A 67,609-nucleotide genomic window follows, 5' to 3' on the forward strand; every position below is an offset into this window, starting at 1 on the left:
CTAGGATTCTCCAGGCAAGAACACTGGAGTGGGTTGCCATTTCCTTCTCCAATGCATGAAAGTGAAAAGTGAAAGTGAAGTCACTCAGTCGTGTCCAACTCTTAGTGACCCCATGGACTAGCCTACCAGGCTCCTCCGTCCATGGGATTTTCCAGGCAAGAGTATTGGAGATACAATAACTACTCCTAAGCAATTCTACATTATCAGTGTCACAAATTACATTTTTATACATCATGTGCTAAATTAGACTGGTACATGATATACACAGATTTTTAATTATTTTTATGTATTTATCATTTAAATCCTGTAGAAAATAGTTATAAACCAACATACAATAATACTGTTCACATTTGCCATGTATTTATCTGCACCAGAGATATTTATATCTTCTGTGACTACTGTTTACATCAAACACACTTGCATTCCACCGTCAGCAGTCCCTTCAGCATTGCTTATAGGGACGGTCTAGTAGTAATGAGTCTCCTCAGCTTTTGTTTACCTGGGGATGTCTTAGTTTCTCCCTCGTTTGGAAGGGCAGATGGAGAATTCTTGGTTGACAGTTCACTCTAACACCCTACTGCTTTCTGACCTCCACAGTTTCTTCTGAGAAATAGGCTGACAATCTTACGGAGGATACCTTGTATGTAAGGAGTCACTTTTTATATATTTTATTTCATTTTATCTCATTTATTTATTTACTTTTGGCTGCACTGGGTCTTCCTTGCTGTGTGCAGGTTTTCTCTAGTTTTGGTGAGTGGGGGCTACTCTTTAGTTGTGGTACACGGGCTTCTCATCGCATTGAGATTTCTGCCATTTCTGAGCTCTAGGCTCGATAGTTGTGACACATGGCTATAGCTGCCCCTTGGCATATGCAGTCTTCCCTGACCAGGGATGAAACCAGTACCCTTTGCACTGACAGGCAGAATCTTGACCACTGGACCACCAAGGAAGTCCTGAGTTACTTTTCTCTTGCTGCTTTCAAGATTCTCTTTTTGCCTTGCCTTTTGACAGTCTGATTATAATGTATCTCCATTTGGGTCTCTTTGAATTTATCTGATCTGGAATTATTGAATTCTTACTTGTAGACTCACATCTTTCATTAAATTTGGGGGTTTTAGCCATTATTCTTCACATAATCTCTCACTCTCGTGTTTGGAGACTCCCATAATGCAAACATGTATCTGCTTGATCAGTTCAGTTCAGTTCAGTTCAGTTGCTCAGTCGTGTCCTACTCTTTGCGACCCCATGAATCGCAGCACGCCAGGCCTCCCTGTCCATCACCAACTCCTGGAGTTCACCCAAACTCATGTCCATCGAGTCGGTGATGCCATCTAACCATCTCATCCTCTGTTGTACCCTTCTCCTCCTGCCCCCAGTCCCTCCCAGCATCAGGGTCTTTTCCAATGAGTCAAGTCTTTGCATGAGGTTGCCAAAGTATTGGAGTTTCAGCTTTAGCATCAGTCCTTCCAATGAACACCCAGGACTGATCTCCTTTAGGATGGACTGATTGGATCTCCTTGCAGTCCAAGGGACTCTCAAGAGTCTTCCCCAACACCACAGTTCAAAAGTATCAATTCTTCGGCGCTCAGCCTTCTTCACAGTCCAGCTCTCACATAGTTTCCCACAAATCCCTTCAACTCTGTTCACTTGAACCTGCCCCAGCTGCAGGCAGGAGAGGGGTGAGATAGGGAGGAACATCCCAGGACTCTCCAACTACTCTGAACATGGTGTGTTCTTGACTGGACGTTGGCTTGGGGACTGTAAACTGCCAGTTTTCCAGAGCCCCAGTTGAGGTGGTTGAGATGGTTTGTTTCCTTCAAAGCTTCTGTCAGGGAGCAAGAATTATAAGCTTCTCAGACCACCATTCTGCTCATATCAACCCCTCTCCCAGTTCTTGTTCTTATTTTACCGCTTTCATTCCATTTCTTGAACTTCTAGTGTAGTGACATTTTGAAACAAAGTATACAAATCTACCAGTTTACTTGCGAGACTTTGGCTTGCTGGACCTTCATCACACTGCCTTTCAGGTAATCATGTCCAGTGTGATCTTTGTCTCCACCAGCTTCCTGTCATCCACAATTCTCTGTTCAGAGTTTTAGAAAAACAGCCTGATTAGTCACCATGTTCTCCTAGTCTTCTGCCCTGTCCTCTTAATGTTCTCACCAGCATCTGTCCCATAATCAGAACCCTGCATTAGAGCTATTTTGGTTTTTAATGAATCATAAACTAAGGCTCCCAAGCCATGAAATCTCCCCAGGGAAAACAGTCAACAGGTGTCAACAGCCTTGTGGGTGCCAGAAGCGCTAAGAGTCAAAGGTGATAATTACAGATAGCCTCATGAGCGTATGCTTAGCCGCTAAGTCATGTCCGACTCTTTGTGACCCCGTGAACTGTAGCCCCACAGGCTCCTCTGTCCATGGAATTTCCCAGGCAAGAACACTGGAGTGGGTAGCCGTTTCCTCCTCCAGGATAGAGACTCATCCATTCCTAAAATTCCATCATAAGAAATAATGTTTGTCCCCACTTAAAATTAAGTAGAATTTTATTTGCAGCAGTAAAAACCAGGAGGTAGTTTATCACAAAAACAAAGGCTTTGAAATCAAACAGACCAGTATTCAAATATGGATATTGGCACTTACTGATAGCAAATTATACTTAATTTCTATAAAACTCTGTTTCTCATTTGAAAAATAAAATGGAAAAAGCAACAACTGTCTGGCAGGGATAACATGAAAATTAAATAAAATAGCAGATTCAAAGTTGTAATATTGAATTTCATGTTCCCTTCACTAAGAAAAAAAATGAAAATTTCCCCAAAGCTATGAATTCTAACTTTATTAAAGAGATACTATATGGACACCAGTCTTGGTTTATATACTTTTTCATTTGCACATGCTGTAACAGTGTATAAATGTGATGCAGTGTATCGGGAGGTTCCAGCGTGAAAGTCTAGGGTATTTCTGGAAGACAGATGGAGTGGCCTACCAGCGGGATATTTTGCACAAGGGGTCAAGATTCCTAGGAAAGTTTTCTTATAAGAGAGGAAAGAGTCAAGGTCACAGATATGGCCCCAAGGTGGTGAGCACAAGTCAAGGTGAGGTTTTCCTGAGTGTTGCTAGCACAGTGATGTCTAACATCACTGGGTAACTCAGCACACCCTCCACCTGCTCCCAGCTCAGGACTGACTCCCAGGGGCAGAGGAACAAAGCACAGACCAAGGAGAAATAAGAGCCATTTCCTCGATCTCCTCGGGACGTGGGGGCACTCGTCCACTCTGGTTTACAAACAAATGAAACAGGAGTCCAGGAGAGAACTGCCTCCAACGTAGGCACAGCTTCAGACTTCAGACTGACAGGCAGAAGCCAGACCAGGCAAGAGGGGACCAACTCTGCTCATTGTAAATACACACAGCAAACTGAAGGAGCATGCAGTGCCTGGGGGGCACAGCCTTCACGGGAGGTCCGGCCTGGCACATCCCCCGGGACATGGCCCCGCCACCACCTCCCCACCTCCAGCCCACTCTCCTTAGCGAGGGCGGCCATGTCCAGATGTGGTGCCGGTCTGTGGGTTGAACCACTGTCCTCAGCTGGGACCAACGCTGCCCTTGCACATGTGGGGACATATGGGTGTGAGAATGGACGTACGAGTTACATACTTGTGTGGAAAGGTAACCTACCTTCTCAATCCCCCTCACCATAAGCACAGCAGACCTTGCACAATGGAGCTGGACCCAGGGCGCTGAAAGCACTTCTCTCACTCTCCTGTGGTTCTGTCCACGGGTCCTGAGGGGTCGCTCAGCAGCCAGGACTCACCACTAAGCTGAGAACCAAGGGCACTGAGAAACAGCATGCCATCTCTAACTGTTCATGTTACTCATGAACCTGTGTGTGTCAGTCTGGACACAACATGCACAAAGCATGATACCAGTTCTTTATGTCAGCAACGAGATGGACATCTAGATGGATGCTAGAAACACAGATTGCTTTATATTGATAAAACACAAATAACACAAATTAAATTACTTATCATCAGACTTTATAAAATTAAATTTCTTTCAGCTTTATTTCAATCATTTTCATTTAAAATTAATATTCATTTGTGAAATTTTACATTTTAATGTTAATGTTGTAAAATAAAAATTGAAAGCTATTACTTTTTGTAATTTTCACTTGTTTTAATTTATATTTTTTAAGACATTTCCATCTTAACCGTTTAGACCACTACTGTCAATTGAACACAAATTATGTAAAAATCATTGTTATATCTATATAATTTGTGACTTAGCTGAAATAAGAGAAAATAAATTTTATATGATAAATATATACTAATTATATAATTATATATATTTTATTTTATTATTTATTCAAATATCCACAGAATATCCATATATGTAGAATAATAAATAAAATCATCTTTGATATTTTGCTCTTAGTCATACAAAACTTGTACTTTACATATATTTCTATTTTGTCATTATGAAGACACTTATCAGGATAAAACAACAGAACATGTACACTTGGTAACTGTCTACTGGTCTGAGTTACAAGCTTAATATTACATGTGGCACGTGGGGCCAACTGGATGGAGGGGCCCAGAGACACCCCAGGCCCGAGCCCCAGGGCCCCCACAGCCCCAGCAGCCCTGGGAGGAGCCCCTAAACCCGAGCGGCAAGCTGGAAATAACAGCCCAGCAGGTCCAGGCACCAGCACCCCCACCCCAACACTCCCAAGAAACAGCCAGAATCGGGGGTGAACTGGAGACCAGTCTGTGATTGTGCTGAGAACAGAGAACACCTCTGAGCTTCTGCCCTGGGGACCACTTCTACCCCAAGACCATGTGGCCCTAAAAACATTAAATCACATAAAGAAGCAGAAAAGTCCCTCTCCTACCAAGCCTTCCAGAAAAATGTGCTCTGCAAACGTCTAGACTGATCTTAATTCTGCTGTAATAAGCAACTTAGGGCTTCCCTGACAGCTCAGTGCAAAAGAATCTGCCTGAAGTGCAGGAGACTTGGGTTCAATCTCTGGGTCGGGAAGATCCCCTGGAGGAGGAAATGGCAAGCCACTCCAGAATTCTTGCCTGGGAAATCCCATGGAGAGAGGAGCCTGGTGGGCTACAGTCCACGAGGTCACACAGAGTGGACATGACTAAGCAAACAAACAACAACAATTGAGATACCATGGAGTGAAGCAGGGTCCAGAGCTGAGCTGAGCTGAGCTCTAGGAGAGGCAAGTGGTGCCTGACCCTCGCAACGCCCAGGGTCCTGCATAAACACATCCTCTCCAGCCAGGGTGGCCCCCTAGGAGTGGTCAGTGTTCACAAACACCGGCCTGCAACCCTGCTGTCTGGGGTAGAGGGGTTGGTGTGTCCAGGTCTCAGCTTCCTCGGCGTTGAGTGGGGGTGACAATCTTCAGAGGCCCCCGCACCTGGGAGAGGACACAGTTGTCCCTAAGATAAGTCAGGCTCCTCTGGGACAGGAAGGATGAAGGAGAAAGCAAGGAGGCTCTATCTTCATGCAGGCTGTGCGCGCCCAAGGGGCAGCCTGGACAGTCTGGAGACCTGTCCAGGACATGCCACTGGGTAGTCTCTGAACCCCAGACCTGCAGAAGGCTCCCCTTACTCTCTCTGTATCTTGCTGTCATCAGAGCATCAGTCACTGTCTGGAACTGTGTGGTTTATCTCTTGACATAATTCTCTCTCTCCCTCTCTGGAAGGTAAGTTCCAAGAAGGCCTGAACTTCCAAGCTGCCTTACCTGTGCCACTCTGACGTGATGAGGACTCAATAGAGAAGCAGAAGAAAGTGGGGGGGGGGGGGAGAAAGGAGCTAAAACTGAGACAACCCCTCACATTCCCCCAAACGGAGACAAAGATGAGGCCATGTCATAACCACACCTGAGCACGCTCCCAAAGGTGGTCCCCATAAACAGCTCCTGGCCAGTGCCCAGGCACAGCCCTGATGCCATGTTTTTAACGGTTCAATTTTTATCTAGTAAACATGAATTGGCACCAAACTGATAATTAAAACATTAAAAAGACTGTTGAGTGTTTTATTTAAATTTTTCTAGGCCTATTTTCTTAAGGAAACGCGCCTTTCAGCCAGTGATCTTGGCCGAGCTTTAACGACTTCTTTATGGATTGCATTTTAAATCCCCATTCTGCTGATTGAAAACAGCACTGTCTTTGGAGGGAGACTCCAGAGTGAGATAACTTCCTGAAGCTGGTGAACATTCACCAGTGCCTCACTCAGCAGGCACTGTTACCTGATTTGGATTCGCTTAAGCCCACGTCCCCAGTTTCAACTCTATTAAGCTGCATATTTATACACCATTTACAGTAAAGCCTCCAGACTTGACCACCAACTTTCTAAGTCTGAACAGTCATGGTTGTGCCCTCCCAGCCCCTCTGAACCACATCTTTCCGGCCCTCTCAGTTGCCCCGTCCGCTCCTTCATGAAAATGACATCTCCTGGTCCCTCGTCCACTGTGAACCTCCTCTGTCCTGGGCGGGCACTTCCATCCTTAGAGCCATCTGCCCATGAGAGACAGGGCCTGGGTCCTTCCCCTGAGTGTCCAGAGCGTGGTGGTGTGGGCAATCTCACCGTGAACAGCTTGCCCAGAGGAGGCAGTGCAAGAGTGAGGTGACCGTTGTGACCACGTGACATGAGGACTCCCTGAATTGAAGGCCATCAGACAAGGGCACAGACAGCAGCAGGATCTGAGCACCCTGCCCTACAGCTTCAGAGAAGACCGCAGGGCGGCAGACACCTTATTCCAGCCCAGGAACACCCCGGTTGGCTTCTGATGTACAGAAACGTGAGAAAAACCGGGGTGTCTGAAACCACTATATTCGTGGCAATCTGTTACGGCAGCAGTGGGAAACCAATATGCCATGGAGTGAAAATAAACTCTTTTGGAGAAAAATAAACACTTTGAGAAATATTTTTTAAATAAATTTTCAAATTCTGTCTTGGTTTTCCTGATTATTAATAAAACTTCTGAATAGGATAAGTTGCAAGAATATGGTAGCTGTTATTCTTAATTTTTCCCCTTCCCCTCCCTCTGGCCATCTCTTGATCCAGCTTCCATGCTGTTCTAAGCTGTAATTTAATGTGAAGCTGAAAGACCGCAAAATGGAAAGCTGTCATAAGTGGTTCTCTCAAGTTGCTTGGGCCCTGGGACCAGAACCTTGCTGGTGGCTTTTTTGGTTTGACCCAGTTAATTCTCTGTTCACTGAATTCTTTATTATGAACATAAAATGTAATGACCACTTTCTATTCTTAAAATTGTTAATAGATCTTTGCATCAAAGCAAAAACGCAAACTCTTGTGCATTAAGACTTCTCTTAAAATGGGAAGAATTTTTTCAAGCCTGCTTTTTTTTCTTTTATTCAAAACTCAAGTTTTACTTTATATTTTTCTAAATTTCATGTTTGGTTGCCCTGGGTCTTCATTGCTGCAAGTGGGCTTTCTCTAGCTGTGGCAAGCGAGGCACCTCTTCATTGAGGTGCACAGGCTTCTCACTGTGGCTTCTCTTCTTGCAGTACATGGGCTCTAGGGCACTCGGGCTTCAGCAGTTGCGGCACATGGGCCTAGTTGCTCGGAGACACATGGAATCTTCCCAGGCCCAGGATAGAACTGGTATCCCCTGCTTTGCATGGCAACACCACCAGCGAGGCCTGATTTTATTTAACTTTTATTGGTGTCTAGTTGATTTATCGGAGAAGGCGATGGCACCCCACTCCAGTACTCTTGCCTGGAAAATCCCATGGACTTAGGAGCCTGGTAGGCTGCAGTTCATGGGGTCGCGAAGAGTAGGACACGACTGAGCAACTTCCCTTTCACTTTTCACTTTCATGCACTGGAGAAGGAAATGGCAATCTACTCCTGTGTTCTTGCCTGGAGAATCCCAGGGACGGGGGAGCCTGGTGGGCTTCCGTCTACGGCGTCGCACAGAGTCGGACACGACTGAAGTGACTTAGCAGCAGCAGCAGCAGCAGTAGTAGTGTGAGTTGCTCAGTCATGTTCGACTATTTGTGACCCCGTGGACTGTAGCCCACCAGGCTCCTCTGTCCATGGGATTTCCCAGACAAAAACACTGGAGTGGGTGGCCATGCCCTTCTCCAGGATGTATAACATAACAGAAATAAAAACGCTAGATAATTTACCATCGTGTATGTGTCTGATACTATCCTGAGAGACTTACAGACATTTTAATTTTCACAACAGCTGTATGAGACAGGCACTATTAATATTATTACCTTTACTGATGAGAAAACTCAGGCTCAGAGAGACAGTAACTCACGCATGAGTCACACAACTCGGAAGTCACAGTTAAAAGCATGACAGAGGGCGTAGAGCACCTCCCGGCCATTCCCCAGACCTACCTACCCTGGTCCTTGCAGCCCATTCGAAAAGGCAAGCTCATTCGTCACCAACTACATCAACCTGCAGTCCCCACCCTGGCAAGGGGTACAGGACACTGAAGGATGGACACACATGGATGTGTCTAGTGCTTGGACAGCTGCTCCTTTTCCTCTGCCCAACGGCTGTGTTTGTGCAGGTCCACACACCCAGCCTCACAGAGAGCACGCCCGCATGGACCCCAGCCAGAGGGCAGCGGCCCTGACCTGGTCCTGCTCACACCGCTAGGGCACTGGTGCTGTGGTCCCATGGGCTTGACTAAACCTGGCCATCTAACTACATTCTTCAGTGTAATTTCAGAACCTGGTATTTCATGAGCACGGGCGCTGCTATTACAGCCTAGTTGCCAGGAACCTCTGTTTCCATGATGTGGAGCCTGCACAGGGATAGTCAGGCACAGAGACCCCGAGCTTCAGCCCAGAGGGAACTTTCTTCCCGTGAAACTGAGGGCAAACTATTTGGTTGTTTAAAAGCTAAAAATAAATACAACTTACTGGTTCCAAACAGTGTTTGCGGTAGTTCAGCTCCAAGATCATGGCAGTTTGGAAACGAGTTGTTTGTCAAACAATTAGGCCACAAGGTTACAACTGCTTTTGCTATTTTAAATAATAAAAAACAAAGTCTTCTGATTAAAAAAATGGACAGCTGTACAGTAAATTCTCACTCATTTTCCTGAGGATATCAGGAACCTAGAGGCAGGGCCCTGAGATGATCCTTTCAGCAGAGAAACTTGCTCCACCAACCACAGCATTCCACCCAACATCAGAGAAATCCACAGGCTCAGGATTAAAATTAGGATAAAAATTAGGCTGCACCCTCCACAAGCCCTCTATTCATGCCTCAGGACTGAACAAATGGTTTCTGTCTGTTTCAAGCTCCTCATGAGAAAGAAGGAGATTTAGAATGCGGATTAGCAAATGTAAATTCAATGGTTAGGCAATGGGAAGTTTAAGTGTGTTTTGATAACGTGGCCTGTAAGCTGAGCTCCAGCCTCCTCCACCCAAACGCGCAACCTGGGCTGGGCCACCCTCCTCCCCTCTGCTCCTTCCCTCAGTCCTGCGACCCTGTGACCGACTGGGAACTGCCATCTCGGGCCTGTCCTCGCTGCCTCCCGCTCCCCACACCCTTCCTCACCGGACTCCAGGTGGGGTGAGTGACAGAGGCAGTCACAGGGAACCAGCTCCTCCCCGGGGTGGGGGTGCTCCCTGGAGCCTCCTTCCTGCACGGCAGAGACCTGGGCATGTCCCCTGGGCCACTGTGCTTGGGGAGAGTGTGGCCCTGCGCGGTAGTTAGCGATGAGGCAAGAGTCACCGCAGCCTCCTGCAGGGGCCACCATGGCCCAAGTGGCTGAGGCCTGCCTGCCCTCAGTGGAGACCCTTCTGGGAGCAAACCCAGGTACCTGAGCCCCAAGGTCCCAGAGCTCAGTTAGGGACACGATCGCGTCCCCCACCAACACCACACACACACACCACATACCACATACACAGATACACACACATGCACCACACACAGAGATACACACACACCACACACAGACATACAAAGACATACAAAGGCATACACCACACACACAGATACACACACACGCACCACACACAGACATACAAACACCACACAAAGACATACAAAGGCATATACTACACACACAGACAGCTCACATACACACAGATACACATACACCACACAACCACATCACACACAGATACACACATTCCATACACATACATAGAAACATGTACACCACACAGCTCACATACACAGAGATACACACAGACACACACAGACACATATACCACACACAGATATATACACACCACACAACCACATCACACACAGATACACATACACCATACACACAGACATACACAGATACTATACACAGATAAAGGCATACACCACACACACATACGCACACACTACACAACCACATCACACACAGATACATACACACCACTCAGACACACACACACACACAGCTCACATACACACAGATACACACAGACATGCATACACACCACACACACAGAGATACACACACACCACACAACCACATCACACACAGATACACACACATCACATACATACAAACACACACCACACACACAGCTCACATACACAGAGATACATGCACACACACACAGATACACACAGACAGACCACACACACGCAGGTACACACTCACCACACACACACACCACACACAAAGACATACAGACACACATTACACACACACACCACACCATGCCAACACCACATATACACACAGACACCCAACCTCCTCTGCTCCCTTACCTCATCCAGCTCAACACCTCCTGCCAGCCCTGAATTCTGCAATCAGCCGGAGGGTCCTGCAGGCTGGCTCTGAACCCTCAGCCCCGCTGCACACACTTGCAGCGCTCCCTGCAGGCTCCACGGAGAAGACACACAACCGCACCCAGGAGCCCTCTTCTGGCGCCTGCTCAGAGAAACTGAAGGATCAGATCCCATTTCCCCAAATGATGAGAAGGTGAACAAGTCTAAATTTGAGAATCTGAGCGTGCCCTCTGACTGGTATGCTTCTGGACACACTCTGAAAATAAATCACAGAAAAGGAAACATAAGACGTGGACTGGGGTCCGATACTGCACACTGTGCACACAACGGCCGTAGTCTATGAAGCGCTTTCGCACCTGTCATCCTATTTGACCCTCACAACCACTCTGTACATAGAACAAGTATTTAATTTCCATTACTCAGAGTCAAGTGGAAGCTTGGTGTGCAGGGGACCAGCATTCAGCAGCCTCAAATGAAGGTCGGTCCCACTGTTTAACTTTATATCTTTCCTGTTGCACTTCCTGTGAAACATGCAGGAAAAATTCCAAAACAGCACAGGCTGAGGTCTCTGTTTATCCAATTTACATGTGGATTTCCCCCCTTTTCAAAAGTGACGGCTTAAATGAGAATTGCATGAGTAATCGAGTCATTTGTCTTCTTCATTAAACCACCAGCAAGAGCTGGTTATAAAAGTGCTTCAGCGTGAGGAAGGGGTGGCCCTGGAGGGGCCTCACTCCCCCAGCCACCAGCCCCTTGTGGGCTTGGGAGACCCTGGGGTGGCTTTGTGAGGACACTTCGGGTGTGCCTGTCAAGATGGCAATATCTATCTGGGTCCTTTGTGTGGACCACTGTTTCTCCACTTTCCTTGCGTCTTTTGGTTGGTATCTGGACATTAGAAAGAACAGACCCTTCTCCTGGCCAGCACGACCTGACCGCGTCAGCATACAGAGAGGGCCCCTCAGCCTGGCCAGAGACTCCGGAGGCTTCTTGGATCCCCGTGCTAAACCAAACCACCGCCTGCTTCTTACTGGCACCCTGGAAGCTGGAGCAAGCTGGGCCCTTGGACACCCCCAGGCCAGCAGGACGGAGATCGGCTGTGTTCCCACCCTCCCCTGCAGGAAGCACCTAGGAGCTGGGGGTCCCCTCCTCCTGCAGGCCTGGGCGGGGGAGGGATTATACCTGGAGGAGGTCTCAGACTTTCCTACCAGCTTGGACAAGCACGTGTAGCTGCCAGTGCTGGGCACTGGTGGGCACGGAACACCACCTGCTTCACAGCCAGCCCTCGGCACAGAGGGTCCACCCACAGCCTTGGGCACCAGGGGGCCTCACTCCCCTTTTCTGGAGGTCAGCAAACTTCCTTCAGATCATCACTCTCAGCCCCCATGGGGCCACATGTGCCGCAAGCCCACCAGGCCTCTCCCCTTTCGCTCCGCAGCCACGTCCTGGTGGCTCTGAACTGCTCTGCTGGGTGTGACCCTGAGTCACACCTACGGGCTCCTCTCCACATCCCCAGACCAGCCAGAGCCAGCGCGAAGCCCAGGCATCCAGGTGCCCCCAGCCAGGAGGGACTGCCCCCAGGAGGGACAGAGGCGGCAGGAACCAGGCTCCATCTTCAGAGGCACTTGCCCTGGAGCCAGACAGCAGCCAGTATTCTGGAGCCAGGACACTGGCTGGTGAGGAGAGGCCTGGGTGGGCAAGGCCAAGGGTGGGACCAGCCTCTCCAGCCTTTTCCAGTGAAAAGAACTGGGTTTGGTTCTCAAGACCCGACGTGCGGAAGCAGGAGCTGTGGCCAGGGAAGCGGGCAGCTTGGCAGCCCCTGCACTGGTTTCTCAGAATTGCTGTGTCTTCTTCCAGACCAGCCTCAGGAGAGCCACAATTTACAGCTGACTTCATCCGGGAGAGTCAAGTCATGCTGGCAGTTCTCTGCAAGGGGGAAGAAAGACAACTAACCACTTCCCAGCTCCCTCCCGTGGACAAGAAGCGAAGTCACAACACAGGGTTCTGGGAGCTGGAGGCAGAAACGTGGGGACACCCGCTGAGCTGCGAGTGTGTGAGTTTGAAGAAGCAGTGCTGAGGCAAAGCGTCCAGAGACTCTATTGAAACGGCTCTTTGTCTTTGCCCAGCCAGGCCTGCACCTCAGGGTCACAGGAGAGGCCTCTGTGTCCTTTACAAATCAGGAAACTGGGCTAGTGGAGCAGGACCTTCGGACACCTGGGCCAGGAGGGCAGGACCTTCGGGCACCGGGGCCAGGAGGGCGGGGCCTTCAGGCACCTGGGCTAGGAGGGCAGGCCTAGGCTTCAGGAGCCTAAGGGCATGCCTCTGCACCCTGCCGAGAGAGGGTCTAGTCCAAGGCCTTCGTTAAGGAGACACACTCGCACTGTTAATGTACAAGATGCATGTCTGACACATGGCTCCACAATGCACACAAGGCAAAATCTCAGGCTGGCCCAGCATCCCCAGGCACTCGACCCTCTGGTGCCCACTCTGCGCTCAGAGAATGGCCAGTACAGTGGGAAGCAGCCCAGGGGCCCAGTTAGAATGGGGGGCGGGCTGTAGGGTGGGGGGTGCAGCTTCTACTGGAGAACCATTTGGAGAAACGGTATTGTTCTGTTGTTCAGTCACTAAATCGTGTCCGAATCTTTGTGATCCCACGGACTGGAGCACTCCAGGCTTCCCTGTCCATCACCAACTCCCGGAATTTGCTCAAACTCACATCCATCGAGTCAGTGATGTCATCAATCATCTCATCCTCTGTCACTTCCTTCTCTTCCTGCCTTCTGTCTTTCCCAGCATCAGGGTCTTTTCCAATGAGTCAGCTCTTCGCATCAGGTGGCCAAAGGACTGGAGCTTCAGCTTCAGCATCAGTCTTTTTAAAGAATATTCAGGACTGAGCTCCTTTAGGATTGACTGGTTTGATCTCCTTGCAGTCTAAGGGACTCTCAAGAGTCTTCTCCAACACTACTGTTCAAAAGTATCAATTCTTTGGTGCTCAGCCTTCTTTATGGTCCAACTCTCACATCTGTAGTTGACTACTGAAAAAAACCACAGCTTTAACTATATGGAACGTTGTTGGCAAAGTGATGTCTCTGCATTTTAATATGCTGTCTCAGTCTGTCATAGCTTTACTTCCAAAGAGAAAGCGTCTTCTAGTTTCATAGCTGCAGTCACCGTCTGCAGTGATTTTAGAGCCCCCCAAAATAAAATTTCTCACTGCTTCTACTTTTTCCCCATCTATTTGTCATGAAGTAATTGAAGGCAGGAGGAGAAGGGGACAACAGAGGATGAGATGGTTGGATGCCACCACCAACTCGATGGACATGAGTTTGAGCAAGCTCCGGGAGTTGGTGAAGGACAGGGAAGCCTGGCATGCTGCAGTCCATGAGGTCGCAGAGTCAGACACGACTGGGTGACTGAACTGAACTGAATGGGACCAGATGCCATGATCTTAGTTTTTGAATGCTGATGATGACAGAGCACAAATTATTAACCATGTAACGTCACAAAGAGTGGAAGACCCTGACAGGAGCCTCAAACTTCCCGGGACAAGGGGTGCCCTATGAACTTCAGGGGTTATTCAGCCTTAGTGGAGGGAGCAGGGAGTGCAGATACACAGCCTGTGAAGCTGTGGGCCCCCCAGGCAGGCAAACTGCAGGGAGTGGTGGGCCCCCTCAAGAACACCTGGGGTCCTTCCCTCTCCTTGCCCCTCCCCCACATCAGCACGTCCCACCCTTCACCTCCTCTCACCTCCTGATGCCAACCCAGGGGTTCCCTCCGAACTGCAGCCCCTCCCTGCAGCAGTGAGAGTCCAACCATCCCTTCAGGACTCCAAAGGCTCCCCTGCAGCCACTAAAACACTGACGCCCATGGGCAGCTGGCCTGGTCCTGCCACGTCGGGAGCCCCCGGCTCCAGCCCCTACCCCAGCCTGGGCCCGCGGGACCACACACTGTCTCAGTCCCCAGCACTGTGACCATGGATGCCTTGCCTGCTCATGGCCCTGAGGGCCCCACAGTCAAGGTCAGAGCCACATTCAGACCTGGTGCTGGCTCCCCACAGTGGTGTGCAGGTGGGAGAGGGAGCCAGGGTCTCACTCATGAGAACACTGATCAGGAACTTGGTCCACTAACTGCAGCATGGGGATGAGAGCCTGTCACCTAGCAACTGTTCCACAAGCATCTTTGGAGGAACGAAGATGGCCTAAGAACATGGCCCATCCAGGAGCCACGGTGTTTGTGTGAGCGGGAGGAGTAACAAGCAACAGAGAGCACCGGGGGGTGAAAGGTAGAAGCCCAGTGGGGTGAGACGTGTTCTTCGTTCTGAAACCAGTAAAAAGCTACTGATGGAGCTTCATCCACTGCAGCAAATGACAGCAAATGATTCCCGAGAAACCAGAGTAGAGGCGCAAGAAGGGTTAGAAAACTGTTCCATCATCCAGGCCAAGAACATGGCCCAAACCAAGAGAGTGGCTTTGGGACTGGACAGCATAGACTAGGCTGGTTTGTGAGCTGTTAGTGATGAAAACTTGGCTAGGGTTCATCTTCCACTGGATGCCACGTGCAGAAGGGACGAGCCCAGGATGAATTAAAGGTTTCTGAACGCACAGAGGGGCAGGGCACTGAGAAGGGAGCCCTGGTCCAGGTTTGGAGAAAATGAGTCTGACTCTGAAAATGCTGAATCTGACATCACACACCCACGTGACGGCGGCTGGTTGCAGTCGGAGGCCCAGGCTTGGCGCTCGGAAGAGTTTGAGCTGGAAGCACGGCACGTAGGTTGGATTTAAGCCACGAGAGTGGATGGGCTCATGCAGGAAAGCTGTAGAGAACACGGAAAGTAAGAGAAGTCTGAACACAAATCCTAAAGAAAACTACACCGAGGGTGCAGGTAGGGAGCGCCACAGGAACAGGAAAGCGGCAGAGAAAGACCAGGGTGTGGGGTCTCATGGACGTCTGGAGAAGGGTTCCAGGGGGATAGAGGCAGACGGCAGTCCAGTGACTTGGAAGTCACAGTCCAGTGACTGGGCAGTCGTCTGGAATCTCAGCAACATGACCTCAGGGGATGGTGGGAGCGGGCGAAGGAGGATGGAAGAGGAGAGGAGACTGCACAGCATCCTTGACCCAGCCTTCCAGCCTCCAAGTGTATTCCCAGTATAGGAAGCAGTGCTGATCGGGGAGTGCTGGCACCACTGCCCTAAAGCCACCAGAAAGCTGGCTTGACCTTGCCACACTGACACAGCCATCTTTACTATGAAGCCACTGCATTTGGGAGGATGCAACTTTTTAAATTTCTAAGCTTTATTTTATTTATATTTCTGGTCACACCACAAGGGGATCTTAGCTCCCCAACCAGGGATTGAACCTAGGCCCTGGCAGTGAAAGTGCCAAGTCCTAATCTCTGGACTGCCAGGGAATTCCCAGGACACAACTTTAAAAAAAAAAAAAAACTGATCACAATATAAAAATAGGAACCATAGAAGTGAGCATGTGAGGTGTCAGTGGAGAATATGCCATGGCGAACTTTCTGTGTTTGTATCTATATTTTGCAAAGCCCCACAATATTTCATAAGCTACATACTTGCAGTAGAAAGCACTCACTATTCTCTAACAGACATGAAGGTGGATTCCAGGATTCGCTATGCAGCACTGCAGGGGATATTTAATTTTTTTTCATCTTGTGTCCATATGCAAGTATTCATGCAAGTTGTATGCCAAATATGGAATGGCTGGGTCAAAAACATGCATTTAACATTTTTTCAGATTCTGCCAAATTGTGACGGTTATTGCCAAAAGCCAGCACGATGACCACAACAATATGCACCTCAGGACCTGACCCCACCAACCCCAGGACAATTTCTATCTACTTAGCTTCCACAGGGCTAACCAGTGAAATATGGCATCGTGTTGAGTTTTTAATTTGCAGTCCCCTAATTATTAGGGATGCCAAGCAGAAAGGAGAAAGTGGGCATTTCAAGAGAACAGCTCCTCCTCCCAGGGACTGCCAGGGAAGGTAGGAGAGACTAGCCAAATCCTGGTGCTCTGGGGGTGATGCAGCAGCTCCCATTACTTCTTCAAAGGAAAATACACGCTTTATTCTGAATACTGCTTTCATATACCTCACCAGCGTGCGTGGCTCACCTCTGGTGACCATTCCAAGGCAACTGCCACTCGGCCTGGCTGCCACTTGTGGCCAGCAGCCCAGACGCGTGTCACATCTCACTGACACTGTGACAGTCATACTTCCGATTGTTTTCACTGTAATTTTTAATTCCTCACAGGCCTGGGCCATGTGTGAGGCCTCTGTGTGTGTACCAGACCATCTTCCAAGGACCTGCCACCAATCAGACAACAGACACAAATCCCAACAAACGACCCCCCTCCTCCAGACCTCTGACATAGTGCAGCCACAGGCACAGACAGCTCAGATCTCTGTTGAGCTGGAAGAGGTAGGGACACTGAGTTTCAGAGTCCAACACTGCCCCCCTACCCCCTGCCAGCCTGAGAAACTCTCTGCATGAAGGTCCTCAGTTTCCTCACTTCAGGGTCCACGGAGCCACGTACTGGCAGACAGTGCAGGGGTGAGGCCTGTCACAGGCGCAGGCTCGGGGAGCAGGTGGACGCTGGGGCCAGGCCAGGCAGGTCAGAGATTCTGCCCCCATGGCTGTAGACACTGCCCTCGCGCGGGCATGCTAGGTGGTATGTCATTACCTTCCCAAATGGGCAGTTTCCTTTCCTGAGAATTTGGGATAATGACCGCTTTGAGAGACTCAGAACACCATGGGAATGATTGCAAATCCCAGGCAAATATTATTTGTGACTATTTCATCGCTGCAGTGAACATCCTCAGAGGTATAATCTACACACAGAGACGATGCTGCCAATGCTGCAGCCCCGCCCGGAAAGGGGTGACGCCCTGAATGTCCTTCCTGGGAGTGAGGGTGGCCAGGTCTTGCTCCCAGGACTCCACCTGCCCCAAGGGTATGAGTAAGGGCTCAGGGATGAGGGGAGAGCTTTGTGAAGAGACAAAGTGAAGAAAATGAGAAGTTGTGACCAGACACATAACAGCAATAGGCCATTTCCTTGGGGTCCGGAGCCAAGGGGAGGGGCAGTGACCAGGTCACCAGGGTCTTAGGGAGAGCGACACAGGCATCTCCGGGCTTGGCCAGCCAGCGAGGAGCAGAGATACACACCCTGAGCTTGCACCTCTGCTCTCCAACAAACATCCCACTGGTCCTTCCATCAACTGAACCCCTAGAGCCCAGAAGGAAGCAAACCTGGGGCCTGCAGTCGACGACAATCAGGAGTCCATGCCCAGAGCATGGAGCACAGCAGGAACGCTGGAAACAAGTGACCTGGACACTCAGGAAAAAGGAGATGTCATTCATAAATAGACATATTTTTCTTTTTGCTGCAGCAACAGCTCCAAATCCCAGGGGCTTTTGGTAATGGCCATGCATCTGTCTAGGGATGAACCAATGCAGGGTGCTCCACACCATCATCCCTGAGGCCAGCAGAGCCCCCCTCACCCCCACCCTGCCACCCTGCCTCCCACTAGAGCACGTCCAGCCTTGCAGACAGAATGAGAGGTAAACCCATTCAGCTGCAACAGCGCCCCCTGCAGACGGCATCCACTGGGCCCCAGGATGTCGTGACGGATAACTTACCACTGTGAGAGGCTTGTAGGAGGAGAGCCAGCATATCTAACAGAAGTGAGTGTGATGTAACTGCCAGAGGGTGAGGGGTACCCACACCTGCCTGGTTCCCACACAGAGAACACGGCTAATTTTATGTTAATTTTACGTTACACAACTTACAATTTTTTAAAATATTTTAACTGCATGTTGATGCAATGTTATAAATCTACTGAAACATCTTGGATGCTCGATTCAAAGAGGCAGATGTGGGTCTTGTCTGGGCCTTGGGCGCTCAGCCCCAGACCTGAAGCCCCTCCAGGAGGCTCTGAACCTCGGGGCTCTGAGAAAAATAAGCCCATCTCCCTGTTTCGCACAGAAAAGCATGGAGGCCCAAGGATGTGGCAGATGCTTAAGAAGCTCCAGCATTTGTGGAGGATCAGAGACATGTTCCTGGTTTCTCCCACGTGAGAAGACACCTGAGCATGGCAGTGTGGCAACACACAGAGGTGTGTGGACAGCTGGGGGGAGGCCGGCTCCATCACCGGGCAGCCTGCACCTCGGCCGTCACGTCTGAGGCCTGACCTAACGCACGGAAGGCGAGCGCAGGAGACGGTGGGGCAGGAGGTGGGGGGCACGGGGAAAGTGGTGTGAAAGTCGTGCACACACCTGGGCTTCAGATGAAAGACATTAACGTCCACTCGGGGGAAAGACGGACACACCCATGTACTTGGGGGTGATGATGATGTCACGACTGGCCGACACTCGGCCTCAAAGCCCATCACATGGAAGCCAGGCCGTGTCCCCGCGGCTCCTGTAGCAGAAACACAGCCACCAGGACCAGTGTCTGGACAGGAGGGTGTGGTCCTAGGCTTTGAGCAGGCAGAGTGACCAGCATGGTGTGGACTTAGTCCTCATGGTGACCGTCACACCCCCACCCACCCCGGCACCTGCTCCCACTCTGAACGCAGACCCTGATCACCAGTAGGGCCCAGGTGGAGGCAGTCGGGTGGCCCTGAGTCACGGCCTGTAGGAGTTACCCTGTAGGTTCTGAAGTCGAGAAGACAGGACACTTCACTTAGCAGACACACACACTGCCCAGATCCCTCTGTGCTTCCTTCATGGTTATATTCAGAGGAACAGCAATGCCTCTGCCCCTGCAGAGCTGAGGTCGCCTTCAGCGAGCAGACGCTCACACTGCAGGGGAGATAGCAACACCTGCCTGCATCTGAAGCATCTGGGTCCCTGTGGACGGGCATCCTTCCCTGGGGAACTGTGTCCTCTGTTCTTTATGAGGGTGGGTACTGCCCCCTGCTGATGACTCAGAGTTGGGGGAGGACAACTGCCTGGTGCGGGCAGAGCAGGCATCTCCCTCACACCCTCCCTCATCTGTCCCCTCCCTGCTGGAGGCGGGAGGGGACAGGCAGGCAGACCCCCACAGTCGTGTCCAGCCTGATGCCATCCGCTCATCACCACGACCGCGCCCGTCACAGACTGGACCTTGGTCCCTGCAAAGCTCAGGGTCACCAGGGAGACCCCTGAGCACAGATGTGTCAGGGACCTAGGCTCCTCAAAGGGAACAGGAGTCCAGGGGCAACCCTCCTAGAAGTCACGGCCACACACAGGGTCCCTCTGCTTCGTGCCGATGCTAGGAGTGAAGACTGCCCCACACAGAGAAGCTTGTCACCCAGGACAGAGCGCCTTCCCCAACGTGGCCGTGTGAATATATGTGTCGACCTCATGAGGCTCAGAGCGATGCCACCCATGGCCCCTTCCAGAACAGGGTGCCCCCTTACGGACTGACACAGAAAGTCGAATAACACACATTAGGTTTTCAAATACACGTGTGGGTGTTTAAAAGTAGGAAACATAAGAAAGGATCTTCTCCAAGTCTCTCAGGAGCCTGTGCTGTTTTCGTCTTTCTAAGTATAGAGAAACCATGTCCTAATATTTAATGGGGCTTCCCAGGTGGTTCAGTTGGTAAAGAACCCACCTGCTAATGCGGGACACTCAAGAGACAAGGGTTCAGTCCCTTGGTTGGGAAGACCCCTTGGAGGAAGAAATGGCAACCTGCTCCAGTGTCCTTGCCTGGAGAATCCCATGGACAGAAGAGCCTGGTGGGCTATAGTCCATGGGGTCGCAGAGTCAGACACAAGTGAAAGAAAAGAAGTGGATTTGTTAAAATGAGTCTGATGTCTGGGTTAAAATTAAGATTTCAGAATATGATTTAAATCACTACAAATTCTTTCCTTGGAATAATACTTTAAAAATATCCTTTTATTTCTTGAGATCCCCTTAGGCCATGAAGTTAATACACTCAACAATGCTTGTTCTGCTTTTAATTATCCACGTCCTCCTTATTCCCACACTCAGAAGTATTCTCTTCACTTCATCCCTATTGGGAAGAAATGAAACTTCTTGGCAGGCAACCTGAAGGAATAGCATCTAGGGAAGCAGCTCAGACCCGTGGGTCGAAGAGCCTCAAGAACACCCTGCAGAGGCGGCAGCCTGAGTCATGACACAGCACTTCCCCTGGGTCCTGGGCTCAGCTGCATGACCTCAGTCAAACCTCCGGTCACGTCCTGGGCAGGGGGCCACTGTCACCGCCACTCTCCCGGAGCATCAGCTGGGCCTGGACCCGACTGGGCCTCCCTCCCACCTGGGGCCGCACTGACCCACAACCCCCAGGCTGGAGACACGGCAGGAAATGCGCAGGGGCCTCAGCCCACCCCTCACTCAGGCCCCACAGCACCGTGTGCTTACACAGCAGCCCCAGGGAACACCTGTTGAATGCCTATGCCTCAGGGGCTCGGCCTGGTACTGGCAAATCCTCCGCCTGTCTCCCACGCCCTGCAGTGACCACTTCAGGTGATTTTCAACAACAGGTAACACTGGTCTCATAGAATGAGTGGGAAGTGTTCTCTCCTACTTTTTTCAAAGTCTATCTGAATTCTCCTTAAATGTTGGGTGCAATCCATCAGTGAAACCTTGAGCCTGGGCTTTCCTTTGTGGGAAGTTGTTTTTATTACTAATTCAGTCTCTCTCTTGTTCTAAGCCTGTTCAGACTTTTTCTTGGTCTGTAACTGATAGTTCGCAGCTTTCTAGGAATTGGTCTTGGTTAGCTGATGTGTCCCCCGGATCCCCTCTCAGCCCTTTTACTGGGGGGAGTGGGGGGTCTGAGAAGATTCCCCCAGGGTTATGGACGCAGCGTCCCCACACAACATGGAGAAAGACCCCAGCCTGGAAAGGTTCTCTATGCGGCTGATCAGCTGCGGGAAACGTCCAGACCTCTGGGAGAGGTCTCGGAGCCCCGGACCAAGGCCTGAGCCCGCCTGGGCAGGCGCCCCTGGCTGAGGGGAGGGAGGAGCGAGGTGCGGTCCCTCCACTCTGACCCTCTGTCGCAGGGCCCCCGTCCAGGCGATTGCACCTGCTTGCTGCCCAGCCAGGTCCCACCCCTTACCTGGAGGTCTTCTTACCTGAGGGCCTGGGCTCTGGGGACATAGTGAGCCTCCATTGGCTCGGGCTGTCGGGGGTTCCCTTGGACAGGCACACACACACCTGTGCACTCCATGTGTCCCAGCACCCATGTCCAGGATGCTAAGGCCGCAGTGGGCACGGTGGGGACAGTCAGTGGCTCTGGGAACATTCAGCCTCCAGCTCTGCCACGAGGCTCAGACCCAGAGAAGCCCCCAGTGCACTGAAGGGCCAGAGGACAGGAGCCAGGCATCCCACAACGAAGCCCCTCAGAACCAGGCCTGTCCTATTTGCAACCTATTCTTCACCCATATTTCTCCTCCAGTAAATTTAGATTTTAAATTAGATTGTAAACATTTGGAGAAGCAGAGACCAGACCTCCACCCACACTGCAACTAGCGGACAGAGATACTCATCTGGTGGTGGGAATTAAGTAAACTCTTAATAGAGTGAAGTTGTTGGAGACTTTCTCAAAAACCTCTTCTATTGTGAAACATCACAAACACAGCCAACATTACAGCTGAGTGAATTATCCCCTCAGTTCTCAGGAGCCTCTCTTGACAAAACAACAGGATCCACGCTCTTTAGTTTTACCACAGAAGTCTAAACAGTACAGGTCAGGTTCTGCTGTTATTTTTTTAAACAGAATAAACAGAATCACACAGTACATGAGCTCCTGTCTTCTCATCCCCATGTCTGTAGCTTCATCCACACTCTTGTATGCTGAGCAACATATGGACGGAAATACCACAGTGCGTCTCCTGCCCAGGGCCCAGCCACCATGCACACCTCCAGTACCTGTTCCTTGGGGCCCATGCACAGTGGCTGGTTTTCTTCAGAAGGAATGACTGTGCCTTGGGGAAGGTGTATCCTAGATTTCAAAAGATGATGCAAGTTTCCAGCAAGTGTTTATGTGTCCTCCCTAGCTTTGCATCCCTACCAGCACTTGATGTCACTCTAATTTTAACCACTGGGGAAGTATCAGTGATAACTCATCGAGCACCTTTTTATGTTTCTGGGCCGTGTGTGTATCATCTTTTGTGACTTGTTGATTAGTACCCACGCTCTTTCTTGCTGCTGATAGGATTTTTACTCTACATTTGAGTTTTCTGGTTATTTGCAGTGCAAATATCTAACTTTGCCTTTTTTTTTCTTTTTTATTGAAGTATACATGATTTACAATGTTTCAGGTATACAGGAAAGTGATTCAGTTACATACACACACACTTTTCCATTATAGGTTATTAAGAGACTAAATAGTAGGGCTGAGTCCCTTAGCTGTTCACCTGCAACTACAACATTGTTAATTGGCTACCCTCCAATACAAAATATAAAGTTTAATGTTTGAAAGATAACTGAATATATTTCCCTGGGCTATACAGTAAATCCTTTTAATCTATTGTATATATTGTACTGTGTATGTGTTAGTCTCAAACTAATTTATCCCTCCCCTGCCTTCCCTTTTGGTAACCAATTTGTTTTCTGCATGAGTCTGTTTTGTAAATAAATTCATCTGTATTATTTTTTTAGATTCCACATAGAAGTGGTATCATGCCTTCTCTTATTTCACTTGGTATGACAATCTCTAGGTTCCTCCATGTTGCTGCAAATGGCAATAATTCATTATTTTTTTAAGACTCAGTTATATTCTATTTATATGCCACATTTCTTCATCCATTCATCTGTCAACAGACACGTTGCTTCCATGTCTTGGCTACAGTGCTGCTATGAACGTTGGCCATTTCTGTCTTTTCCAGAATGTATGCCCAGGAGTGAGACTGCTGATCAGACGGTCACTCTATTTCTGGCTTTTTAAGGAAACTTCATGAAGTTTTCCATAGTGGCTGTACAACTTACATTCCCACAAACAGTGCAGGAGGGTACCCTTTTCTCCACATCCAGCTTTTATTATTTCTAGACTTTTTGATGATGGCCAGTTTTTTCCTTTTCTTAATGGAATCTTGGTTCTATCATACATTTCTTATTTATTGATCTCTATTATTTTATTTCCTCCCATCTACTTTCCTTAAGTTTAATTTTGCTTTCTATGACCTCTTGAGATTAATGTTTAGATGATCAACTTTCAGCCTTTCACAATTTTAAATATGTATGTTTTGTGTTTATACACTTTCTTCTACACAATATTTTTGCTTCATCTCACAGGTTTTAGCATGTAGTATTTTTGTCATCACTCAATTTAAGACATTTCCAGTTTCCATTGTGACTTTTCCACTGACCCATTGGTTACTGACACAGAATTCCTAGTGTCTAATCTCATCACCTTCTGATGGTCGTTTTGATTTCCTTAATGCTCGGAGAGCACACTCAATGGCAAAGACGTGCTTCCAAGGAGTGTTCACTCTGCAATTGGCGGGTGCATTTTTCTACATTCGGCCTTCAGTTCAAGTCTGCTAATCATGTTCAGATCTTCCATAAACTTAATGGCCTGTGCTATATCTTACACAAAGAGACGTACGTTGGTGTGCGTGTCGTTTTCTTAAAGATCTCTAATTTCCTATCAATTTTTCCTGTGCCTATTTCAAGGCTATGTTTCATGGGTATGAACATGGGATGCAGATGTTTCTTAGCGACCAGTCTGCTTTATCTTCAGCAAGTTGTCTTTCTCTAGTGTTTGTATTGTTACCTTCCTCCATCCTTTTATTTTCCATCTTTCTGTATCCTATTTTTTAACAGCTTTATTGAGGTAGAATACAATTAAACAGGATATGTTCAAACTGCACAATTTGATAAATTTCACGTTTATGTAAATGAAACCACCCCCATAATCAAGACATTATTATCCATTCTCCCCAAATTCTTTCACACTCATTTATGACTTCTCCCCTCCCAACGTCCTGTTACGAGGCAACCATCAAGCTGTAGGCGTGATGGATTACTACATTTTCTAGAACCTCATAAAATAAAATCACATAGTACGAACTCTTTGTCATCTTTCACTTATTTTGAGATTTCATTTTATTGCTGAATAGCACTCTATTTATGGATATATCACAGTTTATCCATTCACTTGATGATAGACATTTGAATATTACATGATACGTTCTGACTATTGCAAATATTCTGAGTATTCATTTCTTTGCATGGACATATGCTTGTCACTGTCTTTTGAGTGCATACCTGGGGATGGAAATGCTGTCAGATAGCAGATGTTACTTAGAGAAGTCATACCATTTTACAGACCCACCAGCAACATATGAGAACTCGTTTACCTACATCTGCCCCAACATTTGGTATGGTCAATTCTTTTTAATTCAGACATTCATAGGTGTGTAACGCTGTCTCGTTATAGCTTCTATTTGCATTTCCCTAATGATGAATGATATTAACCATCTTATGTGATTGCCACCTGTATATTTTTGTTACCCAAGTGTCTGTTCAGTTTGTGCCTATATTTTTACTGGGTTGTTTTCTTATTGGCGAGCTTTGAGAGTTCTGTATGTTTTCTTATACCAGTGTATCAGTTTTCAATTTGTCATCAAAACAACCAAACACAAACTTAAGTGCTTTAAACAAATATATTACCTTTCAGTTCTGCAGGTTAGAAGCCTGAAATGTCTCACTGTTTGGCTAAGATGAAGTTGTGGTTCCCTGCAGGCTTGAAGTGCATGTCCTCTCCAACTTCTAGAGGCTGCTCACCCTCCTTGCCTTGGGGGCCAGCTCCATCCTCACAGCCAGCTTCGCCCATCACACCACCCTGACCCTGACCCTTGTCCACGGTCAAGTGTCCCTGTGATCACTCCAGGCTCACATAGACAGCCTCTTCTCAAGGTCAGTTGATGAGCAACCTTGATCCTGTCTGCAACCTGACCCCCTTCTGCCTTATGACGTAACATTTTCACAGATTTGCAGGATGGGGACATAGGTGTGTTTGGGAGACAATTACATGTGAGTCACAATGTTTTCTTCCAGTCATGGCTGGTCGTTTTCTTCTCTAACAGTCTTCAAAGAGCACAAGTTACTCATTTTAGTGAAGTTCAGGTTTTGAAATTTTGTTCTGCAAATCCTGTTGTGGTTTGTTATCTAAGAAATCTTTGCTGAGCTGCCCCAAGGTTAACATTTTTCTACTTTTTCCTCTAAAAGTTTGAAGAAAACGTAAATGCTTTACATTTCAATAATCCATTCTGAATGAACTTTTTTATGTGGTGTGAGCTATGGGTTTAGTTTTGCATAGTGATCCCAATGGTTCCAGAATCATTTGTGGAAAAAGATTATGGGAAGTGACAAAGGGTTCCGCTGGTCAGCAACGAGCCTGGCAGGAGTGTAGCTGGGAGGTCACAGACACAGGGGTCGGAGAGGCAAGCAGATGGTCCTCTGGAAGTTGGCACAAAGCATGAAGACCACCGATCACATGTCAATGCCCCTTAAGAACATCACCTGGACATCCAAGCAGACAGAACAGTCAGCTGGCTTGCTATCACAACCTCGGTGTGGGCAAAGGGTATGTGAAGAGAGTGTCCGTGGTAGTGGGTGGGGGCCACAGGTGGGCTTCTGCTCAGCAAGACCTATCTCCAGCTGCACCACCACCCTAGATAGTCAATCAGACACTTTGGGGCAAGGATGAGTCCATGGGACCTGGTCCACCTTGGGGAAGGTTGGCTTCCTCCTCCACATTCCCCCTGCTTCAGACACTTTGGGGCAAGGATGAGTCCATGGGACCTGGTCCACCTTGGGGAAGGTTGGCTTCCTCCTCCACATTCCCCCTGCTTCCCTGCCAAAGCCACCTCGGATCTCTCATCAGCCACCTCAGAGCTGGAGGGGAGGGGAGCAGGCTCCTGGTGCCCGACTAGTACTAGTGCTCCTTCAGACTCAAAACAGAAACACACCTGAACTCTGTCAGGACATGACTCTGGCCTCTCACTAGTCTTTCAGGAGCAGCCTGCTTCTCACACACACTCGCTCCACCCAGTTTGGGCTCCCTTCACTGATTCCTACCGCGCAACATGACAACCTCAGTTCAACATGTCTGCACACCGTCACATCTGCCAAGTTCCCGATTCCAAACAAGTATGCTGCTTGCGCATTTTCAGCAGTTATTTAACTAAGCCCACAGCAGAACAAATAAACAAATGCCCTATTTCGCTGAGAAACCTGCCTCCTCTGGTCAAGTACACGAATTTTTGCTCCCAGATGGCCTAGATGGCCTCCATGCGTGTGAAGAGCAGAGGGGCATTCCTGAAGAGTGACGCATGAGGACGGGTTGTGTCAAGCTGCTTTCTCACTGCGGGCCTTGCATCTTCTCCAGTCAGTGTGGTCCTGCCAGGCACTGTAATCTCCACCAGATCATAGGAAACAAGATTTCTGTAAGTGGTCCTTCATCCTGAGAGCTGCCAGTTCACACCACTGCCCACTCAGGTTAAAGTTTTTCTGGAAACCGTCCAGGCTGTCACCCAACGCAAAGGAATATAAAGCACTGTGTTCAGGCTTTCTCGCTGTCTGGCCACTTCCCAATGCCAGAACCCTATTAGCTCCAGTTTCAGTGACAACCTCACACTGTCCTCTGCATCCTGCTACCCAAGTGGCCACTTCTTACTGGAGCTCTTGACTTGGGCACGAGGGGACACACAGATGGGGGTGTGGAGGACCCCTCACCGGTGCCTGGCTGCAGGAACTTGACTGCCTCCCTGCTGAGGAACTGCCGGGGTGGCCAAGGACACAGACCCGCTCCTCTCTGTGTTTGGAAAATCCACACCTTCACACAATACTAACAGACCCATAAAGAGCATTTGTCCCTACCACTGCTGATGTCACCTGCCAAGCGTCAGCCCTCCTGGACTTCAATCTTACTTATACAACAAGGATCTCAAAAAAACTGCTATTTTAAAGTTATTGCTTACTCTAATAAACTCGTTTTTTCCTCTCCTCTAATTTTAGGACATTTTTATGTACAGAGAATATCTGTGTACCCCCGCCCCTTGCTGCTTCTCCTATTACTAGCATCAAGCCTTAGTTACTGTGGTACTTTTGCTACAACTGATGAAACAAACCTAATTATTACTAACTCAAGTTCATAATTACTATGAGGGCTCACTCTCCATGCTGTACACTCTGTGGGCTGGGACATGTCTCCACCATTAGGAACAGTGTCACTGTCCTAAGATCTCCACCAGTCATCCCTCTTCCTCCCCCATCCCTCCCCGAAACCTGGGCAACCACGTTCTTTTCATTGTTTATCTCTACCAGAAAGTCACATAATTGGGATCATACAGAATACAGCCTTTTCAGATTGACTAGACTTCTAGAACAACTTGTTCTCTGCAGTTTATCAGCTCCAAGTTCATGGAAAGTTAGCACACACTGCTGGAAAGCATACTGAGGACCGAAGGAACACAATCCCATGGACCAGTTGTAGGACACAGAGCATTTCAAGACTATACTCCCTTGGATTAAAACATAAACACAAACTAAGCCTTTTATCCAATTCATAATGAATATTACTGCTAGAAATATCTAGATCTCCAAAACAAAAAAAGTTCTTAATTAAGGAAAGGAAGAAAAAATGAGCTAGGAAACTTGAATTAGAAATTATGACTGCAAAAGATAGCAGAAGAGCAATTAGGTTAAAAAAAAGAAGACATGAAAGACATTCAGAGTGGAAAATAAGGATGACAATCTTTATTTGCAGATGACACAAACCTACATACAGAAAACCCTTAAAAATTTACACCAAAAACCTACCCACACTAGTAAGTTCAGTAAGATGGCAAACACAGGACCCCAAGCAAAGTGGGTACAAAGAGGATATACCTTAGCACAGTGAAGGCCACAAAGTGCAAGCCCACAGCTAACACCTCACTCAGCGGTGAAAAGCTGAATCTTTTCCTCCAAGATAAGGAATAAGACAAGGTTGTCTACGTCTACCACTTTTATTCAACAAAGCACTGAAAGTTCTAGCCAAAACAATTAGGCAAGAAAAAGAAGTGGAAGGGATGCAAGTGAGAAAGGAAGACGCACAACTGTACTTGCGGACAACTTGCTATTAGTACACAAAACCTTAAAAGATCCCACCAAAAACATGTGTGAACCCATTAACAAATTCAGTAAAGTTGCAGGATGCAAAATCAATATATGGAAATCAGCTTCATTTCTATACACAAATAATTAGCTCTCAAAAAAAAAGAAATTAAGAAAATGTTTCATTGAAAATTGCATCAAAAACTAAACTTAAACTTAAGTTAAGTTTAGGAATAAACTTAAACAACAAAGTGAAAGAACTGTACATTTGAAAATGTACAGGACCCAGAATAACCAAAACAATCTTGAAAAAGAACATAATTGGAGGACTCCTAGTTCTTGATCCCAAAACTAACTATAAAACTATAGTAACTACCTGTGCTTCTGGCATTAAGGCTAAATACGTAAATCAATGGAACAGAATTGAGAGTCCAGAAATAAACTCATAAAGACATATGGTCAAATGATTTTCAACAAAGGTGAACCATTCAACAAATGGTGCTAAAAATGAATGGATATGTATATGCAAAAGAATGAATCTAGACCCCTCCCTCACACCATATGCAAAAACTCAAAACAGACCAAAAGCCTAAATGTAAAAGCTACAAGAATAAATTCTTAGAAAATATAGATGTAAATTTCTATTACTGTATCAGTTAGAACACAACAATACAGATAAATGGCAGACAGATAAAGAAGAGAGAGACAGGCATAGAGATAGATTTATTTTAAGGAACTGGCCTAAGTGACTGCGGGGACAGGCTGGCAATTCAGGCAGCACTCAACACGACAATCCTGGAGCAGAACTTCTCCTCCAGGAAACCTGTTTTTACTCGAGGCCTTCGGGAGACTGGAGCTGGGTTCATCACGTTGTTAAGGATAAGGTCCTCTACTAAACACCTCCAAAGGACCCAGGTTAGTGTTTGATTTAGTCACTGCAACCTAGCAAAGTTGACACAAAACTAACCATCACAATGACTTTGGACTAGGCAATAATTTCTTAGACACAGTATTAAAATGACAAGTAACCAAAGGAAAAATAGAAAAATTATACTGCATGAAAATTTCAAAATCTGCACATCAAAGAAATAGTATCGGAAACAGTGAAAAGATAGCCTAGAGAACAGGAAAAATATCTGCAAACCATGTATCTAATTAGGTCTAATATCCAGAACATCTGCGGCCTGGCGTGCATGCTAGTTTGCTTCAGTCATGTCCAACTCTTTGTGACCCCATGGACTGTAGCCCACCAGGCTGCTCTTCCACAGGATTCTCCAGGCAAGAATACTGGAGTAGGCTGCCATGTCCTCCTCCGGGGGAATCTTCCTGACCCAGGAATCAAACCTGCGTCTGTCTCCTGCATTGGCAGGTGGGTTCTTTACCACTAGCACCACCTGGGTATCCAGAATATCAAAGACCTCTTACAGTTTAACAATAAAACAACAAATAAGCCAGTTTTTCATATGGACGAAGGACATGAGTAGACATTTCTCTAAAGAAAATATGCAAACAGCCAGTGATCTTGTACAAAGACACTCAGCATCATTAGTGACGAGGAAAACCTGCAATGTAAACTACTTTACACCTACTAGGATGGTGAGAATCAAAGACAGTAACAGTGTCGCTGAGGAAGTGGAGATGTATGGCTTAGCCACTTTAGAAGACAGCCAAGCAGTTCCCCAAATGCCTGAACATGGGGTTACCTTATAACTCAGCAATTCCACCTCTAGCTATCCACCCAAGAGAAAATGCCAACAGGTCTTCACAAACATTTGTACACATGTCTGTAACAGTGTAACTTATCACTGCCAAAATACATAAATAGCCCAAATATCCATTATTCTGGAGTGTTCTACAGTTAGACAGTGGTGAAGTTTGCAGTTTTGTGGATATGGTAAGTCACTGAGCTGAACAGTTTAAAAAGTGAATTTTATGATATGTAATTTACATCTCAACTTTGCAAGAAACAGTAGTAATAAATATGACCCAACCTCCTCTCCCGGCTCTCCTGGCCTTGGGCCTGCACTTCCAGATGGGGTGGAGCCCCGTCCAGTGGGGCTTCAGCTCCAGAGAGCCCCCTCCCCAGGTGTAAAGAGGATCCGACTGAGATGTCGGTCACTACCCTCCAGTAAGGAGCCTATCAAGCAGCATTTCACACCAAGTTAGCTCAAATGGCTCAGTCCCTTTGGTCCAGGGCTTCGTCTACACGCCCTGGACAAAAAGGACGGCCCAGCCTCTGCAGGCCTGCTCTAAGTTCCAGGTCAGGGTCTGTGCTTCTGGTGGGCCAGCGAGGTGTGTGACCCCACGGTGTGAGATGAATGCATGGATGAACCACACCCACTCCCCTCCAGGTCCACCTGTAACTTGTATTGGTCAAAACAATGATGCCAACAATCATAAATGCACTAGTAATGCACATGACATGGGAGGGCAGGCATGGTGTCCCCCGGGGTGGACCCACTACACCCAGAGGGTTGGGGGAGGGGTGCCAGGCATGCCAGGTCTCCCTAGCACCCAGAACACCATCTGTTTGTCTTCAACCATGAGCAGAAATTAACTTCAGAAAGCATGAGTGGTTTAATGAAGCCTATAGAACCTCATATAACCTCTTGGAAAGTCGGCCTACCCCTTACACAGGAGGACAGACCTGATGTAAATACACATCTTAACATGATTTAAGTGAATGTTCTTAGATTAAGTAACTTTTTAAAATACAACCATTTATTGATAAGTCATTCTGCATCTGACTGCGATTAAAAGCATTTCTACTATTTCATGAAACCATAACTCTACAGGGTAAGCATAACCTCCTCTCAGGAGAAACCGAAGGACACAGGGCTAACTGGCCCAAAGCCATGGAGTAAAATGCCCTAGGATTTGCACCAGGTCAGCTTAGAACCTCATGGTTGACAGCGCTAGGGCTAGGGCTAGGGCTAGCCCTAGGGCTGTCAGTGAGGAGCTCCAGGGGAGGCCCACAGGCCTCATCACTCACTCCATCACCAGGGCTGACTATAACTGGCAGAGGCCTGTAACATCCATAGTACTGTCTACCTTTATGTCTTCACCAGGACCTAACACAGGGAGGGCTGGAAAACACACCCCAGCCTGTCTGCTGAACAGAACTCAGTAAAATCTGCATCACATAAAAAGTAACCTAGTTACTGGCAGATATGTCAATAATTTTTAATCTAAATAAATAATTCCAACATTTCTTTGTAGCCAAGTACGTTGCTTTCAAAAATGTATTTCTAATAATCTTCAATATCTCAAATAAGAAAACACTTTTTGATTTATAGTTTAAAAAAATATACTTTGGAGATTTTTTTAATTCAAAGAATATTAAATTATTAGAATACATTTATAAATATTATTAAAATTTTATTACTATGATGGGCAACTTAGACGTAACTCTCAGAAGCAAATAAAGCAAGAACATCACACACAAGGATTCAGCTCAGGGTAGGGTCTGCATTTCTGGTGGGCCAGTGAGGTGTGTACCCCCACAGTGTAAGATGCACACATGCCCTCCCATGTTGTGTGTCAAACAGGAGTGACAAGGGAGACCACCTGCAGATCAAGGCGGTAGCGAAGGTGTGAGAGGACCCAGGTAATGTGGGGATGGGGTAAACAAAGGGCATAGGCAAGAAGGAGCCACACACAGCAGATGGTGTGAGCTACCGCTCACAGTGTTAGTCGCTCAGTCGTGTCCGACTCTCTGTGACCCCATGGACAGCCTGCCAGGCTCCTCCGTCCATGGGATCTCCCAGGCAAAAATACTGGAGTGGGTTGCCATTTCCTTCTCCAGGGATCTTCCCAACCCAGGGATCAAACCCTGGTCTCCTGCATGGCAGGTGGATTCTTTACCATCGGGGCCACCAAGGAAGCCCCATCACGAGTCTTCTTTAAGTCTGCGGTGAGAGCTGATGTGCGGAGAGCACATCCAAGATGATGGGAAGAGCAGCTGAGAGAACGGATCCACTGACATGACGGAGCACAGGAATGGGCTGATGAAGAGGGAGACAGAGACCACAGGTGAGGGGGACTCACCAGAGAGCCATGGAAGACAGACTCACAGAGGGAGGGGCCACATTCACCTGCAGTTCACTTTCTAAACCAATAAATGCAGTCAGCACCTCGCAGCACTAAGCTTGAGGAACCGCAGCACTTAGCTGTAACACACAAGGGATTAAACCATATCACCCAGATTTAAAACAACGTTACTAATAGATCAATTTATCGACCATCACCAATCACAGATTATCTTTGTGTCTACAGAGGTCCATGAACACAGCAGTGAGTGTCACGGTCATTCTTGAGAACCCAGGGTTTAAAACAACTATGGTCTCAGAGTGGAAGCCAAAAACTCAGGAGTTCTAGTTCTCTGGTAAAGAACAGCACAGAGGGGGACTTAATGCAGAAGTGTGCGTATACCAAATGAAGGTCAGACGACACGAAAAAGTTTTCTTTGTACCAGTATGGCAAGAGAAAAAAGATAAAAAAAAAAAAAACTAAAGTCCAGCAGCACATAGACATGGCAACAACAGAAAGCCAAGGAGAGACAACAATATTTACATTTCAAGTAGAGATTAATTCAATAAAACATTTTCAGTATTAAAGTCTTTTACATTTTAATTACTGTGTAACTTTTATAATTTTATTGGGCTTTATAATTTTATAGGACTAAGAAGTATATACATTTGCATTAACACAGTTTTATGCATTAAACAATATTTTAACAAAAATAATTCAAGACAATATTGAGTCCAAAAGAATTATTTTTTTCCTTAAGGAAGTCCACATGTTACTCAAGGTAAAGAAACCCAGGCAATTAGATACTGCACTTTTCTTGTGAACTCAATTTTTTCATTTGGGTATTCAGATGATTTTTTTAAACTATAGCAATAAAAAGATAATCTATGTTAGTGGATATAATCTGAACGTCTGTCAATCACTACTTATCTGGACAACCTGGCTTAAGAAGCAGTCAGACAATACATTTCTCTTTGTCAATTATCAACTGTGTAGAAAATCTACTCTTCTCTCACGTTAAGGACAAACCACACAGGCTATAAGACTCCGCCCTGTGTAATACAGTGTTCACAATGACCAGGTGTGTTGACTGCAAAACAGTTGAGTCTTCGGACCCAAAAACATGACCGTAAGTACTATAACCAACTTTACATTTTAATGCAGGTGTCATGTCAAAACCTCACTTTACATTACATGGTTAATCTTCAGATTACTTGGTAAAGTTATCTACTGTTAAGTGCCTGTTAAAAAAAAAAAAACAAAAAACTATTATATCAGATACAGGAAAACGATCCACTCAGTAGTTAGCAGTGTTTCCCCATAACTTTTGAACAATATGTAATTACTCAAGTGCAGTGAACAAACAATGCAAAGTTTCACTCTCAGTGTATTCAACACTCAGCTTCTTTCCTGCCCACAGGTTTCTGACTTCTGCTGGCTCCTCAATAATTAGCCCTCCTTTGAAGGTGGAATATTAACTTCACTTTATAATATTTTAGCTGCCAAAACCTCAGACGTCAGCAGCTGTTCTTACAGAACAAAGACAAGATGAAGGAATCCACAGGAAGTCTACATCCGGAGCAGAGGGGTCAGTGCCCAGTCCTGACACACTACCTGGTCAGTCACCACTGGAGGGAGGACAATTCCTGGACTCTAAGAAGCGAAATCCATCTGACTCTAATCGCCAACTTCATAAATGAACTTGAAGATAAAATCTTGTACGGATCTTCAGACTGCATGTGAAAATGAGATGGAGCAGACCTTTAGGGAATCTTTAGTGAGACTGTCCTATTAAAGACATAAACTCCATGGGCAATCTCTTCAGATCCAGTGATTTTTTTTTTTTAAATGACATACTCACTCCATGAGTTCCTCAAACTCCCTTACTTCACAGGATGATGGTTTTGACTTGTCATTTATTTTCTGTCATCAAACACCTTCAATACTTTTCTCTTCAGAAGATATTCGTGGTGTACCTTTTCTTTTCCGTACTCTACTATACTTATAAAATAACCAACATTTTCAGTATGACCCATAATAACATTTCCATCTACAGTTTAATAACTTCAGAGGCATATTAATTTAGCATAAAAGACATTCTATTTCCATACACTTCCTGCTTTTCAATAAACACAGTACTGGGAAGGAGTTAACTGCTAATGCTCCTATCAATCCTGTAACATACTGTATCCACTGCTTTTCATAATGTTTCTACTTTTATATACAAAATATATACACTTCCCAAAATCTCAGGAGCCCGACTCTTTTTGTGAATATAACCAAAAGCCAACCAAGTTGTTACTGGAAAATCATATTGGTACTTCATAGTTTTCTGGTAGAAAAGTGAAATCAGTACCTTTTAGATCCTTCCCAGCAATTAAATATACTATAATGCTACACATATGCATCTAAAAAATATAAAAGGAAATCTGGGGGAAAAAATCCATTAAGTAACTCGCCAATCCTGTAACTCATGGCACCAGATGGTATCACACATACTTCTGATATGAGAGCATGGCTGTGTGCCCATCAGAAAGAACACAACTTTGACCAAAGCCAACAATTCACAAGGCTCCTTCCAGAGCCCGCCTGCTCCGTCACGCCCACGTCACCACACACCACACCTAGAATGGAAAATACATTGATATTTTCCAACTGTGTCCTCTAAATTTTCAAAACAACTGAATTTCATGTGTATTTATCAATAATAATATATACTTAGTGGAAAGTATTTAAGTCAATGAATCGGTATTAAGTAATCCAGACTATAAACTATATGCAAGTCAAACCAATTCTCCACACACTTACTCAAATTTGAAGTGATAAATTCCTTTAAAGAGATTATTTAAAATAATTTTTTCTATTTTATACCCAAAAGATCAAACACCACTGACTACCTGTAACAAAAGTTTATGTTCCAAAATCTTGAAAAGTCACACATAAACCTGCAACAACAAATGCCTTTAAAGTACTAGAAAAAATATTTTTAAAATAAGGGATTCTGAAAATTAGTAACTAAAACCATTCAAGAATAACACTGACCTAACAAGACAAACACTTTACTTTTGCAATTTTTATTAATATATGATCATCCCCGAGGGTCTTACCTGCTAGCCTTTCAAAGGCAATGCACACCTTGGGGGGGAAGAGGAGGGGAGGCCTTCACAACACTGGATGTGGGGAAATGAAAGACAAGAGGTCAAGGTGCCCAAGTGATCAGCCCACTAATGTGGAAACAACAAACAGCATTCAGGTGGTTACTGGCGCCCATGTAGGATAGGACACACTCTCCCTACGAAAGGGGCCACTACACACCAATCCAGACCATCAGGAACCACCATTCTCACATAGGATGTCAGTGGGATTCCACTTAATCTCAACCAGTTAAAATTTTTAAAGAATGTATGCCAAGGTAACAGTCCATTTCAAACCCGTTTTAACAAAGTACCCATGCACCAGTATGTATGTATACATTCTCTATGTGTCACTTTAAACATCTTCGCTATTTAAAGTCAGACTGAAATTAGTAACTTTAGATATAGTGCTGCTAACTTTAATGTATTCTGGCCAAGAAAAGGTAGCTCAAAGGTAACTCTGAATGCACTTGATAAAAACACGTCAGTGGTTGTTTGAGAAATAAGTTCTTATTACACGACCACCTGTCTATTTTCTTCAGAAAGCAGAACTCTTAAGAAGGAAGGATTTTCAACAAAGTAGTACACCCAGGCTCTATGAGATGAGAAACAGTGACCCAAAGCCTCAAGTCACTGTGGTCAAAGCAGAGCACAGGTGAACTTTCAATTCAGAAATACACAGCTGCCAGAGTTAAGGTAAGTGGACAAAATTAATCCCAGTCAGTACTAAGAGCACTGGGGACAGATACTATGAAGAAAACTAAAATGTATATTTGGATAATCTGTAATCTAAATTTTATAAAAAACTGCTAGAACTCGGGCATCTCTTTTAATAATATTTCTAGTGAAATCAAGTTGAAAACATAATACCTGGGATTATTCCTAACAAGAAATTAAAGCCTATTAGGAAATCTGTACTCTGAAATACTCTGCAAATTCCAATTTGCAAGAAGTATACCATACGGGATAAATAATGAGAGGTGGGTATAGATGAACAGCTACAAGAATTCCAATTTTTGCAATCTCAGCAAGTTACTGTACACACACATCAATATAACAGAAATGGCACCGTTTCTGAAGACACATTCCACATTTTATTTACAATTTAAGACTAACTTTAATCTCCAAATCACATATCCATACACCTAATTCCTTTTTGATTTCATTTAAACGTAAATGCATGGTCTGTCCAACAAAGACTGTAAACAAATATTTACCACATCTGTTACATGGAACACACAGGAACAGCTTGTAACAGAAATTCATCCACCTCCCCCACAACATTTTTTATTATAAATACAGGTATCAAAACAATCCTGAACATATTTTTGATACTACTAGTAGTCAGCACCCATACCGCTTCAAAAATGAACACATTTTGTGACAATATTCATTGTACCTGCTACTTTAGACAATTTCAACTGAAGCTCTTTCTCTAAGCAAGATGATGGAGCACGCCACTCGAGTTTCCTTCTCGGCTTTCTCATCAGAAACACACCTGCCTGCACAGCCAGCCGACACTTCTTGCTGTGCTCTCACCTGCAAACCTGAGCTCCAGTGAGGACTCCAGGTGCGTGCTTAAGTGGTGGTGCCTTAACAAGAAAAGACTGCTGAATTTTCTTCCTGTTACCTGAAAACATAATGGGTGTACATATATTAAATATATTCTTACAAATGTCCAGGTCATGTTTACCAGCTGGAATTATCTTACTTTAATGTGTGGGTATTTTGCATTGTGATATTTAATCAAGACATTAACATGAGTAGAAGGTTGCTGATTTAAGACAAGTTTGAGATCCACTAAAATTAATTGTTGTATGTTTGTCCTTCTGGTGGCTGTGGAAGCTTCATATTTTCTTTGGACATCATTAGACGTCTTAGCTCTTGAAGTACAACTTTAATGCTATATGAATTTTGCCATTTTGCTAACACTGGTATGCTTCGTGCATCCACCTGAAAGGAGGGGAAAAGTACAGTTAACTACGAAGTTTAAAGTACTTGGGCACCAATTTACTAGATGTACTTTAATAAGAAGGGCTTTAAAAATCCACAGTCAGGCACTATTTTCACAAAAGCAAACATTATAAAACCACAGATCCACACAATACTTAGGGCCACAATCCAAGGCCTGGGCAGTTACTCACACCAGGGATCAGCAAATAGTGTTAACCCTGACTTCTGCTTTCAGATCCCACTCCAGCGTGCTCTTTGCACTGTGCTGGACTCGTCTTCCACTGGGGGAGACGGACAGGCTGGGGCTATAGCCTCTTCAAAGCCTTAGCCACAGGAACATGCTATCGCCTGGCCTATCTGGCAGCTCCCTGGAAACTTGCCCACTGAGGACCATCTATTCCCCGACCACCCCCTCTCTACCCTGGTACCTGTCAAAAATAACCAGTGTCCAATGTGTAACAGCAGAGACACAGACTACTATGTAGAAAATACACAGGTACCATAGACATGTTGTACAGCACAGGAAAAGATAGCCATAATTTTGCAATAACTTTAAATGGAGTATAACTTATAAACTACTGAATCACTATACTGTACATCTGAAACAGATATAATAATTGTAAATTAACTATACTTCAATAAAAAATATAATTTTTTTTAAATTAAAGAAAAAACTGCTTTAATAGTTCTACTGCCTGAAGCAGCAGCAAGAGGGCAAGCAGGAAGGGGACCAAAGACGCCACAGGAAACGCTGGGAGAGATGTCCAGTGAGGCTACAAAGTCCCACACACACCTGAGGGTCCAGGAGACACACACGTGTGCAGTGCTGCGCACAGGCTTCAAAGCCTGAGAAAGCTATAAACTCTCACCTATGGCTGACCCTGATCAACATACAGACATTTTGATTATGCACTATAACCAAGTAGAATTTGTCCAGGAAGGGCAAGGTTGGCTCAACATACAAGGATCAATGTGACACACCATATTAACAGAAAAACGCACAACTATCTCCACAGACACACAACAGCTTCTGACAAAATCCAACACCTTTCATAATAAAAATACTCAACTAACTAGGATTATCAACCCAATGAACAGCTTCCACTCGCTTTTCTGTTGTTTTAATGTTCTCCTAACTATAAACTTATAGGTTGTGTAAAAATAAAATAACAACTTTAACTTACCATTCCACTGGAATTATTTATTCCATTCATATTAATTTTGGTTACAAATCTAACTGATGGAGGAGCTTCTGGGTATTTAGGTCCACATTCTACTTTCAAGCTATATATTCTGTTCTCATAATTTGTCTGGAAGGCAGAAATAATAACAACAATATTCAAGCGCTAATAAACTGGAAAAGCACAAGATAAATGTACTTAACATTGCCATGTGTGTGAATTTACTTTTCAACAAATTTATTTTATCTATATGGTTAGCAAAAATACAGTTAGTGTGCAATTAAAACAAGAAAATAAAACATAAATGAAAGTGAAAATTTAATACCTGATGATTCTTGTATAAATCTGGAAAAAAAGAAGCTGACCATCTATGGATCTCAGTCACCCCAACAGATCCATGGCTTTCTCTCTCATAGCAAGAGATCTCCCCAGTGGAGGTGGATCTCGGGTGTTAATAACCATGGTTTAAAATGTATACAACAATCTTGTTCATATATTAATAAATGTTTCAGTATTTTTAAAAAGTAAGCAGCTATATAAAACTCATCTAAGTTTAACAGCAAGCATATATTAACAGTATGCCCAGGACCCAGAGAGGCTTAAAAAGAACTAAAAAGGTCAAGGAGACACCTGTCTGTCGCTCTCCGCTCACATGCATACCATCCTCTCTAGCACTTGCAGTAAAAGAACAATAATTAGGTAACCAACAAGGGCCCCACTGTACAGCACAGGGAACTATACTCAGTATTTTGTGATAATCTTTAAGGGAAAACAATCTGAAATAAAAATAGACACATAGGTAGATAAAACTGAATCACTCTGCTGTACACCTGAAACTAAGACAACACTGTAAATCAACTACAAGAAAAAGAAAACAAAAAAAGCCCCTGAAAAATCTCATACTCTTAAAAATACTCAAAGTACATGGAAACAATCAGAATTCTCATCCTTTGCTAGGAGTAGGGAATGGTATAACTATTATGGAAAAAATATGGGATTTTTTTCCCATGCATTTCACTACACACATTCAACTCCCCTTCCCTAACTCCCCTGCGGCTACTGCTGCTAAGTCGCTTCAGTCGTGTCCGACTCTGTGCAACCCCATAGACGGCAGCCCACCAGGCTCTGCCGTCCCTGGGATTCTCCAGGCAAGAACACTGGAGTGGGTTGCCATTTCCTTCTCCAATGCATGAAAGTGAAAAGTGAAAGTGAAGCCGCTCAGTCGTGTCCAACTCTTAGCGACCCCATGGACTGCAGCCTACCAGGCTCCTCCATCCATGAGATCTTCCAGGCAAGAGTACTGGAGTGGGGTGCCCTTGCCTTCTCCGTGTAACTCCCCTACTATGCAGCAATTCCAACCCTAGGCATTTCTGATCCAAGAGAAATGGAAACAAACCTACGTTCACAAGATGACCTGTAATCACAGCAGCTTTACTTGCAATAACCAGAGAGAACCATGATCAGAGGAAGTGACAAGCACACTGCGGCATATCCCCACCATAATAAAAAGAAACAAACCACTATGCAGCGCATGAATGAAACAACGCAGGTGAACCTGAGGGGCACCAGTCAAAAGGAGCAGGCCTCTCGGTACACACACATGATTCCACTTGCACCATGTTCTATGATGGGCAAAATACTCTAGGGCACAGAAGTAGTAACTGGGTCAGGTCTGGGGTCGAGGAAGGGCAAGGGACTCTCTAGGGTGACAGAAATGGTCTGTATCTCGACACAGGTGCAGGTAACAAGATATACCTTTTGAAAGTCATGGTAAGACCTATGCATTTAACTACATGCAAATTATAAAAGTTTTTAAGTTAAAAACAAACAAACAAACTCTAAACTAACCTACAATGCTTAAAATTAAACATCCTAACTTTTGATACCCTGGATTAATTTCATCATCACTGGATTTTAAATTAACAGCCAATCCTTTCTGTTACCTAACAAAAGAGTAGAGAAGAGAGTAATAAGTAAAAGGAACTACTATTTACGAACTATATACTAGAGTCAGATACTCTCCTATTGCCTAATTATTAATTTAATTCTCAAAATTTCTAAAGTGATACGGTACTGCACTTACATAAAAGTAAACTTGGAAAAGTTACTAAATCTCTAATGCTAAAAATTTAACAAATGTGGAAAAACAAAACTGGATTTATTTAAATCCAAATAAATAATAGAATAATATAAAGCAACCAGGGATCTTAATAACATAAAAAAACAAGAAACAACTAACCAAGCAACAGAATGTTAAGGCAGCAATTTTCACATTACCCTAAAGCTGGGACAAAACTGTTCTAAATGTGGTACCCTGCAGAGAAAAAACAACCAAGATGAGATGCCAGCTCCTGCAAGTTTAATTAAAAGGCAACTGAACGAAAGCTGAGACCACAACCCCTCACCCAGCCCCCCAGCTCAGCGAGGGGGGCTGAAGCCTGGCTGGAGGACAGAGTCCACTCAGGCTGTGCCCTCCTGCACCACAAGAAGGGGAAGGGGCTCCAAGTCGACCAACACAGAAAGCGGCAGGAGGCACACCTGTCTCTGAAACCCTGCCAGCTGGCCCACCCCCACATTACCCTACAACAGCCAAGCCCCCAGTGGGCACAGCCGGACACAGGGGCTTCCTGTGGCTCAGTGACACCAGGGAACAGCCAATGCGGGGCTCCTGCGGATGACCCGAACCGGGAGAGCAGTATCTGCAAACTGGATTATGGGGCTGAGGGTCTTACTTCACACAAACTCCAATACTCTTCAAGTTCTCTCAGAGGAACAAATGGGAGAAAAATCAAATCTAAGTAATTTCAGGACTTCCTGGTGGCTCAGTGGTAAAGAATCTGCTTGCCAATGCAGAAGACGTGGGTTTGAGCCCTGATCCGGGAAGATCCCACATGCCGCGGAGCAACTAAGTTCGTGCGCCCAACTATTGAGCCTACGTGCTGCAACCACTGGCTCCTAGAGCCGTGCTCCACAAGAGAAGTCGCTGCAATGAGAAGCCCGAGCACCAGAGCTAGAACGGAGCCACCACTCTCCACAACAAGAAAAGCCGATGCAGCTGTGAAGATCCAGCACAGCCAAAAATAAATAATTAAAAAAGAAAAAATCTAATTAATTCTGAAAACATACTCTACTCAGTTCAGACTGTCCAATCTTCAAGTTATTCATTAAGTAAGAATGCTCAAAAGTTATAAGCACTTACTTTTACCAAACAGACCATGGTGATACTGTTCACAGGTAGTAAAACATCAAGGTTTTCATTACAAATACTGAGTTATAAAACAACATTTTTAACCATCAGCATTTTATTTCCTTCCTTACATGTCTAATGGAAAAATCAGAGCAGTGGAGGAAGAGGGAACTTGTTAGTTTAGCAGAGTACATGAATTCTACAAAGGAATACCAGAAAATGGTAAACAAACATTTGTCGGAAGTTATCAATGCTAATTACCTGGCCATTTTTCTTTTATAAAAATCAAAAAAATCTATATTCTACCCAACAGCAAAACAGTTGAAAAAGTCCCATTACAGGTAGCAACCAATACACAAAACCAAAGACTAAAAAGAAACTTCAAATTTGCGTTCTTTCTAACAAAGTCAAAGGTCATACAAAACGTATTTAAAAGACTTGCTGCAGGGCATGCCGCAAATGGGGCCTTTGAGTGAAGAATGCAAGGTACAAAAAAATTTCCCAATCTAAAAAAGATTTTGAGTAAAAATAAAAAGTCATGAACTTGAGAAAGACCTAAAAATAAAACAATAGGTCTGTGGCCAACAACACTAGGAAACATGCAAGAATCAGCCTTTCTGACATATTTTACAAGTGAAGACATCGAAGCCAGAACATTTCCAAGGCCAATCAACTGTCACTGGCCAACAGCAACGTGCACTCAACACAAACCAGTTTAGGAACCCTGTTGATACACACGGCCGGTTAGCAGCGTGTTACATACAGCACATTGTTCGCTCTTCCCAAATACCCCTCCGCTCCGTGCCTCACCTTTTCTCCTCTCTATCTGGAATGCTCTCCATCCCCATCATCACCTTCTGAAATCCTACCAGCCAGTCCTTTAGGTATTCCAAAGGCAACTTCCTCCACTGTCCAGCCTTCCTCAATTATTCCAGCTAGAAGAGACATATTCTACAGTCCCACAGTGAACTCACTCTGCCACATTCGGTCTGTCGTCTGCATTCATGCCTTCTCCTCTACTGAATTGCAAACTTTGACAGCAATGATCACACCAGTCTTCGCCCCCACTCCTCCAGAAAATCCAGCATCAACAAATGTACAAAAATAAGTAAAAAGTGAGGAACTCTTTCAGTTAAAGTTATCTTAACTATTTACTTTAATATTAATAACATAAAAAAATGCATACTCAAAAGTTACAATATATATTTATAGGAAATAAATGTAATGTATGCACTGACCCGTGGTGGCCCAATGATCATGCCTGTCCACCTTGTGAGTGTCATGTCTTCATCATCTTCCAGGCCCCAGCTGACCGTACCGTCGCCTACTCCTTTCTGTCCTTCTTCAAGTTCTTCCAACAAACGAAAATTACGAGGAACTTTAACGCCTATACAAAAGGAAGCCAATGTAAGTAGCTCATAATTATAAGGGCTACACACAGTCAAATTCAGCTTTTCCCAAATTAGCTGTTAATAATTATTTACTAAAAAGGCAAAATTCTCTAAAAAGTCTTCTGCCCCAGGAAATGCTGAATCTAATAATAATAAGTCTTCAAAATGAAAAAGCCTCAGCTAGCATTGTTCCAAACATAACAGCAGCACAGAACATGTATCTCAACACCTAACCAGTTTTACAGTGACATAAATCAATCACAAGGGAATCATCACAAGTGACTATTTTCCCATAATTGAGATTTCTGCCAAGAACAACGCATCAGGTAAACAGGCATGACCAGAAAGTGCCATAAAAGTGTCACTGCATTAGCACATACTCTCCAGTGATCTGTAAAAAAGAGAACTACATTCCATTTGTAAAAAGGCACCAAGAGGCACTACTTTCTAGAATGCTGACCCCACCCTGGGTCCTCAACCAGTGTGCTGGCTGCCTAATAACCACAGTGTCCTGCCTCCCCTGTGAGCAGGTCCGACGATGGAGAGCCAGTCTCCTGGTGGCTAATTTCCTATGACATGTCCGTCCCACCCTGGCCCAAACCAGCGACACTTTTACAGCCCTTCTCACATCTCCACTTCTGAACCCTTTAGACCTCATCACTCTATTTCTCAAATCTTAATAAAAAATTTTCCCCTCTGCCCAGAACCCCAGCCTTTCACAGTCCCCACCACCTCATTCTCACTGAACCCGGTTTTGCCACCATCACCACCCTGACCTCCAACCCCTGGAACCAGCAGGGCTGGTGATACAGCATGTGACTTGATCACAGCCTCTCTCAGGATCACTGGCCTGGCCTCTCCGGAGGATAGACCCTGTGGTCTTGCGAGCTCTCTACAGCACCCAGCCTGAAACACTTCCCAGCCCCACTGCGCAAGTTCTGAGAAAAACCAAGACCCTTCCGCTGGCTCTGGAGTACTGTCTCCCTCCTTCCCTTCCCACTCTAAAAAGCAAGCACCACACATAATTGCGAGGCAGGAAAAAACGGTGACATCTCTTTTAAGGAGACTGTCATTCTGCATAACTTATCTCTCCTGCTGAAACTAAAACACCTCTTTCAGGGTTTCCCTGGTGGCTCAGTGGTAGAGAATCTGCCAGCCAATGCAAGAGACACGGGTTCAATCCCAGTCTAGGAGGATCCCACATGCCGCAGAGCAACTAAAACACCTCTTTCAGTTACTAATTCATAGTAGTCCTTCCGGACAAATAATGAAAAGCCAATAAATATTGTAACTTAGAAATAGTAGCCATTTTATGTACTGTGCTTCAGAAAAAGCACTTTAAAATTTTGGGCCACAGAAACATGGATATGACAGAAACCACAAAACAAGAGTAAGCATTATTACAACTATAATAACTATCAATAACCACTTGCTTACCGTACCCTCTACACTAAATAAACTATCCCACTGGATCCTAAAAGCACCCATTTTACAGCTGTCAAAAGTAGGAGTTTGAAGGAGTTAAGTGACCTACTCAAGGTCACACAGTTTTAAGTGGCAGCTGTTGCTGTTGTACTAAGTCGTGTCAGCCCCAGTATTAAAGCCCACTTTCCAGACCGAAGTCACTCTCAAGCATTAGGCTCTCCAGGCAGCACCATGGGCACAGACCAGGCCTCCGACAGCCGCAGCCGCTCCCAGTGCTGCTGCCGCTCGGGCAGGGCCCCTGCAGTGTCCTCACCTATACAAGGGGAACCGCCACAGTCTCTACTTCACAGAGCCACTGTAAGGTGATCGATCTCAAACAGGATAAACGATGACTCTCATCATTTTAGTGTTCATATTAACAAAAATTACACAAAGCTTCCATTCACCTTGACCTACGTTTTGTGAGAATTCAAGCTCTCTGCAGTCCTGAAGAATGACCTAGAAGGGGTCCCTGAGCCGAGAGTTTCTATGCACTCACACTGTGCTCGCACCCTGGAACAACAGCCACTCTGTCAGAATCTCCACGATCTGTTGCTCCTGAGCTGCTCTTTAAAGGAATATGAAAGGAGCCTGATCACCCTCACCATCTATGAAATCATTCCCCAAGAAAAATTCTCTATTTATGTGTAATTTCCTTTCCTCCTTTTCAAACACAATTCAGTCAGGAGAGCTTTATAAGCATCCAAAACTACAAAGTAAAAAATGTAAAGATGTTTCTTTTTATGTAAGTGCCATAAAAGCAATAAACTGAGTGACTGCTAAACTTCTCACCATTTCTCAAAGCAGCATTTTGGGAAAATAGTTCTAAGATTACCAGCAATGTTAACATTTAAAGGGTTACAGCAGCTAAGGTTGTTCTGTTTTTTTGTTTTTTTTTTAAGTATAAGACTCAAACAAATCTCAATAAGCTCTATTTTCAAACTGAGGCCTGGAGTACTCTGGCTTCATTTCACGCACCAATGTCTGTAAAGAGAACACACCACAAGGTGGGGCTGTGGGGCTGTGAATGCTGCAGCAGGTGCATAAGCTGCCCTCTGATCGCTGGCTGGCTCTCAGCCCTTTCCTGTTACTTCCACTTGCCTTTATCCTGTGTGTGTCTATGTGTGCCTGGTGATGGTACTATTCTTATTTAATAGTTTTAAATATTTTAAGCCCTTAGTCTAAGATCTTCATTAAAGGGAATAACAAAACAGCCCATATATATGATATGAGTTCCAAAGGTCAACCTCTTAGCCAGAACTCTCACTGCCTGGGAAAACAAGAACTAAACCCTAAAGACCATCCGCCAGACTGACAAATGTTATCTCTGGCAACGCCTGGTTTGACAAAGATATGGAGATGAAGGCTCTTCCACTGCTGAAGCTGGAATAAACTGGCACAACTACTTCAGGAGGAAACTGGTAACATTTACAGAAATGCTGGCACTGGGCTAGAGAAAGGCAGGAACACTCACGTACTCTGATTTCTAACCGTGAAAATTTAGAAACAACCCAGACATAACATAGCATAACCCATGACACAATGCTACTGCAATTAAAATGAAAGAATCAGAGCTACAAGTATCAATTAATGCTGAAATTTTAAAACACATTGTTTAATGAGTGCACAGTTTCAGGTTTACGGCTGTACAACAAAGTGAATATGAAATATTGCTGAACTGTACAGAGGAAGTTAAGACAGTACACTGTCTATTACATACACTTTACCAAAATCACAAAGAGAAATAAAAAAGGTATATATCAACAGATCTTTATACTGTTCTGAGTACACACACATCTAGCAAGAGTATAAAAATACTTGTGGAACAGACTCCAAAATCAGAACACTGATCACCTCTGGGCAAAGAAGTGGCCTAGTACTTTGAAGGGTGCAGGTAACGTCTTGTTTCTCCAAAAAACAAAACAACCTGAAGCAAGAAAAATTTATTACCATTTGGGAGAGCTGGGGGTAGGGGTGTGGGGGGGTAACATGTATATTCACGCATTTTCTTGTGTTTTAAATCTTTTGTCTCAACAGAAAAGGAGAAACAGTATCCAAAAAAGGAGAGAGGGAACTGCAGGCAATGTTTGGGGACAGCAGTTGAGGATAAATGAGCAAAGAGCCAGAAACTGTCAGGAGGGACAGGTGCGCTTGCAAATTCAGACTTAACCTGTGGTGACAAGGACCCAGGGAGGGACTGAAGCCCAGACTTGAAGGACGGGGAGGTGGGGTACAGTATCAGCTGTGATGAAAGAGGAATCAGGGGAAAAACACCACACGCCTCCACTAAGGAAAATGTGGTACATTTTATTGTAGTTCTGTGATTTTGTCATCTGACAACCAAAACTAAACGTCAAGTACGAGCTAGGAACTGTGCTAGGCCAACGGGATCTGACACTGACGGCCCTGCCTTCATGGAGTGCACAGCACACCAGGGCAGCAGGACAAGGAAAACAAGGGGAGGAGCAGCGAGACGACCGCGGCGGCGGGCACGCTCCATAAGGCAGTGGATCTGCTCTGCCACAAAAGCAGACAGCTGCGTACTTTGACATCAACTACGGAGCTAAAACTCACAGGTGATGACGTCCAACCTTTGCCCACTCCACCCCAGCTCAATGATCGACGTGTGCAAGCCTCCTTCTGGAGGGAGTCCACTGGACTGGGCAGAAAGGAGAACTCCTGTCCCTGGTCTCTGCCCCCCACCTCTATCCTCGGGTTCAGAATCCCTGCAGAACCACAGTATTCCCAAAGCTCCTCCCAGGTTTAGGACCCTTGAATTTCATTTGAAGGAGTTTCAAAACAAGAGACATGACTCGAAGAAGTTAAAAAAAACACAAATGCAAAGGGGGAAAAGTAATAAATATAAGGTGTAAAAATTTTAAAGAGTGAAAGTTGCTCAGTTGTGTCTGACTCTTTGCAACCCCATGGACTATACAGTTCATGTAATTCTCTAGGCAAGAATACTGGAGTGGGTAGCCTTTCCATTCTACACGGGATCTTCCCAACCCAGGATCAAACAAACCCAGGCCTCTTGCATTGCAGACAGATTTTTTTACCAGCTGAGCCATAAGGGAAGCCCAAGATTACTGGAGTGGGTAGCCTATCCCTTCTCCAGTGGATCGTCCCGACCCAGGAAGTGAACTAGGGTCTCCTGCATTGCAGGCGGATTCCTTACCAACTGAGCTATAAGGGAAAAATTTTAAGTTGATTTTTAAACAACTAAAACCCTATGTCAATAACCAGTTCCACTTAAGTAGTAAGTGGATAATATATTTCACAACTGTGAAACACAAATGATAATTAACAAAAATATGCAGATAAAAAATATTATTATTAAACTCCGATCAAAAAATAAAATTAACACCATGGTAAACACAATGCTGACAAAACAGTGGAAAAACTATTTATCCACCTTAACACATCACTGAAAACTGAATACACTTTGCTGAAGAGCTAACTGACAAACCATCACAAGAATTTTTAAATATTCATGTGCATTGACTTAAAATCCCACTGAGTGAAATTCGCCCCCAAGAGCAAAGCACAAGGAGGCAGGCAGCCTCCAGCACAGAGTCAGCTGCGAGCAGCGCTTCTCGGGCTGTAGGCTGGGCCCCTCCCAGCCCCCTGACTCTGAGCTGGCCTTGCCACTTGTTCTGGCAGAATGCGACACTGGTGTGGTTCTGGGGTCAGCCTTGTTAGAGCCCTGATACCTTCTGTTTGGTCTCTCTGAAGCCAACCCCCATTTAAGTTCTGACTCCCAGACACTACTGGGATGCAAGTAAGTCCAAACAAGACGCCTAGACTGACCACATGGACGAGAAACAAGGTCCTGGGCAAAAGGCCAAGCCCGTCGTCAGGCAAAGGGAGACAACCAGGCCCAGTCAGTCAACCCCCAAATCGTAAGAATAAATCTCTGTCTGAAGCCATATATCCATTTAAGATATTAAAATCTGTCTTAAAATTGATGAACTAATGGCACCCCACTCCAGTACTCTTGCCTGGAAAGTCCCATGGATGGAGGAGCCTGGTGGGCTGCAGTCCATGGGGTCGCTAGGAGTCAGACACGACTAAGTGACTTCACTTTCACTTTTCACTTTCATGCATTGGAGAAGGAAATGGCAACCCACTCCAGTACTCTTGCCTGGAAAGTCCCAGGGACGGCGGAGCCTGGTGGGCTGCCGTCTATGGGGTCGCACAGAGTCGGACACGACTGAAGTGACTTAGCAGCAGCAGTAAATAATAAATCTGAAAAAATTGCAACTCAACGGTGTACCTGTGAAGCATCTGAATTTACCTTCAATCACCAGGAAGACAAACCTCTGCATCACAGGGTTTGTGAAGTACCTGGAACCAAGGTGTGGAGGCTGCGCAACATACAGCAGACGGTGAATGACGCTACTGGTACAGGTTACAGCCAAAACCACTCTGCCCCAGCCACTCCCCAAATTCTGGACCTCTTCTTACATCCCATGTGCGATATACTAACTCAGGGAAGGAAGAAACAAGCAGCTTCGTGTGTTTATTTAATGAATGTACCCGAACACAAAATATCCTTAGTACTGTTCATTTCAGAAAAGTAAGCTCAAAACAAAATTTATGAGTAGAACATTATAATACACTAAGGAGGAAAGCTAGATTTTCCTTGAGTCATTTGTCTTCTCATCATTAAATCACTTACATAGAAACTGGACCGTAAGTAATGCCGAGACTACCAGAGGCGCTCAATAAACCTGGGGTGCGTTTCCGGCAGATGCTTACTGTCCACCTCTCTGTCTACACTTAAGGGCCTGTCCTGTAAGTGCTGCTGGTGGAGGACACAGACTCCTTTGCCTAGCATCTTGGCAGAGATGGCAAGCGAGGACGAGCACGGAAGCAGACGCATTCAAATGCAGTAAGCTGTCCCAAAAGATTTGCCTGAACATACTATTGGTGTCTCCGTGCGACAGACAAGCCAGTGAGAACAGAGTGACTCAACGTTCTCCAAGAGAGCTGACAGCACCGTTTACTTCAGGGCTAAGGAGGAATGCCTCCCTCAGAAGAAACGGGGGTGGAGGGTGGTCAGGGCGCCTTTGGTCCCTCGCTAGCAGGGACTTCTAAGGGGATCGAGGGCCGGCACACTCTCCCCTGACAGAGACCACTTCCAGGAGCACAACTGCTCGCCTGGGACTCCTGGGAGCTGCAGCTAGAAACAAAGGAGCGATCCTGCCAAGTCATTGCCGGTAGGTAAACACTTCAGAAAATTAAAAACTTCTCAATAACTTACGTATATCCTCTCAGGAAACAACCACTTGTATCAATACTGGTTAGTCAACCATAACTGATAATTGAGGGAGCAGGTGACACTACCACGAGAAACAAACAGTAAACCAAGCTCTGCGCTGTTGGTCCTTTTCAACAGCATTCCAGTCACTAGGCGGAAAAAAATCTTTGCATGATTATATACTAACAAAGAATAAACTGCTTGGAGCATACCTGTTACCTGGCTATATTTCTCTTTAATGTAACCTTAAACCTCACACCTGGCAAGGCAGGGTTTAGACTCCTGCCCTCTGTCAGATGGTAATCATGTACAGTAATCACAACCAGACCATCACTGAGAACTCACATATATCAACATTATGTTTTTAAAACAGAGTCAAACAATGAAGCACATATCAAATGCCAGACTTCCCATCTTAATAAAGTAGAAAAAAATAAATTGGACTTTATCAAAATTTACAACGCTGGGGTTTCAAAGGACACCATCAAGAAGGTAAAAGAAAATACAAACACATAGCTATGGAACTTGTATCCAGAGTATAGAAAGAACTTTTACTACTCAACAATAAAAAGACAGTTAACACAATTTTTTAAACATGGATAAGCCAGAAATAAGCCCACACTTGCATGAGCAATTGATCTACAACGGAGACAAGAATATACAAAGAAGAAAAGACAGTGACTTCAACAAATGGTGCTGGAGAACTGGACAGCAATATGGCCAAGAATCATACTAGACTACTCCCTCATACCATCTACAGAAACACACTCAAAACTGATCAAAGACTTAAACCTAAGACCTGATGCCTTAAAACTCCTAGAAGATACAGGGAGCATGCTCTCTGACATCAGTTTTAGCAATAATTTTCTGGATCTGTCTACTCAGGCAAGGGGGAAAAAAAGCAAAAATAAACAAAATGAGACTACATCAACTAAAAGCTTCTGCAGAGCAAACAAAATTATCAACAAAAGAAAAAGGAAGTTTATGGAATGGAAGAAGACATTTGCAAACACTGAAATCTGACAAGCAGTTAACACCCCAAATATACAAAGAACTCATACAATTCAACATTAAAAACAAACAAGAAAATTGGATTTTAAAAAGTGGGCAGAGGATTTGAATAGGACATTTTCCCAAAGACACATAGATGGCCAACAAGCACATGAAGAGATGATGCTCAACGTCACTAGTCATCTGGGAAATGCAAATGAAAACCACAATGAGACACCACCTCACACCCATCAGAATGCCTGTCATCACAAAGACAACAAATAACAAGTCAGCAAGAAAGTGGAGAAAAGGGAACCCTTGTGTACTGCTCATGGGAGTGTAAATTGGTGCAGCCACCATGCAAAACAGTATAGAGCTTCCTCAAAAAATTAAAAATACAACTACCATACAATTTAACAATTCTACTCCTGGGTATTTAATGGACGAGAACAAAAACAGTATTTTAAAAAGATACATACATCTTTATGTTTATTGCAGCATCATGTACAATAGCCAAGATGTGGAAGCAACCTAAGTTCCCATCAACACATGAATGACTGAATAAAATGTGGCAGGCATGCACACACACCACAATACTGCTGCTGCTAAGCTGCTTCAGTTGTGTCCAACTCTTCGCAACCCCATGGACTGCAGCCTACCAGGCTCCTCCATCCATGGGATCTTCTAGCCAAGAGTACTGGAGTGGGCTGCCACTGCCTTCTCCAACACCACAACACTACTCAGCCATAAAAAAGAATGAAATCTTGCCATTGCAACATGGATGGACCTACATAGTATCATGTTATGTGAAATAAGCTTCTCCAAGCGAGGCTTCAACAGTATAATTAGAACCGGACATGGAACAACACACTGGTTCCAAATTGGGAAAGGAGTATGTTAAGGCTGTATGTTGTCACCCTGCTTATTTAACTTAAATGCAGAGTACATAATGCAAAATCCTGCACTGGGTGAAGCACAAGCTGGATTCAAGACTGCGGGAGAAATATCAATAACCTCAGATATGCAGATAATACCACCCTTATGGCAAAAAGCAAAGAAGAACTAAAGAGCCTCTTGATGAAAGTTAAAGAGGAGAGTGAAAAGCTGGCTTAAAGTTCAACATTCAGAAAATGAAGATCATGGCGTGTGGTCTCATCACTTCATGGCAAATAGATGGGGCAACAGTGGAAAACACTGCAGATGGTGACTGCAGCCATGAAATTAAAAGACGCCTGCTCCTTGGAAGAAAAGCTATGACCAACTTAGACAGCATATTAAAAAGCAGAGACATTACGTTGCCAACAAAGGTCCGCCTGGTCAAAGCTATGGTTTTTCCAGTGGTCATGTATGGATGTGAGAGGTGGACTATAAAGAAAGCTGAGTGCTGAAGAACTGATGCTTCTGAACTGTGGTGTTGGAGAAGACTCTTGAGAGTCCCTTGGACTGCAAGGAGATCAAATCAGTCAATCCTATAGGAAATCAGTCCTGAATATTCATTGGAAGGACTGATGCTGAAGCTGAAGCTCCAATCTTTGGCCACCTGATGCAAAGAACTAACTCAGTGGAAAAGACCCTGATCCTGGGGAAGATTGAAGGCAGGAGGAGAAGGGAACAACAGAAGATGAGATGGTTGGGTGGCATCACCAACTTGATGGACAGGAGTTTGAGCAAGCTCCAGGAGCTGGTGATGGACAGGGAAGCCTGGTGTGCTGCAGTCCATGGGGTCGCAAAGAGTCAGACATGACTGAGCAACTGAACTGACTGAAGTGAAATAAGCCACACAGAAAAAGACAGATGCTGTATGATTTCATTTATATGCAGCAACCGAAAGCTTACAGAATACAGTGTGATACAGAAGCGGCATCAAAAAAGCTGAAATCAAGAAACTAGTTTGGAATCAACATCGAGCTAAATAATCTTGGGAAACTCACTTTATATCTATATATTCACTGTTCATCTATAAAATGAACTTAGCTAGAGCCTAGATGATTCATAATGTACTTTCCATGAGAACTATTATTCCAGTGTATGTAAGCACCTATAAAAAGCCCTAAGAATTTCTCCCCTTCTGTGGTCTGAAATTTTGCTGAGTTACAACTTAAACTGAAAATAACATCCACTTTAACACAAATCAGCAGAGCCCTTGTAAACAAGAACACGCTCCCAAATCCAGTCTTGCAGTGCCATCTCACAGTATCTCAAACATCTTATAAATATAATGGCTCTTTTCTAACAGTCAATTACTTTTAAAACAAACTTTTAAATGCTGGGTTTCATTCCATTTATTCTATCAATTTTGAAGCTTTGTGTCAAAAAGCTCCCCAAATACTTGCTAAATGGATGTCTCCACATATGGGCAATCACTGCTTTTCATGGTTTCCATATGTGTGACTTTCAGTTACCACGATTTAAATGCCAATCCCCCAACAAGAGGGTTTGGACTCCAGTCTCCAGGGCACACACACTAGGAATAAGCGCACAGAGTCCACATGGCTGCTACTCTTCTGTCCACAAGACCAACAAGAGAACTCGGACTCCAGTCTCCAGGGCACACACACTGTGAGTAAACGCACAGAGTATACACGGCTGCTACTCTCTGTCCACAAGTCACTATGTGAGTAACTGCCGAGCAATCCCGACCAGCGGCCACACGCCACATCTCTCAGTCTGCAGGTGGTGGTTCACCACATGGCTTACTCAATTCACAGACAACAAAGCCTGTAGTAGAGCTGCCTCCTTGCGATTAAATTTTTGAATCACACATACTAAATATACTAACAAATTTCTATTCTGTAGAGTCATGCCCTATGAAATTATCTTGATTCCCAGAGGTGACTGTCTCTTGGGAAAGGGAAACCTAGCCAGTGGAGTCTCCACCACAGCCCTACTTCCGTCCATGAGAAGCACTAGACAGTGTGAGACAGGAACCTGCAGAGAGAAGAGAAGTATGAAAGCCACTCTCAAGTCTCAAAGGAAGTAAGATTCTTCATTTCAGGACTATTCCAAATTCACAATTCCAGACTGAGTAAGACACTTGAATTCTGATCTGGACTCTATTGCTAACCAACTATGTAAAAGCTTATAATTCCTTAGGCCTCAGTCTTCTCAACTGCAAAACTAGAGAACCAAGTGGTATGGCAAAGTATTTTCCAGTTTAAAGGACTCAGTCTAATTAGTACCAAGTCGCTTCAGTCATGTCTGACTCTGTGTGATCCTATGAATTGTAGCCTGCCAGGCTCCTCTGTCCATGGGATTCTCCAGGCAAGAATACTAGAATGGGTTGCCATGCCCTCCTCTAGGGCTTCTTCCAGACCCAGGGATCGAACCTAAGTCTCTTATGTCTCCTGCACTGACAGGCAGAATCTCTACCACTAGCGCCCCCCTAGAAGTCCCAAGTCTAATTAAAATTCTTCCCAATTTTTCTCCTTAGTAACACCAAGTGTAAAAGCATATGACTTAAATAATACATGTTAAAATAAAATGCTTTAAATAAGATATAAAAAAAATCTGTTGGGTGTTTTTTTCTTTCTGGCCAAACCGCTATTTTTACATTAATTTGGCTTAAATAAAAAACATGTACAGCACATCCATCTAGCTCATCTATTTTAAATTTCAAGCTTTATCATATTTATTTCACAAACAGGTACTGTTTCCCTCCCTTGCTACCAAGAAGCAAGCAATACCAAGGTATAACTAAGCGAAAACGTAATTTAAAAATAGTTATTTACAAAACATAGCCTAAAACTGCTTCTGCACTCCTCTCTCTCCATGCTGGATAATACTGTCAAGCTTACAAAACACAGAATAGGAATATATATGATATTGACCAAGGCAATTTTCAGCAACAATGTCAAAACAAGTTTCAGGATCTAAGAAAACATCCATTAACAGTCTAACAGTTATTCTTCCAAATTATGCTAAGATTTCAAAACTCATAGAACATAAAATCAGTGTAAATGTAAGAACTAGAATGCTGAAATATAAACTATAAAACTCAAGCTTCAGATGTACAACAAAATACGCTAATAACCTCTCCACAACTTCTTTATAACTCATATCAACTTCCAAAAATGACTTAAATGTTGTTATCAAGAAGTATCTGCCATTAATATAACCTAATCATTGGTTTTTTTCAAAATATTTCCACACTCTTTCATATGTAAAATGGTACAGGGGAAAAAACTGTGTTTAAAAAATGAAATCTACAAAATGAAAACTATCAAAATATACCATTTTATTACTAATTTTTCAAGAACCTAAAGATAGGATGCACAAGTCTTAAAAAAGACATGGCCCCATTCATGAGCACACTCGATTTCAAATAGCAAGGACAACAGCAGTCTCAACACTAAAACGTCACTTTTTAAATCATCCATGCTTTACCTCTTAGGTCTGACCCTAAGCGTGAAATAGTTCCGCAATGCTAAAATCGTTAAACAGCTTATCCTGACACCTGCACGGAACAGAGACACAAAAGACGCAATTTTTCATTAAAAGGTAGCTAGAAAGGTACTACCTCGAAAGTACCAATCGCAACATACAATGAAGTATTCCACTTAACGAAAATTCGTGCAATGACGGCAAGAAATACAAAACCACACTGTTCTCTAGTCAGGTTTCAATAACGATCAGAAAAACGAAAGACCACACGTACTAAGGTTTTAGGTTAATACAGCTTTCAACATTTTTAAACAGTCAAATTTCTAAAACCTCAGTGTTAACATCTAATTTCAAAATCTGTGCTTACAGGAAACCAAGATTGTATTCAGTAGAAGAGTTGAAAAGCTAATCTAAGAAGTCGTTTTTTCTTCAATGAGCGTTCACCTCGCTCGTTGCTTTTACTTGGCACCGCAGTTATCCACTCAAGGGAGACAGACCACACGCATTCAGTCAGGTAAGAATGGGCCCTCCGCCCACGTTAGGGCGAACCGGAGGATCCGACTCGCTCCATCCACGACCCCCACACGAGCCATCGCGCGCCGAGGTGGACAGCGGGCCGCCCCAGACTCCTCTCCTCGCTCCCGCATCACCCGCGGGACTCCGCCAGCCGGATCCTGCACCGCCTGCCGGACCCCCAGCGAGCCCGGCCCAGCCCAGCCCCCCGGCGCGCAGCCGACGCGGGGCACGACCGCCGCCCCGACGGTCGCCAGGACCCTCCCTGCTCCGCCTGCGCTACGCAGGAAGTCTGGCCATCGAGGGGCCGTACTGTGGCTTCTCTCACACAGCCAGGCCAGTCGCCAGATGCAAGATGAGACGCCGCGCGGGTCGGGGTGGAAAAGCAGGCAGCCGGGCAAGGAACCGACCTGTGGAGACCGCCATCTTCTCCTGCAGCCCGACGCACCGCTCAGACGCACGCGACGTCCGCGCCACTTCCGGGAGCGCCACCACCCGCCCCGCGGCTTCCGGCTCCAGGCTCCCTCTCCTCTGTTTCCGGTGCGTCACCGCGGACCCGCCCTGCGGCTTCCGACTTCCTGAGACGGAGCCGCTAACTCTAAGGGAAAGGTTGAAGGCTAAGATCGTGGATCAGACTTGAGTCAGTCAACATGAAAGAGCAAGAGCGTGAGGCGAGAATGCTCTGTGAGGGGCTGATGCTCCGGGAGCTCCCCCCGGCGCCAACATATCACAGGCGTGCGTCGAATCAGGGGCGCGAGCGCCGTGCGCGAGCGCCGCCCAGAGGGCTGTCCTCTGTCTGGGAGAGGGTGGCGTCTGTGTTGAGGTACACCAAGTGTTTGTGGAAATGAGTCCCTGACTGGGGCGTTGACGGTTCTGCAGGAGTGACAGAATGTTTAAAGAGACCTTACAATTAAGCCGCCGTATTCATATTTTCTTTTGAGATAGGCATGCTGGAAAAACATGATTAAGTCTCTGTGACTCTAGAAAGTTCTTTCCGTTTCTGAGTGATTAGGGAGCATGACTCCGTTCGGAGAGCTGAGGTGCCCACGGGGCTTGGGCGGCCGCTGGCACGGGGCGGTTCCAGGCGGTGACAGCCAGGACGACCCCCCTGGGGCGCGCCGATCTCTCCCCTAGGCCCGAGCTCGCCCGAGTGGGACTTGCTCTGCGCAGGGCGGTGGTCCCTGCGGGGTGGACCTCTTTCCATCCTGCGCACTCATTTACCCATGCCTTAGCACGAAGGAAATGGCAACCCACTCCAGTACTCTTGCCTGGAGAAACCCATGGAGGGAAGAGCCTGGTAGGCTACAGTCCATGGGGCCGCAAAGAGTCGGACACGACTGAGTGACTTCACGATAGCACGACCGAGGCCTGGGGAAAAGACAGGCCGTAGTCTCAGTTCTGAACGTCAAGTGTCAGCTGCTGCTTCTTCCGAATTGGTCCCAACTACACCCCTAATGTGAAGTGACACTGCTGGGCGCTCCGTTACTTTACTTCTCACTCTGGTGGAAAACTATCGTGGCTCCCCTCTTGGCTTTCCTGTCTTGTTCTTTATAATCCTCTCGCTTTGTGTGTGCGCTGAGTTTACTGACCAGCTTCCATTGAATAAAGCAACAAGCGTGGGGAGGTGGGGTGGCGGAGGTAATCACTTCTGAAATTTTGTTTTAGAAGACTAGATCGCCGGGAATTCCCCGCAGTCCAGTGGTTAGTACTCAGCTCTTTCACTGCCAGGGGCCCTGGGTTGGAACCTTGGTGGGGAACTAAGAGAACTAAGATCCCACGGCCCTGGTCTGGGCCAAAAAAATTAGATTGCATGCATTGCTGTCCCTTGCTCCAGTCCTCTCTTTGAGGGAAGCCAGCTCTCAGTTATGACAGCTGCCTTATAGAGAAGCCCACATGGCAAGGAATTGAGATCAGTCTCTGGTCAATAAACTTGACGATGTGAGGAGCTCAGTTCAACAGCCTGAGGAGCTGAATCTTGTCAACAAACAGGGCATGAGCTTTAAAGCAGATCCTCCCCAGTCAGGTCTTCAGCCTGCCCCAACATCTTAATGGCTACTCTGCTAGAGACCTTGAGACAGAGGAACCCATCTGGTCACCCCGTTCCTGACCCTTAAAAATTGAGATAACAAATGGTTAAGTGTTTTGAGCAAGGACATTTTGGGATAATATGTTATGCAGCAATAGGAAACTAATACACTCTTTATAGTAGCCAAGATATGGAAGCAACCTAAGTGTCCATCAACAGATGAATGGATAAAAATGCAGAATATGTGTGCAATGGAATATTACCCTTTAAAAATAATGAGATTATGGGAGTTTCCTGGTGGTTCTGTGGTTAAGAATCCACCTTCTAATTCAGGAGATGCAGTTCAATCTCTGGTCAGGGAACTAAGATCTTAAATGTCGAGGGGCAACTAAGCCTGTGTGCTGCAAGTACTGAACCCACCTGTTCTAGAGCCCCTGGGCCACAGTTAAGACCTGCTGCTGCTGCTAAGTCACATTGTCGTGTCCGACTCTGTGCGACCTCATAGACCGCAGCCCACCAGGCTCTTCTGTCCCTGGGATTCTCCAGGCAAGAACACTGGAGTGGGTTGCCATTTCCTTCTCCACAACTAAGATCTGACACAGCCAAATAAATCATTTTTTAAATGAAATTTGACCACTGTCAAGAAGGAGTATGGACCTGGAGGGTATTACACTAAGTGAAGTGAGACAAAGACAAATACTCAAATGTTTTCACTTCTATGTGGAATCTAAAAAATGAAACAAGGAAATAGATATAACAAAACTGAAACAAACTCTCAGATGTAGAAAATAAGCTAGTAGTTACCAGTGGTGAGAAGGAAGGAGGAGGGGCAAGATAGGGGGAATGGATTAAGAGGTACAAACTACTATGTATAAAATAAACTACAAGAATAGGACAGGAAATATAGCCAATGTTTTATAACTTTAAATGGAGTATAACATAAAAATTTAGAATCACTATGTTGTACACCTGAAACTAGTAAATCAACTCTGCCTAAATTTAAAATAAATTTTGTAAATTTCTCTTGAGATTTTTTTATCTTTGCCTCTGCTGTTATTTAGATGTGTGCTATTCTGTCTCCATATATTTTGGGAGTCAGTGAACTTTTTTGATGTATGGTAATGGTTAAGATGAGCTAATGTACAATAACAATAAGTAGTTATATTCTTGCCTTCTCTGTTGTAGATTAATTGACCCTAAGTGCATGGCTTTATTACTGGCTCTTCTGTCCCATTGATTTATGTGCCTGTGTTTGTGCCCATTTCATCCTGTTTATGGTTTTTTGGCGGGGGGACAGGGATGAAGCATCTGTACATCAGCCTCCTGGTAAGCCAGTGGTGTTTGTTAGTGGTTTTACCTTGTGCACCCTGGGTTAGGGGTGGAGGAGGAAGCAGACAGTCCAGGAGAAAGGGAATGTTCCACACAGCTCATCTAATGGGAGTTGTTAGATCTGGACTAGCTCTTGTCTTCAGCATTATCTGACTGTGCGGGCCTCTGTAGATCTCAGCTGCCTCATCATCAGCTGAGGGGTGAGGACTGAATGATGCTATCATACTGTTTTGATTAATGTAGTTCTGTAGTGTAGTCTGAAGGCTGGAAGCATGCTGCCTCCAGCTCTGTTCTTCTTTCTCAAGATTGCTTTAGCTATTCAGGGTCTTTATTGTTTCTCTACAAATTTTAGAATTATTCTAGTTCTGTGAAAAACACCATTGGTGTTTTGATAGTGATTGTGAGAAAGCTTTTTTTTTTTCTTTGCCACTCTGTGAGGCTTGTGGGATCATAGTTCCCCAACCAGGAATTGAATATAGACACTGGAAATGAAAGCGCTGAATCCTGACCACTGGACTGCCAGGGAATTCCTGGGATTGCTGTAAAGCTTTTTAAATAAGTGAAAACACAACTTACCAAAATTTGTGAGATACAGTGAAAGCATTACTTAAAGGGAAATTTAACACCAGGCTCCTCTGTCCATGGAATTCTCCAGGCAAGAATACTGGAGTGGGTAGCCATTCCCTTCTCCAGGGGATCTTTCCAACTCAGGGGTTGAACCTAGGTCTCCTGTATTGCAGGCAGATTCTTTACGGTCTCAGCCACCAGGGAAACCCTAATAAAAGAATAGTATAAACAAATCTATGCCCCACATTTGACAACCCAGATGAAATGGATCAATTCCTTGAAAGGTATAGTCTGCCAAAGCTTACAGACAGACTGTATGAATAGGTCTGTGTATATTGAAGAAGATACATTAATAATTAATCACCTTTCAAAACAAAGCACCAGGTGCAGATGTGTTCACTGGTAAATTCTATCAAATATTTAATGGAAAAATTACACCAATTCTCTACAGTCTGTTTCAGAGAAAATAAACTGAATATGTTCTACTTCATTTTATAAGGTCAGCATTACCCTACCACCAAAACCAAAGACATCAGAAAACTGTGATCTGTCTCTTCAACTTAGATAAAAAATCTTCAACAAATATTTGCAAATAGATTCAGTAATATATAAAAAGAATTACACATTGCAACCAAGTAGGATTTATCTCTGGAAAAGGCAATGGCACCCCACTCCTGTAATCTTGCCTGGAAAATCCCATGGACAGAGGAGCTTGGTAGGTTGCAGTCCATGGGGTTGCTGAGGGTCAGACACGACTGAGCGACTTCACTTTGACTTTTCACTTTCATGCATTGGAGAAGGAAATGGCAACCCACTCCAGCGTTCTTGCCTAGAGAATTCCAGGGATGGGGGAGCCTGGTGGGCTGCCGTCTATAGGGTCGCACAGAGTCGGACACGACTGAAGTGACTTAAAGGCAGCAGAATTTATCTCACGGATACAAAGCTATTTCAACATTCAAAATCAATTAATATAGTTCATGATATCAGCAGGTTAAAAACAAAAAAAACACATGATCATATCAATAGATACAGAAAAGCATATGATGAAATTTGAGATTCATTCATGACAAAAACTGTCAGTAAACTAGGAATAGAGGAAGGGCTTCCCTGGTGGTCCAGTGGTTAAGAATCTGCCTTGCCGTGCAGGGGACACCATTTCAATCCTTGATCCTTTTCAACACTGTACTGGAAACCAAAGAAATAAACTGTTTGCCAATGACATGATTTTCTGTGTAAAAAATATGAAAAAATCAAAAAATATTCTGGAACTAATAATCGATTATAGCCAGGTTGCAGGATACAAAGTTATCATACAAAACTCAATCAGTTTCTCATATATCAGCAATGATCAACTGCAACTTGAAGTTAAAAACATAATACTAACATAAGTACCCTCCAAATTAAACACTCGGGAACAAACCTAACAAATTACATATAATATCTATCTGAGTAAAGTTATAAAAACTCTGATAAACAAAATCAAAGAAGAACTAAATAAGTGGAGAGATATCTTATGTTCATGGATTGGAAGACAGTATTGTCAAGATGTCAGTTCTTTCCAAATTAATCTAGTTTCAATGTGATCCCCATCAAAATCCTGGTAAGTTAGTTTGTGAATTGTGGACAAGCTGATTCTAGAGTTTAGAGAGGCAAAGATCCAGGGTAGCCAACACGATATTAAAGAAGAACAAAATTGGTGGACTGACACTGCTCAAATTCAAGAGTTACTATGAAGATGCAATATTCAAGATAAAATCATTTTGGCGAAAGAACTGGTCATTGGAACAGAATAGCCATCCCGTAAATAGACCTCTAGAAATAGAGTTAGCTGATCTTTGACAGATAGCAGAGGCAGTACAGTGGAGGAAAGAGAGTCTTTTCAACAAATGGTACTTGGACAACTGAACATTCAGATGCAAAAAAAAAAAAATCTAGACACAGACCTTATATCCTTCACAAAAAATGAACTTGAAATGTATCACAGACCGAAGTATATAATGCAATACTATAAAATTTCTGAAGTTAGCATGGGAAAAGCCTAGATGGCAATGGGTTTGGCAATGACTTTTTAGATAGGACCCTGAGGGCACCATCCATAAAAGAACTGATAAGCTGGATTTAAGTACAATTAAAATTTTTCTTCTTTGCAAAAAACACTGTCAAAAGAATGTAAAGACAAGCCACAGTCAGGAGAAATATTTATAAAAGACCCATCTTATAAAGAACTGTTATCCAAAATATAAGAACTTCAACAACAAAACAAACAACCTAGTGTAAAAAATGAGCTGGAGATCCTAGCAGACCCCTCAACAAAGAAGAAATACTAATAGCAAGTAAGCACATGAGAAGGTGCTCCACATCATGTGTCATCAGGGAGAGGCAAAAACTTAAAAGAGCAGTGAGATGTTGCTACACACCTTTTAGAATGGCCAAAACCCAGAGCCCTGACAGCACCAAATGCCAGCGAGGATGTAGAGCAACGGGACTTGTCGTTATTTGCTGGTGGCAATGAAAAATTGTGCAGCCACTTTGGAAGAAGTTTGGCAGTTTCTTACAAAACTGAACATATTCTTCATATATAATCCAGTAGTTTTGCTTCTTGATATTTACCCAAAGGAGCTGAAAACTTACGTTCACTTGAAACCTACACACTAATATTTATAGTAGCTTTCTTCATGATTGCCAAAACTTGGAAGCAACCAATGTTACCAGGCGCATGGATACATAAACTATGATGTGTGTAGACAATGGAATACTATTCAGTGCTTTAAAAAAATGAGCTATGAAATCTTGGAAGAAATTTAAATGCATATTGCTGCATATTAGGTGAAAGAAGGTAATCTGAAAAAGGTTATATACTGGTTGACCTTCTGAAAGTCAAAACTATGGAGTCCATAAAAAGATGGGTGGTTCGTCAAAATAATGGGAGAAGTAGGGATAGATAAACAGAGGACTTTAGGGCAGCGATTAGTCTTTATGATTCTATAGTGGTGGATTTGTGTCATACATTCATCCAACCCATGGAGTTACAACACCAAGAGTGAACCCTAATATAAACTGTGGACTTGGGTGATTATGGTGTTTCAGTGTACATTTATTAATTATGACAAGTTTACCATCTTGTTAAGGGTGTTGATAATGGAGGCGGGGTCGGGGGGACTATGCAGGGTTGGGCAGGGAGGTATATGGGAAATCACTCAGTTGTGCTATGAACCTAGACTGCTCTTTAAAAAAAAAAAAGCGTTTTGTAAAAACCTTAACAGTGGCTTTCCTTGTCCTCAGCTAAGGTTCCTGCAGTGGACTAGAAGGTTCCACATTGTCTGTTCCCATGCCTGCTTCCTTATCTCCCATGCTCGCCTCTTGGTCTTCTCCTCTCCTCTCTGCTCTTTCACATATGGTCCATGTGCTTCCTCACTGTCTGTCCAACAGTGTAGATTCAGAGTCAGTTCTGGGTCTGTCCCCCCGCTATTGCTCCTACGTGGACCCCTTTCCTCCCAGTACATTGCAGCTGAACGTCCTCCCTGCTGGCTCCTTGCAGTGTGTTGCAAGTGCATCCTGATGCTCACTTGTTTTCAGTCAGGCTGATGAGAGCCCATCACCTGTGATTTGGATTACCGCTGGCTGTGCTCTGCTGAGAGCAGCCCCCAGGGGGATGTCTGCATGTTTCTGCTGCCTATTCCAACCATCCCTGGGTTAGAGCATCCTTTCTGGAGTGTCCAACCAGGCAGAGCTGTGGGGTGAGAGTAGATTCATCCTTCACCATCTACTGTGAGCTGACTGTTCAAGCTCCACAGGTAAGCGCTTGCACCCCAATGGTGAGCACTCTCAAGTCTCCTCCGGTTTGTTAGAACAGTGATTGGTGTCATGGTGTTAAGTTCAGATTTACTGGGTGCATTCTCCCTCCTCTCATTCAGCAACTGGAGTATTCTTAAATCTAAATAAACAGGAGATAATGAAAACTTAAGATAATACAGATGGAATTTGTTCTTACTCCAGTGTGTTATTTTCTCACTATGAAAGAGATTCTTAGAAACATTGATAACATTTGAAGTTTTAAGTCCATAACTGGAAAGAATGGACAACCACTGAAATAACATGAACTATGCATGCTAAAAGTAGGGAGAGGACTCAGGGTTACAAAGAACTCTGAAATTCAGAGAGGATCTGACATAAAGTCATAAATTTCTTAGGTATCTAAATTCCTTCTTTTTAAAAAAAGATACAATATTTTATTAATAATAATTCTAGTATAATAATTTATTCATGACTATTAATTTGAAAGTGAAAGTGCTAATCACTCAATCATGTCTGACTCTTTGGGACCCCATGGGCTGTAGCCCGCCAGGCTTCCCTGTCAAAGGGATTCTCCAGGCAGGAATACTGGAATGGGTTTTCATTCCCTTCTTCAGGGGATCTTCCTGACCCAGGGATCAAACTCGGGTCTCCTGTATTGCAGGCAAATTCTTTACTATCTGAGACACCAGGGAAGCTAACACATCTATTTTTAGTTTCTTATACACCTTTCACATAAACATACTTTTTAATTACTGCTCTTCCATCCTACATATTACTACTTTCAGTAAAACATTTTTTCCACTCAGTTTTCAGAAGTACAATTTTAAAGGCTTTAAAATATTAATATTTATCATATTATCAAGCCATTTCTTCTCTGGTCATTTGTCACTGCTTCCAAGACTCTTGTAGAATAAGATCTTCTGTCCACATCCTTAGGCAGTTAGGGGAAAGGTCAAAGGCTCTTCCTGAGTCTTCGGGGCCTTAAACACAATCAGCCTAAATTAATCCTCATGCTACCAAGCCAAACTCAGGTTTGCTCACCTGATGATCGCCAAAGCCAGTCTACCTGGTTGTGGTGAAGAAAAGTACAGAGTTTAGTCATAGGCGCCAAGCAAGAAGAACAAGCAGCTGGTGCTGGAAAGACTTGAACACCCTAAGGACTTCCAGGGAAGTTTTTAAGGCAGCAACTGGGGTGAGGGTCTCAGGGTGTGGGACCAGCTCAGGTACATTCTTCTGACTGATGGTGAGGTCACAGGGTGATATTTCAGGAATATTAATCATCAGTCTTCTGGTTCCAACTGAAACCACACAGCTGGTCTCAGCTTAATGAAGCTTAGGTTCTTTATGTCTCAACACAGAAGGAATTCGGTCAGAGACAAAGTGAGAGGTAGGAAGTAGATTTGTTAGTATAGGATTCTTGTGAAGGATATGAGCAGGCAGGCAGAAGAGCTCCACCCCAAGAACTTACGGGGCTACACTTTTATAACCAGAGGAAAAGTGGGGCAGGAGAGAAGGCCATCTACCCTCTCATTCTTTGAATAAACTCCAAGCTTACATCACTAGCTCCTTCGAGTCTTAAAAGCAGAAATAAGCAGTTCTACATAACAGTTGGAGTCTTTGGCACCCCACTTCTGATAACGGAGACAACCATAAAGCAGAAGATTGAGAAAGAAATTGAGGACCAAGCAATAATATGGACAAGTTGGACATTTGACTCAGCAATAGTATCACCCACAGTTTTCTCAAGTGCGCATGGAACAGTCTCCAGGATGAGCATCTGTCACAAAACAAGTTTTAAAATAAATTTTAAAAGACAAGAACCATAAAAAGTATCTTTTCTTATCACAAATGAAACAAGTCATTAACAGAAGAAAATCTGGATAATTCACGAGTATATAGAACTTAATCAATACACTCTTAACCAGTGTATCAAAAGAGAAATCACAAGGGAAATTTTCTAATTTCCCAAGAATACAATTTACCAAAACTTATGGGATGCAGTGAAAGCAGTGTAAACAGGGAAATGAATAGCTTTAAATATATACATTAAAAAAGAAAAATCTCAAATTAATTACCTAATCTTATAAGGAACCAGGCAAAGCACAAACTAAACCCAAAGCTAGTAGAAAGAAACAAGGAAGATTAGAGTGGAGAAAAACAGAGAATAAGAAAACAATCAAGAAAATCAATGTAATCAAATGATGGTTCTTTGAGAAGATCAATGAAACTGACAAACCCTTAGCTATATTGACTAAGAAAAAGACTGCTTATGTTTCATGAAACTGACAAATGTTTAGCTACATTGGCTAAGAAAAAGACTACTTTGTTTCATGATTAAAATCAAAAATAAAAGTGGGTATGTAACGAACTACACAAAAATAAGTATTATAAGAGACTGTCATGAACAATTGTACACTAAAAAAGTGAGATAACCTAGATGAAAGGGACAGATTCCTAGAAACACACAATCTCCTGAAACTGAATTATGAAGAAATAGAAAATCTGAATAGACCTATAACCAGTAAGACTGAATCAGTAATTAAAAAAAAAAAAATCTCCTAACAAAGAAAAGCCCCAGATCGAGATGGCTTCACTGGTGAATTTTACCAAGGATTTAGGGAAGAATTAATGCCAGTCCTCTCAAATTTTCCCCAGAAATTAAAGATGAGGGAACACTTTCTAATGGGTGTTATGAAGTCAGCATTTCAGTTCAGTTCAGTCGCTCAGTCATGTCCGACTCTGCGACCCCATGAATCGCAGCACGCCAGGCCTCCCTGTTTATCACCATCTCCCGGAGTTCACTCAGACTCATGTCCATCGAGTCAGTGATGCCATCCAGCCATCTCATCCTCTGTCGTCCCCTTCTCCTCCTGCCCCCAGTCCCTCCCAGCATCAGAGTCTTTTCCAATGAGTCAACTCTTCTCATGAGGTGGCCAAAGTACTGGAGCTTCAGCTTTAGCATCATTCCTTCCAAAGAAATCCCAGGGCTGATCTCCTTCATAATGGACTGGTTGGATCTCCTTGCAGTCCAAGGGACTCTCAAGAGTCTTCTCCAACACCACAGTTCAAAAGCATCAATTCTTCGGCGCTCAGCCTTCTTCACAGTCCAGCTCTCACATCCATACATGACCACTGGAAAAACCATATCCTTGACTAGATGGACCTTAGTCGGCAAGGTAATGTCTCTGCTTTTGAATATACTATCTAGGTTGGTCATAACTTTTCTTCCAAGGAGTAAGTGTCTTTTAATTTCATGGCTGCAATCACCATCTGCAGTGATTTTGGAGCCCCCCAAAATGAAGTCTGACACTGTTTCCACTGTTTCCCCATCTATTTCCCATGAAGTGATGGGACCAGATGCCATGATCTTTGTTTTCTGAATGTTGAGCTTTAAGCCAACTTTTTCGCTTGCTCACTTTCATCAGGAGGCTTTTTTAGCTCCTCTTCACTTTCTGTCATCTGCATATCTGAGGTTATTGATATTTCTCTCAGCAATCTTGATTCCAGCTTGTGTTTCTTCCAGTCCAGCCTTTCTCATGATGTACTCTGCATAGAAGTTAAATAAGCAGGGTGACAATATACAGCCTTGACGTACTCCTTTTCCTGTTTG

The 67,609-nt window shown here is 44.7% G+C and overlaps 1 protein-coding gene across 1 annotated transcript; it reads right to left on the reverse strand.

Moving 5' to 3' along the window:
- UBE2V2 (ubiquitin conjugating enzyme E2 V2) lies at positions 37,035–56,823 on the reverse strand. Its single transcript, XM_018058525.1, has 4 exons — positions 56,693–56,823; positions 43,523–43,671; positions 39,101–39,226; positions 37,035–37,916 (listed from the first exon to the last, which is right to left on the reverse strand). The coding sequence occupies exons 1-4, from the start codon at positions 56,706–56,708 to the stop codon at positions 37,770–37,772; spliced, it is 438 nt and encodes a 145-aa protein (XP_017914014.1). The 5' UTR covers positions 56,709–56,823; the 3' UTR covers positions 37,035–37,769.

This window comes from Capra hircus, chromosome 14, assembly GCF_001704415.2.
Source record: "Capra hircus breed San Clemente chromosome 14, ASM170441v1, whole genome shotgun sequence".
Lineage (NCBI taxonomy): Eukaryota > Metazoa > Chordata > Mammalia > Artiodactyla > Bovidae > Capra > Capra hircus.

Excerpts from the sequence above, each read along its gene's own strand:
- UBE2V2 (XM_018058525.1), bottom strand. Across the intron at positions 39,227-43,522 it reads TGATCATTGGGCCACCACGG|ACAAATTATGAGAACAGAAT; the intron begins GTCAGTGCATAC and ends TCTGCCTTCCAG. Across the intron at positions 37,917-39,100 it reads TAAATAATTCCAGTGGAATG|GTGGATGCACGAAGCATACC; the intron begins GTAAGTTAAAGT and ends CCCTCCTTTCAG.